This window comes from Nerophis lumbriciformis, linkage group LG04 (assembly GCF_033978685.3).
Source record: "Nerophis lumbriciformis linkage group LG04, RoL_Nlum_v2.1, whole genome shotgun sequence".
In the NCBI taxonomy this organism is placed as follows: Eukaryota; Metazoa; Chordata; class Actinopteri; order Syngnathiformes; family Syngnathidae; genus Nerophis; species Nerophis lumbriciformis.
The window spans coordinates 32,990,456-33,062,025 of NC_084551.2; the positions used below are offsets into that span (position 1 = coordinate 32,990,456).

At 39.4% G+C, this 71,570-nt stretch overlaps 4 protein-coding genes across 17 annotated transcripts in view; 2 read left to right on the forward strand and 2 right to left on the reverse strand.

Moving 5' to 3' along the window:
- The first annotated feature begins 7,703 nt into the window (after positions 1–7,703).
- LOC133600028 (uncharacterized) lies at positions 7,704–41,796 on the forward strand. Of its 11 annotated transcripts, none has more exons than XM_061952937.1 (33): positions 7,704–8,190; positions 16,018–17,465; positions 17,587–17,871; positions 17,941–18,045; positions 18,236–18,354; positions 18,509–18,727; positions 20,411–20,498; positions 20,807–20,959; positions 22,159–22,256; positions 22,581–22,753; positions 22,840–22,947; positions 23,530–23,709; positions 23,847–23,981; positions 24,104–24,934; positions 25,133–25,333; positions 25,416–25,634; positions 25,747–25,971; positions 26,057–26,272; positions 26,355–26,540; positions 26,620–26,850; positions 26,995–27,165; positions 27,268–27,468; positions 27,643–27,795; positions 28,271–28,464; positions 28,704–28,772; positions 28,858–28,896; positions 29,489–29,551; positions 30,752–30,925; positions 34,732–35,094; positions 35,515–35,637; positions 35,971–36,084; positions 36,170–36,250; positions 40,123–41,796. In XM_061952937.1, exons 2-33 carry the CDS (start codon positions 16,026–16,028, stop codon positions 40,150–40,152), a joined length of 6,987 nt encoding a protein of 2,328 aa, XP_061808921.1. In that variant the 5' UTR covers positions 7,704–8,190; positions 16,018–16,025; the 3' UTR covers positions 40,153–41,796. The 11 variants fall into 11 exon arrangements, with proteins under 11 accessions (XP_061808921.1, XP_061808914.1, XP_061808937.1 ...); XM_061952930.2 differs by lacking the exon at positions 7,704–8,190 and adding an exon at positions 10,148–10,340; XM_061952953.1 differs by lacking the exon at positions 7,704–8,190 and adding an exon at positions 10,148–10,340 and having other exon boundaries at positions 25,747–25,908.
- Positions 41,797–43,450: 1,654 nt separating this feature from the next.
- On the forward strand, positions 43,451–50,106 carry LOC140678747 (uncharacterized). Of its 3 annotated transcripts, none has more exons than XM_072913005.1 (4): positions 43,451–43,668; positions 45,339–45,573; positions 47,781–47,885; positions 49,524–50,102. In XM_072913005.1, exons 2-4 carry the CDS (start codon positions 45,380–45,382, stop codon positions 49,630–49,632), a joined length of 408 nt encoding a protein of 135 aa, XP_072769106.1. In that variant the 5' UTR covers positions 43,451–43,668; positions 45,339–45,379; the 3' UTR covers positions 49,633–50,102. The 3 variants fall into 3 exon arrangements, with proteins under 3 accessions (XP_072769106.1, XP_072769108.1, XP_072769107.1); XM_072913007.1 differs by lacking the exon at positions 43,451–43,668 and adding an exon at positions 43,819–43,957 and having other exon boundaries at positions 49,524–50,106; XM_072913006.1 differs by lacking the exon at positions 43,451–43,668 and adding an exon at positions 44,442–44,680 and having other exon boundaries at positions 49,524–50,104.
- A 2,621-nt stretch (positions 50,107–52,727) lies between these two features.
- Positions 52,728–54,122, reverse strand: LOC133600149 (allograft inflammatory factor 1-like). The gene is made up of 6 exons (XM_061953046.2): positions 53,715–54,122; positions 53,569–53,630; positions 53,417–53,483; positions 53,301–53,342; positions 53,072–53,237; positions 52,728–53,000 (listed from the first exon to the last, which is right to left on the reverse strand). The coding sequence occupies exons 1-6, from the start codon at positions 53,731–53,733 to the stop codon at positions 52,913–52,915; spliced, it is 444 nt and encodes a 147-aa protein (XP_061809030.1). The 5' UTR covers positions 53,734–54,122; the 3' UTR covers positions 52,728–52,912.
- Positions 54,123–57,352: 3,230 nt separating this feature from the next.
- Positions 57,353–71,570, reverse strand: part of cyp21a2 (cytochrome P450, family 21, subfamily A, polypeptide 2) — a 24,680-nt gene continuing 10,462 nt past the window's right edge. The window contains exons 8-12 of one of the 2 annotated variants that reach the window (XM_061953012.1): positions 71,292–71,393; positions 71,091–71,204; positions 70,848–71,014; positions 58,024–58,127; positions 57,353–57,948 (exon numbers count right to left, since the gene is read on the reverse strand). In XM_061953012.1, coding sequence (XP_061808996.1) covers positions 57,680–57,948; positions 58,024–58,127; positions 70,848–71,014; positions 71,091–71,204; positions 71,292–71,393 — 756 coding nt within the window. In that variant the 3' untranslated portion in view covers positions 57,353–57,679. The remainder of the gene's footprint in view (positions 57,949–58,023; positions 58,128–70,847; positions 71,015–71,090; positions 71,205–71,291; positions 71,394–71,570) is intronic. The other variant, XM_061953020.2, reaches the window with a different exon arrangement.

Below are 71,570 nucleotides of genomic sequence, written 5' to 3' on the forward strand. Positions count from 1 at the left end.
CATAAATAATCTTTGTCTCCATACAAAAAATACAAGGAAAGAAAGGGTTCAAGATGTCCGTCATAATTCTTGTTCTGTGTACTTTGTGAATTATGATGAACATCTTGACATTTGTGTGACTTTTCTGCTCTCATTCTCAACATTCAAGCAATTTTCAATAAAAGTACAGTAACCAACATTTTAGCAGTATAATAGCGTCCTTCATCCATCTCTTGTTAGGGCTTGAGCAGCAGAGCTATTTATTTGTTTCTGATTAAAAGACTTTTCCTTGGGGTGCCAGTTGTTGTGTTGTGGCTTCATAGTGTTGTGTTCTGCAAGTTGGTCCGTTGCCGTAACAAGATCCACTGTCACATCCCTTGTGTCGGTTGCGTCCTTTGTGGCTTAAAGTTGTGCTGCGGCTTTATACTATTGTATTGTGTTGTTTGTCTTTGTTGTGGCTTTACAATTGTGCTGTAGCTGAAAGTTTTTGTGTTGTCATTTGTGATATTGTCTTGTGGGGTTTGCATTTGTTGTGACATTATTCAACCACCTTAGATATCCGCCATTTTTGTTTTGATGGGCAGACATATTTGAATAACGATTAACATCCTTATCATTAAAAGTGCTAATTCCTTTTATTTATTCATTTATTTCAGGCAATGACATAAAAAAGTACATAATAATATACATTAATATAACGCAAAAGGTAATGTACAGTATGTAAGCATGGTGATCCTGCTTGCCTGAAAGGAAGTGGGACGAAGATAACTTATTTAATCCGACCCCAGTTCTTCATTCAGTGATTAATACATTGAGTTTCACTGTTACTCTGTTTAAGGATTATAATACGAATGCTGTATCATGGTGGCATTACCACAGGTAACACTTATTATTACACTGTAACAATAATTTGTATCAACAATGTAGGAAGAATGAACAATACCAACAATGGTAAGGGATAAAATATCAACAATGGTAATAGTCAACATAGCAATAATGGTAAAGAAACATTGAGCACATGTTCACACTTTGAGACAGAGTACAAGAGTGAGTCAAATTAAAGACTCATCTCTCTATTTGAACCAGACCTGATGTTTGTATACTAGTTTAAATCGATTAATAGTTTGGCATTGCTTGTGTTGTAAATCCAGTTTGTTCCATAGTTTTACTCCGCATACAGACACACAAAAACGTTTACGAGTGGTTTGAGCCCTCGGCAATGAGAAATATCCAAAACCTCTCAAGTTTTGAGCCTGCACTCGTGTTTTAAAAAAACGTTGTAGATTAGGCGGCAATAATTTGTTAAATGCTTTGTATAAGATTATATTTAACAAGATCATTAAATTTTAGCAACTTTGATTGCATAAACAGATTATGAGTATGTTCTAAAAAACCAACGTTGTGAATGATCCGCACTGCTCTTTTCTGTAACATGATCAGAGGATGAATTATGTTGTGGTAAGTATTCCCCCACATTTCAACACAATATGTAAGGAAGGGCAGTACCAAGGTGCAGTATAAAGTATGCAGTGCATTTTCATTAAGGTATAGTTTTGCTTTGTTTATAATTGAGAGACTGTTGGAGATTTTTGTTTTAATGTGTCTGACATGGGGTTTCCATGATAGTTTACTATCAATTATTACTCCGAAGATTACTATAAAATCTTCATATTTAGTCAGTCTGCTGTTCTTAAATCCAATGTTTCCTTTTTCTAGTATCGATGCCGGGCACAGATCGATGTAGTTGAATCTAAGGAAAATTAATTGATATATCTATTAATCTTTACACCCCTATATTTTAGTTATATACAGGTGAAACTCAAAACATTTTAATATCGTGCAAAGGTTGGTTTATTCCAGCTATTTAATTTATAAGGTGAAGCTAATAAGACATAGGCTCATGACATGCAACTGAAGATATTTCAAGTTTTCTTTTGACATAATTTTGGTTTACAGCTTACGAAAACCTCAACTTAAAAATCTCAGAAAATGTTGGGTTTTCAAAAACTGTAAACTCTGATCATCAAAATTCTAAGAAATAAAAGCCTGACATATCTCACTTTACATGTAATGAGTTTATATTTCATATCAGTTTCACATTTAAAGTTGAATTGCTGAAATTAATTGACGATGTTCCATTTTTTTTTTTTTACCTGGACACTGCTTATATTTTTGTCATTGCTTATGCTCTTACTAAGGCTTTTTGTAGAGGAAAAGTGGATATAATATGCATTTTCTATATCTCTTTGCAAAATTGACACTCTTTTTTTTCTCACCTTTTCATATGGACACTGTGGGATGTTTGGTGACCTGATGTGGTAAGTATCCATTATATATTTTTTTACCTTGAAAAAAAAGGTTTCAGACCAGGAGGGTCAAATTTTTTTCCACTGAGGGCCGCATCACAGTTATGGCTGCCGTCAGAGGGCCGCTTGTAACCGTAAATAATAAATAAATAAATACATGTTTAGGGATTCGCCTTATGATATTTTCATACAATTGCCTATACATTTGATTATTATATTTTTTACATACACTGTAAAAAAAAAAAAAAAAAAGCTTTTGCAGTCAAAATGCAGCTCAGTCGCCTAAGGCTGAAACGACGTGTCGACGTTGTCGACGTCATCGGTTACGTAAATACGTCGACGTCGTTTTTATGCGTCGACGCGTCGCATATTTACGTCACACTGCCGTCATGGTGGAGCGCAAAGCAGACGATGCGAGCGGTGCGAGCGAGGGGAAAAAAGCACGCCAAAAGTCGTCAAAAGTGTGGGAGTATTTCAATAAACGGCCTTATAATGTTGTAGCGGCGAACAGCTGTCTCGTCAGCTGACGCGCGAGCTCGCAACCGTGGCTGTTTAGCAACCAGCCAAACCCCACTTAATAAAATTATATTTTATCTTAGAGCACATCCGCATCCCTATTCACCTAGGCAACCCCAGGAAATGTATATAATTCGGCATTATTTCGGCCAATCGGCTTATATGATTAGAGCCGATCAGTTTACGTTCACGCGCAGGTATAACGCGGGGCGCTCCCGTCTCATCTGCTGGGGCACGAGCCCAGTAATTAGACCGCTGTGTCAAATCAAGGAGTACAAAAGACGCCAGCGCAGAGTGGAAAAAGGTTTAGTTCATTACAGATAACCAAGAGTTGTGCCAAAAGTATGTAAGATTTAATATTTCTCTTCGTGGGTGTGGCGCACTTGTTGCGCTGGTGAGATTGGGGGGGGGGGGGGTTGTGTGCATGTAGCGTGCTTAGTCTGGAGGCTAAATACACACAGTGTGTTGTGTAACTGTTGTTTAGTGTTGATATTCTTTGCTTAGTTTGATAAATGTTGTAGCAGTTTGCTTCATCAGGAGGATGAAGTCACTCAACTTCAAGTGTTGGATTTAACTGTGTTGGATCATTGGCTGCTGGTGAGGCAATAGAAAAAGGGGCATTTTTCTACCAGTAGACAGCGTTTAAGATTGAGTGTTTCACTGCTAAATTAATAATATATTTATATTGATTATGGATTTTAAATATGTATCTAAATAGGTGGTTAATTGGTTAGGTATTTATGTATTTGCATATTGGGTTTTCTGCTGCATTTATCTATTGTGTTTCTGGGTTTAAATGTATTTTATATGTATCTTGGTGCATTTATGTTGAGACAATTTATTTAAAATCTGTTTTAACTTAAAGGGAAAAGATGTGTCCATTTTCTTGGACTTGTTTAATGGTTAAGAGTTTGATAGCCTAATTAATAATTGTAAATTATGGTATTGATAATTGATTGATTTTTTACAGCATGTTTATCTTGTGGTGTTTTGTCCTTAAAGGTTTTTCACCTACTAAAGAAGCTAAAGGCTACTAAAGACAGCTAATGACAGCTAAAGAAACTAAAGTCTACTAACACTGCTAAAGACTGCTAAAAAGACTAAAGAAGAAAAAAGAAGCTGTTTCTTCGTTGGAAAAGCTGTTGCAAACTAAAGGAAAATAAAAGGAATAAGTAACTACGGTCTGGTCTTTTGAGTGAAATCCAGAAGCCACATTCAGCATTGGTACATCCCTTCAAGTGTGGGATAAGCACAGCGAAAAAAGCAAAACACTTGACAGTTGTTGTATGCACACTGTGTCGAGCGGAAATGGCCTATCATAGCAGCACAACGGCTATGAAGGAACATTTGAAAAGAAAACACCCGACAGCGTTCTTGCCATCACCATCAACTAGTCAATCGTCCGCGTGAGTATACGTTGTCATCATTACACAAAAACATGAATGTGTTATTTGTATCTGCGTTGTAAATTCATAAACTCAAACAGTGTTTCGCTCTGAGAGGCGCGTTTGGCGTGCCTGTTCAGTGTTTACAAAGACGCGCTCTTCTTTAACGCTAACGTTAACTAGTTGTGCAAATACCTTTTACAACATTAACAGTTACATATACTATGTACAAACCAACAATTAACTTTCACTTTAATCATACTATCATTGTTGCGTTATTAAGAAAAATTGTGTTGAAATGTTTACACTGTTACAGAATATTTCCTTTTGCACTTTTTTGTATTGGATGTTTATCTTTATTTTTGCACATTTTAAAGCAAAATAAGCAATACTTTTCCTTTTGAAATGCTTATACTATTGCAGAATATTAAGATTTGCACTGGATGTTTACTTTTATATTTGCACATTAAAAAGCAAATAAGCTACTTTTAATTTTGTTAAATGTTAAAAGTTTTAAATGTTTACAGTGTTACAGAATATTTTGTCATGTTGTTGTCAATGTTGACTGAGTGGCCATACTTTTTTTTTTGTAAATAAAAGTCATGCCTTTTGAAAAAAATGGCCAACATTTATTTTTTCATCTTCATTTTAAATTAAAAAAATAATCGGTAAAAGGAAAAATAATCTATAGATTAATCGAAAAAAATAATCTATAGATTAACCGATTAATCGAAAAAAATAATCTATAGATTAATCGATAGAAAAATAATCGTTAGCTGCAGCCTTACAGTCGCCACAATTTTACTGTACAATTTATGGTGTGTGTTTTTTTTTTTACAGCATATTACTGTAAATGGAAAAACGGTACTATATTTTTTTTTACAGTAAAACTATAGAAACTGAGCTCCCAGTGTTTTTTTTTTACCGTAAAATCTATTGTCATTTTTACACTAATTTGTAATTTGAGGGATAACTTACTTTGAAATTATAAGTCAAGCAAATATTAATTATTATTTTTATTTTAACTAAAACAAGTTTGAACTTTATGATGGTATAAAAAATGTTTCATTATTAGATAATATTAAAGTTTAAAATATATTCAATTGCATGCAATATATGTATTTTTTTGTCAAAATGGAAAGAACAAATACATTTAGTAAGAAAGGATAAAATACTTTTATAATATTTCAAGGCTTTCGCGGGCCTCATTAAATGACATGGTGGGCCAGATCTGGCCCCGGGCCTTGAGTTTGACACGCGTGTATTAGACCACTGGCACCATTATCCACCATCTCTATGCATATTTTGATGTAACTGCCTCTTGGGCAGCACGATGGATGGATGGTGTGAATGTGAGTGTGAACGGTTGTCTATCTGTGTTGTCCCTGTGATGAGGTGGCGACTTTTTCAGGGTGTACCCTGCCTTGCGCCCTTGTACAGCTGGGAGAGGCTCCAGCACCCGGCAACCCCAAAAAGGACAACTGGTAGACAATGGATGGATGGATGCCTCGAGCACTTTTTGTTTGATACACAAGTGTAGTGTCGTCATATTTAACAATATTTGACAGGGGAATTGGCCCTAGTGTGTGAATGTGAGTGTGAATGTTGTCTGTCTATCTGTGTTGGATCTGTGCTGAGGTGGCGACTTGTCCAGGGTGTACCCAGCCTTCCGCCCGAATGCAGCTGAGATAGGCTCCAGCACCCCCCGCCACTCCAAAAAGGGACAAGCGGTAGAAAATGTATGGATGGATGACAGAGGAATTGGGTAGCAAAGCACAGAGGGGTGGGGATATTAATATGAAATTGAAACATTTTGGGGACACTGCTGTTGGCTTTCCGGCACTCACATTATGCAGCTTTTTTTTTCAAGAGGGGTGGGGTCCAGAATTACCCTGAGGCATATGGACGCAAACACATCTTTATCTTCTGTGAACACATGTTACAAGCAATGTGTTAACGTAGCCAGGAAATGGCGGGGATTCCCTTTGCTCTAATATGCTATTTATATTTTGCCAGCTGCATTTTCTTCATTTTAATAAAAGACTAAAGTAGAACCATACAAACATAGTAACTAACATGTTTTTGTTGTTGTTGTTTTTTTACCCCAGTCAACAAATACATTTGTTTTATTATTGTGATGATAGTCATAGCATGAATACATAAGATGAAACAATACCAAAGTAAAATGGTCTTCAATTATAATTAGAGGTGAGGGATTTTTGGAAGCATCACAATTCGAACATGGGCTATATAAAAAGTAAACGTCAATAATACATTTTTTTTCATCGTAAATAAAGTAATGCCGATAGTTCTAAAATTTGACTGACCGCAGCGAGGCACCACATTGAAAGATCCGACCAGCTCCTTTATTTTAGGGCACTTATGTTTCAGTTTTGCACATATTTCCATTACTTCAACACATGGGAATTATTCAACTGTTTCTTATTTCAAATGCGCTGTTTTTAAAAGTTGCAAGTCATGAATGCTTATTTAGTGAACCGCAAAAATGTAAAACTGTATCAATATACATGAATTAAAGATGCATCAATAATCGTTTTTTAATTGAATCGTAGCTCCTGGATCTTAATCGTAATCCAATCATGAATTGCCCAAAGATTCCCATCTTTAATTTCTATGTACCGGTAAATATTTGAAAATGGAGTTGGAAAATGTGCTCATGTAGTGTTTGTCCACTAGGTGGTAGTACACACTAGTTTATCTTGATACATTGTGACGTACTCAGGTGACTAAAAGTGGCCATCCCTGTTTTTGTCAGTGCAATCTCATTGTTGCTTCTTTCAACAACAAACACATGTTATATAAAGAATTTGGATTTTTATTGATATTGCTCAGACATTTTTAATTGCTTTTATGAAATAATGTTTGCGTTAGTTCCCACAAAATAAAAGAGCAACTTAGTATTAATTTCTGACTTAATGTTATTTATATGATATTGTAATGCAAGTTGATGATGAAAAACCAGACAACAATGAGGGGAGACAACATGTCTGCTTGTAGATTGACGCAGTAACATACAACATTCTCGCTTTATGAATTCTTCATGCTATAACAGTGCCTTTATGAATATTGATGTACGGTTGCAATCCCATTAGGGGCTCTTGAAAACTCGGGGTGGGAGCACAAACAAAACCGCGGCAACCATGCCCTCCGAGCGTGCACTCACGATTCATATTTTGCAACATTTTCCTAGCGGCGTGTAGTTTTACATAAGACGTATGGGATGGGAAAGGCGCTTTATGATGTGAAATGTGCGCCCAGATGCAGCACTGAAAGTCAAAGGGAGATGAACTGGCTGGAAGTGGAATGAACTTTATTATGTAATCGTTGAGTGAGGGAGCCAGAGAGGGATAAAGATGTTCCAAACAAACATAGTCCCTTCCCCACCCCCATCCGCTGTGCACTCTGCTGGAAATGCACAATCATGCATGTACCCGTTTTTTGTGTGAGGGGGCAGGCATATGAAGACAAACCCAAGAGCGTGTGCCACTTTTTTTAAAGGGTGTGTCCGCCTTGTGAGTGTGAGCTGGTCTCTGAGAGTCTAGGGCTTCAATCTGGCGTTGTCTCAGGGGATTTTGGGTCTGTGGATGCCGCTCCTCCCCTCCTTGGTTCCGTCTCATCGTCGCTCTCCTGGGTCCTGCTCAACACCTGCTCTTTGCTGCACGGCCCCACCAGTCTCCTAAGCAACTGAGCCTCATATCACCTTTTGTTTATTCCACTATATAACCACCTCATACTGGGATGAAACGAACAAACTAAGTGATTGCTTTTCGTCTGCACCCAGGCGGGATTAGTCAGGTCTGTGCTGTTAATACATTAGTAAATGTTTAACCGCTCTTTGGACGCCCCGATTTGGCGTCACGCTGCTCTGTGACCAAAGTCTACAAGAAAAACACGACTGTTGCTGTGCTTCAGAGGTATTTTTGGATTTTTCCTCCGTGGACTTGATTTGCTTCGGACTCATTGACATAATCACCCATTTTCTGGTAAGCTCTTTGATTTAATGTTGCTTCAGAGATAGCTGGTGGTTGTGCTGTGCACTTATCTTTTGTGTGAGTTGACGGTGATGGTGTCTGAAAGGGAATAATGAACCCCTTCACTTCCCCTTCTCCACCCCCACACTGCCTATCAGCCGTATGTCCCTAATGGGGTCAGGCAGATGGGTGGAGACCATTTAGGGGTCCATTAAGATGCCCCTCGAACGTGTGCATTTTTGAATTTGGCGTTATTGGGTTGTAACACTTTTGGATGAAAGTGGTTGACAATGCAACTTTATTGTATGTGTGAGGGAACTGCACTTTTTAAAATTTTGACTATTGTTAAAAATATTTATGTAAGACAATAACACATGTTTTTCTTTTTTTAATGCATTGTTACTTGTAAATAAACGCTAGAAAAAGTCAGCTAACAATGGAGCTAATGGTATTTGCTCTATTCCGCCTATGAAGTGCTCTAAAAAACATCCACAAGTCTCCATCATCGTTTTATGTACACAGTGTAAATATCTATGTAATGTTGTAACAGGCACCTTCATAATAACATGTAATAATTACCTATTTTGCTCATTTTATGCGTACGGCGACATATTAATTTCACAGACGCATCCCAACGTTCTTTTTCCCTTCAACAACAACAACAACTACAAATCATGGCACTCCTCATGAGAAACAACAAAGACTACTATGGTACGAATGATGATCCAGAACCCGAGGGAGCCTGAATATACGGAGGATGAGCTACAAGTTTTAGAAGCTGTTTGCTAAGCAGATCCAGCTAGTGGCACTACTGCTAAGTGCTAAACAGGAAATACAAACTACCAACTTAATAAAACAATCACTTACTGTACACTGTCTACTCTTACTGAGATGCCGACGGGTGGGATGATCCTATCTTCCCGTTTTGATGACAAAATAATCATAATCTTCACGCAGGTAAAAAAAAAAAAAAGGTTTCCCAAAACTTCTCGGTTTATGGCCACAAGCTTATCCAGGTGAAAGGCATGATTTATAATTTAGAATGAACTGTTACCAACTCAGTATGTTAATACCTTAGCTACGTTAGCAGGGTAGTTAGCTATCTGTGATCACGACACCACTAAAATAGATTGTCTGTGTTAGGGCTTAAAAATATTGCTAACACTTGGTTAATATTCAGGTCACAAGATGTAAATGGAGTATCGTTAGCGTTTTTTGGATGTTTTTTAGAGGGTTTATGGGTGCAATAGTGACTCCCATTAGCTGCATTGTTAGCCACCTCGTACTTGCTATATTTTACGAATTAGAATGCAGATAGGGTGAGAAGCTCTGCCATCCGGGGGGAGCACAAAGTAAAGCCGCTGCTCCTCCACATCGAGAGGAGCCAGATGCGGTGGTCCGGGCATCTGGTCAGGATGCCACCCGAACGCCTCCCTAGGGAGGTGTTTAGGGCACGTCCGACCCATAGGAGGCCACGGGGAAGACCCAGGACACGTTGGGAAGACTATGTCGGCTGGCCAGGGAACGCCTCGGGATCCCCCGGGAAGAGCTGGACGAAGTGGCTGGGGAGAGGGAAGTCTGGGCTTCCCTGCTTAGGCTGCTGCCCCAGCGACCCGACCTCAGATAAGCGGAAGAAGATGGATGGATGGATGGAAGAATAGAAAAACATATGTGTGCTTGTCATATTGTGAATGATAGGCACAATTCCCCCAAAAGTGCAGCTTCCTTTTAAATTTGAATCGTTTTCTTGTTAGGAAATTCAATAAAATAACTTGTTTGAATATTGCAGATGACATGAAAACATAATGAGATAGGCGTTGAGTTATGTTTTGCAAGCCATCTAGATACGGGGATATAAGATCAACCCTGTTTATTGAATTTTTTGAAGGAGACATCCATGCATGAGTGCTAAGTAAGTTTTTAAGTTCGATTCGATCCTCGGTTATGTGTGCACCTTGCATGTGGTCCGGAGTGGGGTCCAAGCCCGAGGAGGTTTGGCTCCGCCTCCTTTACGAGCGTCGGACACCTCGAACACAACAAAGCATGTGTGTCTCCTCAACATTGTTCGTCTTGTGAACGTGACCAATACTGGATTTATTTTGCCGAGGGCTCCTAATTGTGTTCTCATTTGCTTTTCCTAGTTGATGCCAAACCCGCAGCAGGTGAGTCTGAATGTAAAGATGACGCTAGCGCTGACGGATGAGTTTGTTTATTTGGTTTCGTCGCACATTCGGCGCCATTTTCATACCGGGGATTGTTTTAAATGGTGCAACACAATCCGCTCACGTCTGCGCTGCATGTTGAGGGCAGAAGTTAAACATGAAACTCGATTTACGCTAAATCGTTCAATATAAATTGCACCTTATTGTTGTTTAAAAAAATATGAGGGGCACCTGAAAAGTAATCGCCATGTCTACATGTGAGGTGTTCTTGTAAACATGGGTAGAAGCGCACGGCTCCACTCGTCTGAAATCCCGCAAACATTTGCTCTCAATACAATCTCAATTTTCTAAATTAGAATCTGGTGATACAGTAAATTAGCATTTTAATAAATCACAATCCATTATGCGGTTTTACATTACAATTTACATGTCTCCATGATATATATATATATATATATATATATATATATATATATATATATATATATATATATATATATATATATATATATACACACATTCATTCTAAATGACGAATATGTTCTGCTATTTCTTCCATTTTACATAAGACATAGTTGAGTACAGTTGTGTGCTACAGGCTGACTCAAAGATGCCCCTGCTATTGAATTCAATTTTCTGCATGACATGACTTGCTTTCACCCCCTAGGAGGAGAGATGGGTTAAAAATACCCACACTCAGAGAGAGGGTGCAATATGAAAATGTATGCCTGCACTTTTTCACTCTCTCACGACACATTATAAAACTTGTGCAAAAGGCCTCCTCTCCGGTGAGGATGCCGCTGTATTATGAATATAGTCCGGTCATCTTTCATGAGGCAAACATGGCGTTTGGAGCATTGGGTGAAGGATGGCAGGGTTCATGGGGTTCAATGGTCAGCAAGAATAAGTGGCGGAGTTGAGAAACGACAGTGATGGTGCTTGGGCTCGCCTGTATATTGCTGAATCAGCAGCGTTGAGCGCATGGTGCTGAAGGCTGTTTGTGGCTCTGCTGTGTGAGAGTGAGGTCATTGAGGTCCCGTAGGAGCTTGCTGCTGTTAATCCTCTTTTGGGAGTTATGATGCGTTTGAGCAGTTAGACTACTACTGTGTTGTGCAAATAAACAGACTCCACATGCACCCACTCACTGTCTGCTGCTCCTTTCCTTGTGAATGGCGGAGGAACTCACTCAGAAACTCTGTAATCTAAATTTACACTATGTTGTGATAGTGTTCAGCACAGGTTGCATATAGGTATTCAAATGTAGCATTTTTTTGTTTTGCTGAATCAAGTTTTGCACAATGTACTGTATGTAAATCCCCAACATCTGGACACAAATGATTCTTTTATATTCAATGTTTGAAAGAGTACTGCAATGGTGTGCTATAATGCAGTGGTGCCCAACCACCGGTCTGGGGACTGACACCGGTCTGTGACACATGTGCTACCGGACCGCACAGAGACATTAAATAATTTATAACCGACTGCATTTTCTCCTACTTAACTTTCGCTAGTCCCACCAGACACACCAATACACTTGTTTGATAGGAAGTCGCCATTTGCTATATTTGTTACATCTTTGTTACATGGGACAATGCACATTGATAAAGATATCAAATGTAAAGGTGCCAAATCGTAGAAAAAAGCTAGGTTCCATCTGCAGTCCCCGGCAGGTTGATGACCTAAGATCGGGGCAGATCAGGAACAAAGTGACCATAGTAGTTAAAGTGCATAAGACAGATAGAGATGTGCTAAATTGTTGCATATAATAATTGTGCTGAAGGAAGAAAATACACATCTCCCTTGGCCGAGTAAGTTAAAGTGCTGGTATTATTGCACATAGTCCTATTACACAAGTAGTTAGCAAGAACAGATGTATTTACGCATGGACAATTGGACCAACAAAGCTAACATTAGTATATCTACGTATAAAATATTACACAAAATATGAATACATAACTTTTAGAACGTAAATAGAAATCCACAGAAATGTATTCATTTTTTGTAAGTACTTATTTGCTATATTTATCTGCCACACGTGGAAGGCCGGGCCGTAAAAATAATGCCTACATTAAACCGGTCCCTAGTGCAAAAAGGTTTGGGGACCCCTGCTCTAATGCACACTATTCTTTAACCCAGTTAGTGTTGGAAATGAATGGTTTTGGAATCACTTACAGGGCAACCATACCAAAATCAATCAGGCTGCTTCATTCATTTCCCATGGTGTTTCATGTTACTCTATTGACAGCACAAGCCGTCTGTGCATATTGATTACTTTAGAACTGGGTTTGGATAAGTTTACATGCAAGACCAGACTAAGATAAAGGAATACTTAACCTAACCTCACAGAAAGTATCAATGTCCTCTAATGTCCTTGTGCTTCTTTCGCAGACTCATCTTCCACCATAATCTATATAATGGTAGCCACTGTCAGTAAATGGGTGTTGTTGGACATGCATGTTTGCATTAACATACTCCACCATGTGGCCCGATGACAAACAGAATGGCCTTCAATTCTCCTGATTCTCTTGGTTTTTAATCAGGAGGGGGGAGCTCCACTTAAAACTGTGAATAAGCGCAGCTGATCGCCTCTGTGCGTTTGCCATCTCCCCTTTTTTGTACACCCACACAGACCAAGATTCGTTTGCCCATCCAGAAAGGCTGCTCGAGAGTCCTGAGTGCATTAAGACAGTGAGATAGCCCCTGGAGGCAGGCAGGTAGCGATAATCTCACTGGGTAACTTGGGCCTGATTAACTCTAAACTCCTTCTAATTCCTTAAGCCTACTCCCAAGTGGCCAGGAAACATGCTTTCTTTACATTGCAGCATTCTTATATGATCGTAGTATATGTAAGGAATGTGCATCACCATTGCCATTTATGTTGCATTTTAACAAAAGAGCAGTAACATCCTGATTAATTGGTAGTATTGTGTTCATGTTTGGCCAAGCATAGATGCACATGTGCATTTGCGTGCCATACGCTGTGCAATGCTATGGACATAAATAGATGTGAGCTCCTCTGTAAAGGCTAACTAATGAGTCACAGCATTTTGAGCGCTTGTAGCTATTTATATACCATATCTCTTCCTCCTGTAAAAGCTCTTCCTCAATTAGTCCTACTGTCTCACTTCAGCTTGCATTTGAACACACCAGGTCACAACAGCTGTCAAGCATCACAAACAAATTTATAAAACCTCTATAACAACTTGAATTCTGAAAAGTACTTGTTTAAGTTGTAATAGAGGTTTTCTCAGTGGCCTAGTGGTTAGAGTGTCCGCCCTGAGATCGGTAGGTCGTGAGTTCAAACCCCGGCCGAATCATACCAAAGACTATAAAAATGGGACCCATTACCTCCCTGCTTGGCACTCAGCACCAAAGGTTGGAATTGGGGGTTAAATCACCAAAAATTATTCCCGAGCGTGGCCACCACTGCTGCTCACTGCTCCCCTCACCTCCCAGGGGGTGATCAAGGGTGATGGGTCAAATGCAGAGAATAATTTCACCACACCTAGTTTGTGTGTGACAATCATTGGTACTTTAACTTCTTTTATACATTAGTTTGTGATGCTTGACAGCTGTTGTGATCTGGTGTGTTCAAATGCAAGCTGAAGTGAGTAATTTTGTAAAAACAAAACATTTGTAAGCGTACTAGTGGCGGTCTCATCAAATTTTAACTACAGTCTTCCAGTTGGGCAAATAGTTGAACTCATTGTTGCTCGAGGGTGACCTACTTCTACAATTTAGCTCATTAGAGAGACTGATTATGTACTAGTATTGAGGACAAATGTATTTCTTTACACCACAACAGTGTTTTGTATCATTGCTTCCATGGCGGCAAAATTATGTAAGAAGAGATTGATTGTGCACTGTGTTATCTCCATCAGTCAAGTGATTGCGTCTCCCCATGCTCAGCTTGCGGTTAACTGAGATGTTAGATAGGCAACACAAAATGGAGGCGGCAGCAGGCACAAGCTCAGCTGGTCCATTAGGAGCCTGTCTGCTTCCTGGCAATCAGAATTGAGATGACAGAGCATTAAAAGACCCAGTGGAGACTATGAGCACTGATGCATAGCTGTGTGAGTGTGTTGACCTGGGGAAAAGGCCTATGTGGGGTCTCTTGGGGGGAGGGTAGTAGTCAGGATTAGTTATAGAGTGCAGTGTAGTTATTGGTCACTGGACACAAACAATGGGAGGGCTAAAGAGGATTTTGTCTGTATGTACCCCCTCCTCCTCTCCTGCTGTCCTGCAGTTCCAATGGGATGTGCATGCATGCTACTCCAGGCCAAACATACACCCTTTTAGGCAGCTCTGTACATCTGGAAGATTGGCCTTACCCCTCTGTCTGTCTGTCTAGCAGCTCCCACCCTCTCCATGCATGGCATGGCAAGCCTTGAACTAAGCATGGGGCAAACAAAACAGAGCAACATTAGTAAGCAATTAGGCAAAAAGTTGACAAGATGCACAGCTACTGTAAGGGACACATCTTAGACAGCAGAGGTTGCGTGTTATAATGCATAATGCTGGCAAGCGTTTTTCAGCCAGTCCAAGGCTTTAGTCACATCTTTTTAAATATGCCAGATTTGCCTTCTTAAAAAGACAAAGTGGGAAAGACTTAGTAACTTTTTTTGCTGTATTTAAAAGGGGTATTAACCAAAACTTTGTCCATAATGGCACCAGACCGTGGAAAAAAGTAGTTATCAGTGCCCTATTTTGGTGCTAGATGCCAGCCACTCACACGCAGTACACAAACCTGAACTAACACAGCCAACTTCACCAGACGCTGCCTTTTAAAGACACACTAAAATGGTACAGATATTAAAGTACGTTGTGGAAACCTCCCAACCGCCCGGTGTTTTTGTGGTGGTCCAAATGCAGTTGTGGTGGTCCGCTACAGTAAAAATGTATGTATGGGACGCACAGAAGTTTGGCACGTTTGATACAAGTGATGCTCATGGGCACCTACAAATTAGAATGACTCCTTTGTGTCCATAAGATTTAATGAGTCTGTAACAGGGAGGATTGTGAATTTGGAACAACATATCAACACCAACACACTAGCCATCCAACAAAGACATCTATTGTGTGTTGTTTGTGCATGTGCGTGTATCGTGAGATGTCCGTGCAAATATGCGTGAGCACGTGAATTTTGTCCGTGGCTGACAATTGGCTCTCGGCCATTAAAACCGAACAGTTACATATTGTGGTCATGGTGTACCTCTTCTACTGCTGAACTGCTGCATACAGTTTGAACAAGATATGGCTAACCAAAGCATCTTTGCAGGGGCATGTGTATAATTGTATGCAGAAGCATACAGTTACTCTCCCAACACATTATGAGCACACCCAATAGGTTTTTCCACAAAAAAGGGCCATGCGGCGTCCAAACCTTTCATACAACTTTATGTAAAACTATAGTTTTTTTTATGTCTGTTTGAACATTATTCAGCAAAATGTTTATTACTCCAACAGGATTGCATCTACAAACTCAAGAGTATTGTTATTTATTGCATGTGTTTAGCAAATAGTGTTAGGCATGTTTACGAAGCACAGGATTAAAGTTGATTGATCCTAATCTTGTTTGTTGTCTTTCAAGTGCAGCAGCGTTGTGCTGTCACTTACTTTGTAAACAGCACTGTGTCCTTGTCTACATTTTTGACTCATTTCTTGTTCTCCAACCCAGTGGCTACCATGACAACAGAGGCAAGTGCCGTAAGCGAGGCGGACACTGAAGGCAAGCAAAAGGCCAGTAGTGCTGAACCCGAACCTGAGAATAAGCAGAGTCCAGAGGCAGCCACATCTGAGCCAGAGGGCGAGCAGTCGGCTAAACAAACCCAGGTACAGGCTACCGAGCCTGGGCCTGCCAATGTAACATCTTCACCTGAAGAGGACCAGCTGAAACCTCGCACCAGAACCTCTGCTGGCAAAGGCCTGTCTCGACTCTTTTCCTCTTTTCTCAAACGTCGCTCCCAGTGTTCCGAAGGAGAGGACTTTGAGGCAGAGAAAGCAAGAGAGGAAAAGGAGGACGGAGAGGAAAAATCTGACAACACAGAAGAGGATAAAGAGGAAAAAGTGAAAACTGAAAAGGAGGCTCCCATAGAGGAGGACAAATTGGACAGAAAAGAGGTCAAAAAGAGCGAAGAGAAACCACAAAAGGTGGAAAAAAAGACAGAGCCAGAAAAACTGGAGAAGAAGGGCAGTAAGAAGAAAAAGAAAGAAGCTAAGAAGAAAACAGAAGAAAGGGATGCAGAGAAGGTGAAAACCACAGAGGCTAAAACGGAAGAGGAGCAAGAGAAGAAAAAAGAAGACGAAGAAGCCAAAAAAACGCAGCAAAGGGAGGAAAAGGTAGAGAAGGCTCTAGAAAAAGAGGAACAATTGGAGACAGAAGAAGAAAATAAAGCTACTGAAGCAAAAGACACAATTGGTACAGAGACTGACAAGGTGGAGAGTAAAGAGAACAAAGTTGATAAAAAGGAAGCAAAGAAAAAAGAAAAAGAAGAAAGGGTGAAGAAAAAAGAAGAGGAAAAAGCTCAGAAAAAAGCAGAAGAAGAAGAAAGGGCAAAGAAGCGAGAGGAGGAGAATAAGAAGAAAAGGGAAGAAGAAAAGGCAAAAGAGGCAGAAAAAGCAAAGAAGAAAGAGGAGGAGAAGGCAAAAAAGAAAGAGGAGGAGGAGAAAGCAAAAGAGGAGAAATTGAAAAGGAAAGAGGAGGATAAATCCAAGGAAGCCAAGAAAAAAGAAGAGGAGAAATTGAAGGAAGCCAAAAAGAAAGAGGAAGACAAATTAAAGGAGGGCAAAAAGAAAGAGGATAAATTGAAGGACGCCAAAAAGAAAGAGGAGGAGAAACTAAACGAAACCAAAAGAAAGGAAGAGGATGACCTAAAGGAGGTTAAAAAGAAAGAGGAGGATACGGGGAAAGAGGACGACAATAAGAAGGCAGAAGATAAGCAAAAACGGGACGCAGACAAAGGAAAGAAAAAAGAGACAGGGAAAAAAGAAAAAAGGGAAGAGGTGAAAGTGTCAAGTGAAAAGAAAGTAAAAGCACCCATTGCTGCCCCAGAACCAGAACTTAAAACTGAGCCAGAAACCGAGCAAGCCCCTGATCAACATTCACTCAGCAGCGCAGAGATGCAGGTCAGCTTAATGTTGCATATTGTTATTTTTATTATACTGTATGTATTTACTCTGTAGTTGGTCTCATGTTTTCAAATACTCCAACCTCATGTATTACCTTCCCCTCTTCTGTCTTTTCCAGCCGGCTCCAGAGGAACATAAGGAGGAAGCTGAAATCAAAGAAGAGCCAGAAGACGTCAAAGAAGTGAAGGAAGAGGGTGCGGAAAAGAAAAAGGAAGAACCAGAAGAGCAAGTGAAAGAGGAAAAGGAAGAAGAGGAGCCTAAGGAGGAAACAAAAGAGCAGAAGCCTGCTACAGAAAAGAAGACTGAGAAGAAGGGTGATGACGCCAAAGGCTCCAAACGACAGAAAACCATTCGTTGCAAAGTCACCTTACTGGATGATACTTCGTTTGAGTGTGAGCTTGATGTAAGTGACTGCACAAGTTCCTGGATTTCGCCTTTCTGGGTTTTATTTTTAAATCCACTTTGTCTTTAGAAACACGCTAAAGGGCAGGAGCTCGTCACTAAAGTGTGCGACCACCTCAACCTGCTGGAGAAAGATTACTTTGGCCTTGCTCACTGGGAAACGCCAGGCAACAAGGTCAGCTTTTAACTAAAGTTTCAATCTCCATTTTTGAATTGTTTGTGGTGGCTAACTTATTTTATGACAATCTACACATTTAAAAATATATTTTAAGTTCAGCCAAGTTCGGATCTAAATGACGATGGATTGCATTGACCAGAAATATACACCGAGTTTTGGTAATATAAAGTGTGTTTTCCTACCTCAGACATGGCTGGAACACGCCAAGGAGATTCGCAAACAGGTGCCAGGTGCTATCTACGAATTTATGTTCAACATAAAGTTCTACCCTCCTGACCCAGCACAGCTCACCGAAGACCTCACCAGGTGAATGTTCCTTAAATGTTTGTTTGTTTGCGTGCCTTGTGGCTATAATGCATTACTGTATTTCAAATACAGATGTCACTCTTAATGACTCTCTCAATTGCTAATTGACTTCCTAATATGTTTCATGTGAATTTTTCCTCTTATGATTTTCCAGGTACTATCTATGTCTTCAGCTGAGGAAGGACATCATGAGTGGGGTTCTTCCCTGTTCCTTTGTCACCCTATCCTTACTGGGCTCTTACACAGCACAGTCAGAGCTTGGGGAATATGACCCTGAGGTCCACGGAGCTGACTATGTTAAAGATCTAAGCCTTGCTCCTGGACAGAGCAAAGAGTTGGAGGACAAAGTGATGGAGCTGCATCGCACTTACAGGTAAGCCTCCACAATATATTGTAACGTAAGGAATCTGATTTGACTAGGGTTGTCAAAACTATTGATACTAAGTTGATATCAACACGCAACAATTACATCCGTACCAGCTTTTTTTAGTATCGTTAGTACTAAATACTGTACAACACCCCCACCATTTTCTTCCCTGGAATGGAGAGGAAATGTTCCCTAACTGCGCAATAAGTCTGCTTTGGCACAGCGAGCGACATTAATGTACAGTACTCCCCGCAAATTGTCTTTTTTTTAATCCACAGGGATTTCCTCTTTTTTTCCACGCTGGTCTGTTGGCTTTTTGGGACTCATGTTGAGTTAGCAAACTAGACAAAACTTGTCAATCGGGGAAAACACACAAACGGCAGACATGCTGAGGCGCTAAGACATGACTAGAAAGACAGAACCTGAGTGGAAGGCTCTGCCTCTGCTACAACAAGCCCTGAGTTTTGTTTGGAAGGCATGTAAAATAAATGACTGAAGAGTGTACACAAAACCATGAGTTGCACACGGAGGCACGATTGGTTTGATCTATCCATCCATCCATTTTCTACCGCTTGTCCCCCTTTCAGGGACGCTGGGGTTGCTGGAGCCTAATTCAGCTACATTCGGGCAGTAGGCGGAGTACAAAGTTCTTAAATCGATTCGCCAAAGAAAGACGTAATAGAAGAAATCTGTGTTGCTACTTTATCGATGTACGCATTAAGAGTGAAACGAGAAAAGGAAGTGCGGAGTGCAATGTGTCGTACATCATTATTCGCTAATCAAATTTAGGCAGTCATGAAAAACGATGAATTCGCCGCCCAAGTGAGAACGGAGGTCCGCTATCGCAAGCCCAGGGAGTGTGTGCAAAGCGCGTTAAAAACCTCCACAAAGTTACTATCCAACCTTTATCACTTCTATAAGTGCTAAAAAGACACAGCTTAAAGACACTCTTCCGTCGTTTGGCAGCGCTTTGCCTTCTTGGTGAAATATGTAAACCATTGGTGTTCAGAATGTTGACTGGAGGCCATTTGCTGAATGCAGCGCTTTCTTTATGAACCTGTGTCACATTATAGAAATAAAATGAACAAAACACAAAAATATTGAGCAAAAAGGCCTAATGTGATTAAAAAATATAAAACAAAGATTTGTCTTTTAAGTATATTTTTTATACTTTTTATTTGCCTTATTTTCATTACAAATTACTTGATGCAGTCATGCCACCACTATATTGAAAGAATATCCAGAACAATATTGGTTGTTTTATGTACTGAAGTCTTCACGCCACTTCTGTACTTTTTCAAAACATAAAATAGCTGACTATTGTTATTTATGGCCACATTTATAAGCATAGTATTGTTTGGTTTGTACTGGGAGGTTATAGATCACTGCTGTTCTTTTTTGAATGTGTAGTTAAATCTAAACAGCTGGTAATGCAATCAAATATTTAGCTTAAAATATTTTTTAAGGCACAGTGATCTTAAATATTTGACAGTTTGAAGCAGTTTTTAATAAATACTTTTTTTATATTTCTGTCGTCGTATTGATGAAGAATTAAAAAAACGCGGAAATTCACAGGTATTCAAATACTACTGAAATTCTGGTATTGTGAAAAGCTGATGTTGATTTATTTTTATTTTTATTTTTATTTATTTTTTATAATGGCCTTTTATTCACCTCTTTGTATCAAAGGTCAATGAGTCCAGCCCAAGCTGACCTGTTGTTTTTGGAAAATGCCAAGAAGCTAGCTATGTATGGTGTGGACCTGCACCAAGCCAAGGTAAAATATGTTATGAATAATGACCTTGTCTATAAACCTTTGATGGTTAGATTAAGTTCATGGAGATTGTACACCGAAGTTAATGTTTGAATATAAACTTGCTTACATTAATTTTTTAAATGCATTCCATTATGTTGTGACATCATCTGTATCAATCATATTCATGTTTTAATTACAAAATCAATGTTGGATACCGCTCAGGAAGTGGGGAATAAGTACTTCATGACCTCATAGTGTGAGAAAGTCTGCCCCCCACTGGATTTGTGTTGTAAAGAACGGTTAAAACGCTCTACTGTTTGTGCTTCCAGGATCTTGATGGTGTGGACATTACGCTGGGGGTTTGCTCTAGTGGTCTGATGGTTTACAAGGACAAGCTTAGAATCAACCGTTTTCCTTGGCCAAAAGTTCTCAAAATCTCTTACAAACGTAGCAGCTTCTTTATCAAGATCAGGCCATCTGAGGTAAATCACAATATACCGTTTGTCCTTCTATGAATAAAACAATTAGAAATGATTAAACTGTGGTTACAAATTAATTTCTTACCAAAGTTTTAAAGTAATTATTCATTTTAACACACCCTAAAAGTCAGCTTAAATCATGACTGATGTGTGATGGATTGTAAAGGTGGGGAAATAATCGATTTTTAGATGCATCGCAATTTGGACATGATCGATTATAAAATCGATTAGTAAATGTAAATAATTGATCATTCATTTATTTATAGTAAATAATGTTAGGCAGACAGTTCTAAAATATGGCTGACTGCAGCGAGCCACCTCACTGAGAGATCCGACCAGCTCTTTTATTACAGGGCACTTATGTTCCTGTTTTGCACACATTTAATACAACATAGAAAATGTGATGGAAATTAATTTAACTGTTTTTTATTACAAATGCACAGTTTTTAAAAGTTGCAAGTGATAAACGCTAATTTAGCGAAGCAAAAAATTTAAAACTACTTCAATATACTTAAATTAAAGATGCATCAATAATCAATTTTTAATCGAATAGTAGCTCCTGAATCGTAATCTGAATCGAATTGTGAGGTGCCCAAAGATACCCACCTCTAATGGATAGTGTAGCATAGCATGAATAAATACCCATACATCCTCGGTAGTTTAATTTTAGGGCACAAGTGTTGACATTGTTGCATAGCAATAAGCACATAGCGATGAGAGAAAATAATTATTTTTTCCAAAATTACAATGTGCACCAAAATGTCATGGGTCTTTGATATGTGGAACATATCCACAACTGTTCTTAGAAGTGAGCAGTGCAGCTTTTCGGATTCTGCTGATTATACAAACCAATGCTATGGGGGAAAAGAATGCCACTTGCCTTAGCACCTTTGTGAAAGTCATTATTTAGTATTAGCTACTTTAAATTATTGTGTTAAATCAGAGCTAGTATATATTTTGAATTGTCTGACACACTGGCTGTTTCCTTTTCTTGCTTTTCACATGGCCTAGAAATATTAGTAATCCTATTCATTGTTTTTTAAGTAATTAAATTGTTTGACTGGACCGGATTTAGAATTTACTAATGCGACCTTGCTTCAGGGTAAATGTCATGCTTCAGGCTGTGTGGCCGACTAATGTAATCAACCCAATGTCACTATCTCTGACTCTTTCGTAACTTTTTTTTTCCTTTTGGCCCTCAGCAAGAGCAGTATGAAAGCACAATTGGCTTCAAACTGCCAAATTACAAAGCCTCAAAGAAGTTGTGGAAGGTCTGTGTTGAACATCACACCTTCTTTAGGTAAGAATAGATTGATCTTGCCCAATTTAAATGTAATTTCCCTCCTTGGTGACACGTCTGTTCTCTGTCCTCTGCATAATTGGCTAACTGCTGCTTAATCCGTGAAATTGGCTCCACGTCTATTTGACCAGCAACAGTGCACTCGACCTAACCAGAGAATGAACCCTCCAAGGGTCACAGTTGTTGCGTGCCAAGTTACACAACATAGCCAAATATGGAATATAAAATAATTTAGTGTACTTTAATTCAGCATGTTCTATGTGGCTTCTCATGTGAATTAAAGAGACTAGCCGATGAAACTCAAATAATTATTTTATTCCTTAGGGTTTCAACAATAGAGGCTCCCTCATCACGTCGCTTCCTTGTCCTGGGCTCCAAGTTCAGGTACAGCGGGCGCACTCAAGCCCAGACCCGGCAAGCCAGCTCTATGATTGACCGCCCTGCTCCTCGCTTCACACGTTCTGCAAGCAAACGCCTCTCCCGCAATCTCGATGGAGGTATGCACTATATGTCTATCGTTGCATTCCATAAACATCTTATAATAAAAAATACTCAGAGAGACACTCTTCTTTTGGTCCAACAGCTGGAGATCAAACTCTCCAGACCCTGATAGCATCAACCAGGTCTAAGGTTGATGACTGGTCGTTGATATTTAATTCTGACAATCCCCACCCTTTCCTAAAACTTCCAGGTACCTGGAACTGTGTGGAGCTTCGCTTGTGCTTTTTGCCCATTTGTTGATTCACTAATGGCTACATGGCTTCCACTCATGGCTCATTTGCCACATTTAACACTCTCACTAGAGAGACCCTTCACCTCTGGCATTAATGTTTAACTTGTCAGTTCAATGACCAACTCAGCTTTCCCTGGGGTGATCTCAGGGTGTCTTTGGTCACAACCCTGATTACCAATGCATATTCAACCTTGATGCTTCTGTTCCTTGTTTTGACTTGCTCAAATGCTGCAGCTTAATACTTGCTATATCATTTCTTCTGTTTTTGCTTGAGGCTCATCATCTTAACCTGGCTATCTCACTTTGTAACCATCTCTGCCTGATTGTCTGTTATTGAAACAACAGATTATGATGACAGCATTGGTTACCCATTTTGGATGTAGCACCTGCGCTACTTAGCCGTATCAGAAACCCATATCACTTAGCTAAGTAACTTCCCCTTACTGGACTCACAAAGCCTTTCATGTGCATTGTAGCACTAAGTGTTGTTCCCCCATGGTCATCATTACATTTTGCCATCACATCGTCATCTCTTAACAGCCACAGGTGAGCCTGAGCAAGCATATATTCAGTCCTGGAACACTCAGAAAGGTGGTCTGGCATGGTGGGAGCTTTCAACTGATGCACAACTGAAGACTAGAAAGAAAGATGAGTGGTCTGTCCTGCTGAAACGACATCCTCCTTTTCCGTTTTCCCCGTCTGTTGATTTTGTTAAACCAGGTATGGTCGCTTGTAATACATGTCAGCTTCATGATCAGCTTTTCTTACTAATTTTCTTCAGACATTTATTCCACATTTTGGGTTTTTATGTAATTCTGTTTATTTTGTCTACACTCTTTTTCTTCTCACCTGGTCAGTTAAGCCTAGCTTGGCAAATGCCAGCACTATTGACAGGTTATTGCAACCAACACGGAAAAAGCACCAAGATTGGTTCAGCTCTTTTGACCGAATCCCCAGCCTGTCATTTTATGAGCATGTTGAGAAACTTCATCGTGAGTCACTCTGTGTGCCATTACAATTTTTGAACAGACGATGCATGTGACATAACAAGCACTATTGTCACATACCAGCTTTTTTAATGATTCATAGTCCTTACCTGTTCCCTTCCCTGCAGCCCACATCCAGGTGAAGGATGAACAGACTGAGAGTTTTACAGAACAAGAACTGACAGATGAGGAGCTCAAAGAGAGGCTACAGTCGATGGTGATGATGGTAGACAAACTAGAAGAGATGGAAGATTTGGAAAGGAGGCTGAGGAAAGTGAGGGACTTGGAAGAGAGGCTCCAGGAAGTAGATGAAATGGCAGATAGGATCCAGGAAGTCATAGAAGAGGAATTAGGAGAAGATGAAGTTGCTAAGCTAAAAGAGGAAGAACTACAAAAAGAAAGTGAAACCATAACTCGGACTGTGTTAAAAAATTCTGTGATGATGGTAAGGAAAAGTAAAGAAGGAGAAGAGGTGGATGAATTAGAGGAGCAAATAAAAGAGGTGTTTTTAAAAGGACTGTCACCTGAGGTAGATGAGACAAGGATTGAGAGTAAAAACAAGGCAAAGGATGACAGTTTGTTTGATGAAAATTTGAGAGAAAGGCTACGTCTGATCGAACATGAATGGCAAAATGAGGTGGGGAAAAAGATTAGTTCGCCACAACTGATTTCCTCTTCTGAGGTAGCTTATCACATGGTGGAAAGGACTAAGAAGAGAGTTGCTTTTGTAGACCAGAGAATGCAGCAGCAGTCTGATGCTGTGAAAGCAGCACAGACAAAGCTAATAGCAGAACAAAAGTTAGATGAGATTAGATTGAAGACAATAATAAAGGAGGAGAAAGCTAAGATGGTTACAGAGAGGCCTGAGTTTAAAGATACATCTCAACTAGTAGAAGAACGGGATATCTGGGTCATGCTTTTTGACCGTCCACCATACACAGCTATTGTCAAACCACCAGGTACAGTATTTAAATTTGAACTAAGAAACTTAAATCTGTCTTCAGTGCTTATTTGTTTAAGTACAAGTTTTGACTGTGGAGCTATAATTGCTATCCAATTTTGTTCAAACTAAATTCTTGTTGGTTTAATTTGTTGAATATCTTCCTTTTGAGTCTTTGGGGCAACTTTTCTCTCCTATTTTTCTTTACTTTGATCAGTCGCATCAGTGGAACATGTTGATTTGGAGGATGGGGAGTTTTTCATTTCAAAAGCGAAGGTTACAACATATGAGGATGAGAGGGTCTTAACATTGGAAGAGCCATCCATAGCAGAAGAAAAGATCCCACAACCACAGACCAATACGGAAAGAGATGACTGGTTTGTGTTGCTAAATGTGGTTCCAAGATCTGTCCAACCAGGTAGTGCTGAATCCTTGTCCTGATTTCCAGAACACTCGCTTGTCTGTTGTTGTCATGCTCATCCATGTTCTACTTATGTCAGTTACCTTCACGAAACAAGTCCCAATGGAGGCAGAAAGTTTGGTCTCTGTGGTTGAAAAGTTCAAGGAGATTAGGGAAGTGATGCTTGAAGAAAGAGAGATAAGGGAAGAAGCACCAAGACATCTTCAAGAAATGCAACAGCAGCTGGTAAAAGAGCGAGACGATGACTGGTTTGTGTTGTTGGATGTTGTTCCCAAAGAAACAACTTATGTACAACCAGGTATTGCTTAAATGTCATCCCTTTTACTAAAGCAAGCAGTCACATTGAGCTTTGCTGGCATTCTTGGCCCCTTTGCAACCTGTGGTGCTTGAGGATTTGTATATTTTTGTAGTGGCTTTTGAGGTCCCTGCTAAAGACGACGTCTCTCTGGCTGAAGTAGAAGCAGTGGGAATGAGAGACAAACCTGCAGAAGTTGGAGTAGTGGAAGAAACGGAACTAAAAGATGATCTGAACCTAAGAGAAGTCACAATGCTGTCCCGGGGTGTAAGAGAAAGTGAGCATGACTGGTTTTTACTACTGGATGTTCCCACAAGAGAAACATTGTTTGTGTCACCAGGTATTGCTGACTTTGCCCACATGCTCATTTCTTATTCCATAAAACCTTTAGTGGTAAAATATTTTTACATGCTTATTTTTTCAAGTGACCATGGCTGTGCATGATGACCCCCAAAAAAGCATGTCTACTCTGATTGAAGAACAAGTAGATGTTGAAGTAGAAAAAATAATGCTGCAGCGAGTTGAGGCTCCTATGAAAATATATCCAGAGCAGAAAACAGTCCAACAAGTCATGACTAAAGTTGATGATTGGTTTCTACTTCTCGATATTGTTACCAGGGAAATATCCTTTGTCCCAACAGGTACCTACTTCGTTGCTTCCATCTTATGTGCTTTTTTCATACTTCAGCAAACCAAACAAACTATTTTTTCATTCTAAAACAGTAATGCCAATGCCAGCTAAGAGCTATCCAGTTGTTGGACCGGTGATTAAAATACAACACATTGAGGAGGAACTTCCACAGATTTACCAGACAAAACAGCAGTCATCCCAATCACAACCAGAGATAGATGATGACTGGTTTGTTGTGTTTGGTGCTATTCGGGAGGTGGCAGCCAGAATACCTCCAGGTATATAGTTAGTGGTTTGAGCTTACAATATTGTGGCAATATACGTTCATCTCACTTTGACTTTGTTTGCTTGTGCCAGTCACTCCTGTTGAAATCACTCTGGCACTGAGGAAGACATTTAAGACTGAGGTGTTAACCACTGAAAGTAGAACTTGGGAGAAGACGATAATTGGTGGTGAGAGCAGGCGTGATGAGACGTGTCTATCTGAAATGACACTGAGCGCAGTTGTTCCAGCATCAGGAATGGAAGGTGATGATTGGTTTCTTCTGTTTGATATCATCCCAGAAAAGACCACTGCTGTACCATCAGGTATCCTTCATGCACTTTGGAATTTAAATTCCAAACAAGTAATACATTCACAAATGTTAATGGTAATGACAGCATTATGTAGTAATCCAAGGTTAATTTATAATTAGCAACTGCAGAGGGAATACTAATTTATTTTTGTGTTAGTTTCTATGGTCGAGCGTATTGTGGATGTGGTGGAAGTCAAAGGACCAACGTCAAAATTCAACAAAGAAGATGTAAGGCGATCAGTAAAGTTTTTCGAGATTAAACCACCACAGTCAAGAGAGGTTGATGATGACTGGTTTCTACTCCTAAATACTGCAGTCAAATCACCTGGTATTCTGTTAATTTTGCATTACATTACATCAGTACAAAAATCACATTTTCAGGTTGCAGTGTGGTTACCAGAGCTCACATTTAATTTGTATTCTACTTTAGTTCCCGAACCTGTCCAAATGTTTCCTGACGTAACACCATCAAAAGGGTTTTCAGTTTTAGAGAAGAGGTCACTGCAGAGAATTACTTTTGTGGAGGAGATGTGGATGCAGGCGATACCGTCACAGCAGCAGCCATGTCTAACAGAGAGAAAGGTGGATGATGATTGGTTTAATCTGCTGGATGTGGCTCCGAAAAAATCAGGTATTTTTAAGTGGACAGTCTAACTATGTATGCAATGAGTTTATTGTATGACAAACTACCTCCAACCCTTTCTTGGAGGTTAGGGTTGCTCAATTATCTGTGTTTTAATGTATTTCATGATATTGCACAAAATCAAATTAGTTGCTGTCTCTGAACACATCCGATCTCCGGCAGAAATTCAAAGAACCACCGAGGTCAAAACAAGGATTTCTATTTTTGTGACAAGACCTCAGTTTGAGAAACAGATCCTGGAAGAAAGACCTCGCCTTAATTATACTCGTGATGATGATTGGTTTATTCTACTCGACGATGACCGCAGAAAGTCAGGTATTTTGCCTGATTGGATTGACTTTTTAAAAATACACTTCTTGCACAAGTTTTCACTTTCTTTGGCACTTATTAACATCGCTTCAAGATGGATGCCGGTCAACCATTATGCACATATGTCTGACTGCACTTTGTTTTGCAGATTGAAGAAATGTTGCTTCATAATCTCAATACTCACTGCTTCAGTCATGTTGAGCTTTGTAGCTCCTTGCTTCCTAACATCATTACCTGAAATTAACCGCATCTTGTCCTTCTTTCAACTTGCTGGTTATGTACTTTTGGTCTACTTCAAGATGTCAGATCCAAGGTGAACTATATTCTTGCAGTGTGTGGTCTCCTCTTGGAAGCTTGTGACTTTTAGTATGATTTCTGGCATGTTGTAATTTGTGTGTTGTACTTATTTGATGATGGCTCAATAATGCTCAATACTGTTTTTTTTATAACCGAGTCCCCTTCTAATTTGTCTATTGTTTAGTGGTGATCACACAGAGGAGCACCCGTCCTGTCAGCGCTCCAGTCTTCTCCCAAGCTGCTCTGGCAGAGGCCGGAATCCCCATGGCACCATTGGAACAGCCTCAGACCTCCACTCCCATCAGGACAGCCATCAAAGAGGAACGAACACTTGAGGTCACCTTAGAAGCCATTGAGCCATCAAAAAATGAGGACAAGGTATTTATTTTAGGTTTACGTTTTACTGTTTAATTGTACCAAGAAGTATCAATTTGACTGTGAGCCTATTTGAAAATCTGGGGCCTTGTTCCTAAGATGTCTTCTAAATAGGGATCGCTTTGGTATATTTTTATTTGGCGATAATCACAAGCAATAGATACATTGAAAGTATTTTCGTTAGTAAAGATGCAAAACAACCCAGCACATATTGTTCTGAGCTGTGTCTCTTGCTGCTGTAGTCAGCGGTGTGGAGGGACCAGAGATCTGTAGACTCCTCAATGACCCCCTCCATCAATGGGGACATTCAGGTTAGTGTCACCAGCCTCAGAGACACATATCCATAAAAGACAAGAAGCAGAGGATATGCTAACATGTCTTCCTCTCTCATCCTAGTCTGATGTGACGAGCACGGAACTGGTGCGATTGCGAAAGGTCAGATTCTTAGCCTTGTGTGTCCTTCGCAGTCATTTCTACATTTCTAATGTCAATGAGTTATGCCCAAGATTAATTCCATCCTTTCCTCATTTGCCTGCATAAACAATAGCTAGGCCATAAAGGGTTCAAGGAGTATACATCTTAAAAGACATACCAAATACCATTATTTGCTTGCCTTATGGACTAAGTATAACTGTAGTATTCTGTTACTTCAACAGTCATTAGCCGTTAATTAAACATGTATTTATTCATTGCATGCACTTATCACCCTGGAATGCACATTCATGATTATTTGTACTATTAACTTTACTGACGTAGATCATAATAACTAGTGTATTATCACCACTAGTGTCACTTCACAAGTCCTTGTTTCTTGATTTAACTTCAGACTAAAATACTGAAACTGGTTAGGCTTTAATTTTTAGTCCCACCTGTTTGCATGTACTGTAGATAGTTTTGCCGCTCATCTTTTCAATTCACACATGATTACATTTTAGAGTGTGCATGTCTGAGGTGCGGCAGGTAGCTGCCAACACGCACAGAAACTGACACCCTGATCCAACCCCTTTTTTCTGTTCGTTTTTCACAGAAAAGAGCTAAGAAAATTGAGGGAGATTCAATTTATATCAGACATAGCCTTTTAATGTTGGAGGTTTGTATCCCTGCTCGAGATGTCAGTCTCTTGCTGTGTTTTCTTGCTCTTTGATGCACTGGCTGCTGTTTCATATCACGCTTGCACAATGATTTAAAACTTGCATCAGGTTACCTAACAAATGTGTTTATGGCAACTCTAATCCACGTGTTTCAGGAGAGTGCTGTTGAAATGTAGACCAATACTAATTTGGCAATTGTTCTTGGTAGTTTCATTGATTGACTTTAGAAGTCATATACAATTAACTATCTGAGAAACAACTAACTAGCTGAATATCGATTCTATAATCTTTCTAGATCATCAGTATTCTCCTGCTTTACTTAACTGCTTCTCGCATCCTTTTACCATCTAATGTTCTTATTTGCAATAATTGCAATGCACTGAAAGCATTTTTAAAAATAAAACTAAGCAGCTGAAAGTCTAAACTGTTGAATATTTTTGTTGCAGTGTGTGTAAAAATTATGTATTTGGTGACACTTACCATTAAGTTGCTCCACAGTCAGTAGGAACACTAAATTACTAAAGCTTTGACTACATGCTGGAATGTATGGTAATGTGTAATTGCACACACAATCATTGAGATCAACTTGGTGCTAAATGTTTAGTTTTATTTGTGCTTTGTTAATTTATGTTCAATCCAAACAGGTTTGTTTTTGTCAAGGCTTCATCTTCATTTACTTCTATTATAACTTCAGTTTTTTTACCCACTTGCTTGCTGATTTGCCAGCCTCATGCTGTGCTCGAAATCTGTGATTTAATGCTTGTACCCTTCGTACCACAATCAAGTCTGTTTGACAAATCATGGCTGTTGAATATCATCAATCAAACAAGCCTGAGAACTTTGGTGTTTTTCAAATGTGTCTCTGATGATTTATCATTGTTACATGATCTACAACACTTAAAATGTGGCCCATCTCATGTGTGACCAAAAATCACTAACTCTGATGTTGCTTATTTAATCATTTTAAGGCACAAGTTTAGTCAAACAATAGCCATCAGTTTATTAATCTTTTTTTCCCCTTTCTCTCTCGTTTTCTTTCCTTACGCCCAACTTTGAAAATTCCAAATTCCTCCACTTTCACTTTTTCTCCCTTCCACACTTTGTCCGCACCTGCCTTTCTCTCCATTACCTTTTGATTATATTCACACCACCACCCTACTGCTCTTCCTCCCTCTCTCCGCTTCATGTTCCCATTGTAGGAGTTTGATAAGCCTCAGGAGGACCTGCTCAGGCATCACGCCAGTGTCAGCGAGCTGAAAAGGAACTTCATGGAAGCTTTGCCACAATCCAGGCCCAGTGAATGGGACAAGCGTCTGTCAACACACTCTCCATTACGCTCGCTGGGTGTGAATGGTCAGCCCAGTGCAGATGGGGTAAGTCTGTCACAGCAGACAGCAAACATATCTGTATGCATTAAAGATAGGGAAATTAAATATAGATTAGAAGAATCCCCTCAACTTCATGTGTATATGCATGTGTCATATCAGATTGTTCATAGTTTGTCAACTCTGAAGGTTATATGTGTTTGCAAAAAGCATCCATGGATTGTGTGCACTTTTATTCATGTGAAATTTTGAGGATTTTTAGTTTTTATTACATAAATTATTGCTCCACAAGATCCTTCCACTAAAATTGCATTTTGGCCAAGCACTGACCAGTTGCTTCTTTTATTGGTTGACTGTTTGATGGTATATGTGTGCGCATGTTCAGACCTATTCATGGCAATGGTATGTGATATGCAGCACAAGCATGTGTATGAAGAATGGAATGGGACTGGTTGACTTGGCCCTGCACTTCTGTATTTTCAATTTAGTCTGATGTGGACGAGGCATCTGTGAGACATGCTATCCACTCACATGCTTCATATCATGACATGCATCAGATGCTGACTTGTCCATTGCTTGACAACAGATGTGGTGCATGGCATCGGGAATGAACCCCTAACTGCAAAATTTGCACGTTCTGGCAAAGAGCAGACGTGACCTTTCCCTCTCTCCTCTATCCTTCCTTCATCAAACTTGTTTTTGCTTGAATGTGTTTTGCCTTGCACTCTTTCTTCCCACTTCCCACTGTGTTCTCAATTTATTGCTGCTTCCCCCAAACCTCAAATTGTTTGTGCCTGAAGAGACAAGGTCTGACTCACAGTTCTATTAGTTTTTATAACCTCTCTAGGCAGCAAAATAATCAATTCTTGTGAGCAATGTTTTTATCCTGCATTGCATCTTCAATTGGACATATTTTAATGGAGCTCCCTCTATGTTCTGTTTTTACAACCAAATCACATTTTCCCAACACATCTGTATTGCACTGAATGATCAAAGTCTGCAGAGAGGAGGAGAATTAGAACAAACACAGCCAGATTAAAATGCAATGGGTCATTATGTAACACTAGTTTAATACATTTAATGGAGCAAATGACTAATTCTGCAGAAAAGCTATAGATAATATGAAATAATTTTCCTGCATAAGATGCTGTTATAGTTAGCATGCCTTTTTCTCTTTTCCGGGTTTAGTCAGATGCTCAATTGAGTACATGGTAAAATGTAGTATATCTAGGCTTGAAATAACAGGACCTGCAATCTGAATCACTCAAACAATTTTGTCATTGATGATGCCGTCCAAATTTTAATTTACAAATACCTAATTACATTTTTCCAAGGTTAATTGCCATCAAAATTCCTCCCTCTCATCTCTCTCCCCTGCTCCCCAAACCCCGCCCCCTTCAGTTTGTCACCCGCCTCCCACGCGGCCCCCTGCTAGACTTCTACTCCAAACGCAGCTGAGGGGCCTTCTGGACCCTGTGAAAGTCCCACACAGGTGTGAGTGTGACCTGCGGAGACAGCACCCAATCACCTTGCCATCAGTCTCTCGCTTTCTCTCCTCCTCTCCGACATCACTGTAGCTTTCTTCATCTTTTTTCATCCTCCGCTCCACTTGAGAAGCCACCATTTTTTCCCCTTCCCTCTCTGGAACAGACTGTCCCCTTTTCCATTTCTTGACACCATACCATTTCCCAAACAGACTCATTCTCAAGACTAATTAGCACTGGAATTGAATCCAATCTTCTTCCTTCCACATTTTCTCTGATTTCTATTGGACTCATTATTTATATGTTACATAATGTCACATTTTAAAAGGTCTTCTATTCTCTGTCTACATCACGTTTACATACTTTTTTACTAAATTTGTATTGTCGAGTGTTTTTAAGATATTTGGATAAGCTGATCAGCAAGGGAACTAGCATATTTACCGTAAGTTTTGATCTTGATACAACATTCTACAAGGCTGTTAATTTTGGTGCCAAAATATTTGTCACAGTGCATAACCTCTGTGATTACAATTCTTGAGGCAGCTAAATTGTAATATTTGTCCTTTAGCAAGTACAGTACAAACAAAGCCTTATATAACTACTGCACGCATCCTGTCGCATGATCAAAGAATAAAGTATTCCATATACACTTCACTGGTTGTGTATTCATGCATTTTGTATTTTGTTATGCAGGTATGCAATTTATCATTTGTATTTTTTTTTTTTTTTTTATTATACTGATACAGTGGAACCTCCAAAGTTGAACACAATCCATGTTGTGGTGTTTTGACTTCCAAGTTACCCCAACTAACGTCTGAACTGTAACAGCTCAACATGCATGTTTTAAGTACAATTCAAACATGCTTACTCCAATTAGGGATATAACAATATGAGAATATAATATCACAGTTATCGCAGCCAAATTTTTCACGGTTATCGCGGTATTGTTATATGTGCTCAGAAAGAAAAAATACACAAACTGAAATCTTTTGACCAAGTTATTTATTTAATACCGGTAACTAAAATAAATAGTCACACTATTAGAAAAGCCACTATTTTTCATGTTTTGTGTTTCTAATATCTCACTGATAGTCTTTGTCTAGTATTTTATCTGTTTCAATGACTAAGCTTTTATTATTTTAAATATGGTTTTGTACTGTAACACTTTTAAGATTTACTTAAATAAAAAAGTGTGTAATAAATTAAATCTATTATTATTATTAATTATTTCTCGTAGGTGTTGTTGCGTTCTACTCTGTTTAGGGGTCCTTGAACGCACCGTGACAAACACCTTTGTCCCATATTCCCCTGAGTTTAGAATGATTACTCTGTTTTAAGAGAACACAGCTTGCAGATTCAATGTGCACAATTGAATATATTAGTTGCTCAGACAGTAATGTGTTCATATAAGTTGAGATTGGGGTATGTCGTTTCTTAATTGGGAAATACGTTAATGTCTCTTGTTTTCATGTTAGCATGTAAACAAACTAGCAAGCTGGGGGGGCCAGTCAGTTCATGAGTTTAACAATGTGCAGTTATCAATCACGTTTTTGTTGATAATTTTGATTTAAAACAGTAATACTAGCTGTCGGAAGTCTTACCATGGTTATAGTTATTATCGTTTATAGTCACGTTACCACTTGCAATGCAAGCGTAAAGGGAAGTGAACCACTGTAAAATAAACTACATATTACATTGACAGTCCCGTAATGGACAATAGTATTGTACTGGAAAGCACCCTGATGATTTTTATTCTCGTCATTGGCTATTACGCTTTCAGCTACAATATACAGTATGTACGTGTTAATATTAAATTGTTTATGCAGTTTTAGAAATTAACATAAGCTTGTATTGTATTGAACAGCCTATGATGGGTCTGGCTTAAAAACTCCAAAGTTTTATTTTTATATCTGAGACATATTGTCCGAGATGTTGGTTGATCTCCAAACGGTATGACTTCTGGAGGTTCCATAGTATATGTCTATCATGTTAGATAAAGAAAAAGTAGTCACATTTTTATTTTACATTTGTTTTGTCCATAACTAACACAGACACGCAATAGCTTTATCAAAGTACAAATTAAGCAATCTGACGATTTACCGTCTTGTGTAGTTAGTACAGAATGTCCGTGAGGAATATAACTAGAAAAGAGGATGCCATGTCAACCATAATATCTAGCTAAAGCTGTGTGTGTTGGTTTTGCATCTGCTTTGATTCTTTGGGGTTGAATGAACGTGATAACACAATGATAAACCTGATATACGTTCATGTTTTGTTTAGCCAAAGACCTTATAACAGGAGAATGTGCACACTGCGGTGGATTTTTCATGCTACCAACTTAAATGTTTTGGCCTTTTCTCTTTTTTTTAGAGTGTGAATATTAGTCCAATGTGCAGTGGTTCAGAAGCAAAGGCTGCACATGAGGAAACCTTCGTCACTTTGGGCTTTTCCAACAAGTCCAGTCCTACTGTGGGCCACTGTCGATGTGCTGACGCCCCAAGTGTTCCAGTAGAGAAGTCATGTGATCAGGAAGAGCTTTTAGTTTTGAGGCCCTCCTTTTCTCCCATAGTAATTGTGGCACAGCCGCCTCCCTCCCTCAACCTCTCAACTAAAGGTTTTAATGACAACCGGGTGAAAGTAGTTCCCGGACTTCCGGAGTGCTCTGGGAACAGAGTTGGAACTTCTGCTCCCTATTTCAGAAACGGTGCGCCACGGGCCGTACATAGCTTCCAGGTAGCCCTCCTCAAGTTGATTCTGTCTCTGCTTGAGCTTTGTTCTATTTCATTGTTTGCCACACTTGCTCACCGCTGCAGCACCAGTGCAAAATAAATGTGAATTGTGGCGTGTAAGTGCAGTTGTTGCAGAGGTGTCGCACAGTGGTGTGCCAAGATCCCAGATATGGGTGATCTCTCTAAATATATGACTTTCTTTTACCATCTTGGGTTTCCTCTCATCTTTTGGGATCCTGGCTTCATATTTGATTTGGTTTCCTTTTGTAATCACTGGTGATTTAAAGGGAATTTTTTGAAAGCAAAGAAAGGATTGTTTCATTGGAAATCAATTCCTTCCAGCATTCATGTTGTAAACAGTTTTCTGTGGGGTGCGATGTGTCTGGTTAAACAGCCACTCATGGGGCTATGCTCCCATCCACAGCCCCCTCTGGTGCAGACCCAGACAGTCACCATCACAGCTGCCTCCAACTCCTTACCCAGTGGCATCTCCACCACAGAGGTCCCTATCGTCCCAACCCAGACAGTCACCTATGAGTCTTCAAAGGTAGGGGCTTAGTATAAGTTATTGTCTGGCTCGTGTGCCTGAAGGAAGACTTAGCTGCAGCAAAATGTGAGCAGGCGTGATAGGAGTCAGGCCATTGTAAGAGCCCTGGTTCCGCCATGAAACGATACATGTAACGTGTCAGCATGAGGCAAAAGTGGTGTCACATAAATTTGTTAGGTGCCTCAACATATTGTCCAACTTCCCCACTCGGCAACACAACTCTCAATAGTTCTCTCATCAGCTTAGTTATCCAATTATCCAATTGCATGAGAATACAGCTGATACCCAGATTTTGTCTGCACACATTCATTGTCGAGTTGTTGTCTCTGCCAGGATGCAGTTGATGGTGCAGACGAGGACAAAGAAAGCACAACAATGTCCATCTCTCAGACCTCAGAAACTACCAGTGGCACCACCATCACCACAACTACTACGCATATCTCAAAGGTCAGAGCTGCCCATAGTTCAATGTACTCCTCTGAGCTCATCTTTTCAATTACTAAACAATTATGTACTTTAATTCCTGAAGCAGATAGTGAAAAGCGGCTCCTCAGAGACTCGGGTGGAGAAAAGGATTGTCATTAGTGCAGACAGCGATAATGACCAGGATAAGGTATACATCTTGCCATTATGACATCAGTACTAGCACAAGGCAACCATTTTATATCTTCTCAAGAGACAATTCTATAGAAATCAAACTTGCATATACTTTAGAGTAGTCTGTACAGCTTGTATATACAGGTAAAAGCCAGTAAATTAGAATATTTTGAAAAACTTGATTTATTTCAGTAATTGCATTCAAAAGGTGTAACTTGTACATTATATTTATTCATTGCACACAGACTGATGCATTCAAATGTTTATTTCATTTAATTTTGATGATTTGAAGTGGCAACAAATGAAAATCCAAAATTCCGTGTGTCACAAAATTAGAATATTACTTAAGGCTAATACAAAAAAGGGATTTTTAGAAATGTTGGCCAACTGAAAAGTATGAAAATGAAAAATATGAGCATGTACAATACTCAATACTTGGTTGGAGCTCCTTTTGCCTCAATTACTGCGTTAATGCGGCGTGGCATGGAGTCTATGAGTTTCTGGCACTGCTCAGGTGTTATGAGAGCCCAGGTTGCTCTGATAGTGGCCTTCAACTCTTCTGCGTTTTTGGGTCTGGCATTCTGCATCTTCCTTTTCACAATACCCCACAGATTTTCTATGGGGCTAAGGTCAGGGGAGTTGGCGGGCCAATTTAGAACAGAAATACCATGGTCCGTAAACCAGGCACGGGTAGATTTTGCGCTGTGTGCAGGCGCCAAGTCCTGTTGGAACTTGAAATCTCCATCTCCATAGAGCAGGTCAGCAGCAGGAAGCATGAAGTGCTCTAAAACTTGCTGGTAGACGGCTGCGTTGACCCTGGATCTCAGGAAACAGAGTGGACCGACACCAGCAGATGACATGGCACCCCAAACCATCACCCAACCATGCAAAGTTTGCATTTCCTTTGGTAATCGAGGTCCCAGAGTCTGGAGGAAGACAGGAGAGGCACAGGATCCACGTTGCCTGAAGTCTAGTGTAAAGTTTCCACCATCAGTGATGGTTTGGGGTGCCATGTCATCTGCTGGTGTCGGTCCACTCTGTTTCCTGAGATCCAGGGTCAACGCAGCCGTCTACCAGCAAGTTTTAGAGCACTTCATGCTTCCTGCTGCTGACCTGCTCTATGGAGATGGAGATTTCAAGTTCCAACAGGACTTGGCGCCTGCACACAGCGCATAATCTACCCGTGCCTGGTTTACGGACCATGGTATTTCTGTTCTAAATTGGCCCGCCAACTCCCCTGACCTTAGCCCCATAGAAAATCTGTGGGGTATTGTGAAAAGGAAGATGCAGAATGCCAGACCCAAAAACGCAGAAGAGTTGAAGGCCACTATCAGAGCAACCTGGGCTCTCATAACACCTGAGCAGTGCCAGAAACTCATCGACTCCATGCCACGCCGCATTAACGCAGTAATTGAGGCAAAAGGAGCTCCAACCAAGTATTGAGTATTGTACATGCTCATATTTTTCATTTTCATACTTTTCAGTTGGCCAACATTTCTAAAAATCCCTTTTTTGTATTAGCCTTAAGTAATATTCTAATTTTGTGACACACGGAATTTTGGATTTTCATTTGTTGCCACTTCAAATCATCAAAATTAAATGAAATAAACATTTGAATGCATCAGTCTGTGTGCAATGAATAAATATAATGTACAAGTTACACCTTTTGAATGCAATTACTGAAATAAATCAAGTTTTTCAAAATATTCTAATTTACTGGCTTTTACCTGTATACTAGGGGTGCACAAAAAATATGTTTTCACATCCCAATTGTAATTCTTATTCATCCCGATTCTAAATCGATTCATAATTACAATTTTTAAAAATATGTCTTAGGCCATCTCCATGCTACCAGAAATACCTAGTTTTCTAACCTGTTACCTGTTTTGAAAAAGTTTCATTATATTTATACCAAATAATACATTGCGAGAATCGGTTTGAATCGAGGATCGTGTTGAATCGAAAATCGATTCTGAATCAAATTGTCACCCCAGGAAGCGAATCGAATCTTTAGGTGCCCAAAGATTCACACTCCTAAGATTTACTGTCCACATAAAATGAGTCAACATACAGCCTTTATTGTCTAAATAGCTGGTAATACAAAATGTAACTGTCTACAGTCTTGTGATGTGGTCTGGGGCTGCATGAGTGAGGCCGACACCAGAGAGCTGTGGTTTATTTAGGTTAACATAAACTCCAAAATGTATTGTAAAAAACAGAATAATAGGAATCTGGGAGACATGGCAGTTTTTCTACATTAAAGAGAGCCCAAACATCCAAGGTGACGAATTGGCCAGGTACTGTATGTCTCCTCTAGGCTTGACCCAAATTGAGCGCTAAGCATCCTCAAGCAGAAGGTGGAGTAGTGCAAGGTGTCTAACATCCATCATGGAGTATTTGAATCAATGCAGTGCTAAATTACAATGGTGCCCACACTAAATATTCACACCAAGGACACAGTTTTGACACATTATTATTATTTAGACAATAATGGCTGTGTGTTGAGGTATTTTCAGAAGACCGTAAATCCATAGTGGTATAGCAGCTGGACACTGACTATTCTAAATTCCAAGTTCAATTTCTATTGATTGAGAAGATTAGTGAGGTGCGTCCTCAATTAATTGAGAAACGCTATAAAGTAAATAGGTGTATGATAAGGCAAATAAAGTTTTGAAGTGGAATTTTTTGTCTTTGAATTTAAAGGGGTTGTTTGCAACATTTATGCCTTTCCCGAGTGGGTGCTAACTTGCCAATGTGTTTTAAAGCATTATAACCCTCCTTCTTAGGGCTTACAGTAGGTAACGTGTCCACGCGCATTAACTTTGTGTGTTCAGGGCTGCAGCTATCAATATTTTTTTGTATTCGAGTAATCTACCGATTTTTTTGTCCAATAATCGAGTATTTGGATAAAACACACTTTATAGCCCCAATTCAAAGTAGTTCAAATAAATAAATAAAATTCTGCTTGCCATAACCTTCATTCTTTTTACCTTAATAAATGTACATAATCAACATTAAAATTGCACACTTATGTGTGCATTATTAATAAAAAATTACAACAACAAAAAACTCTGCAGTTCATCGCCACACACAGCATCCACACACCACAGCTCTCGTGCGCTTTATTGCAGCGGCTGTGCGGCAACTATCCACGTATTTAAAGTTCCGGGCAAGCCATGCGGTCAGGATTTTATCAATTTGTATTGGTTACATTCAAACGATTTATCGAGAATATTAATCAATGTTTTTTTCTAATCGAATGAATCAATTTAATCGTTGCAGCCCCAGTCTTTGGCTAATGATAGCGATCGGGATAGCTAACATTCGCAATTGCTGAATGTATATTCTATCATAACAACAAAATGACTGCAAATTGTTTATGTCTTATGAACTACTTTTGTGTTGGAGCTATGCTCTTTGCGTGTACGTGACATCAATGACTGACTCGCCTGAATGCCAAACAAATTCCTCGATCCAACCAGCAATTTTTATTAAATATAATTAGTAATTGTGAAAAATGTAGACATTTTAAAAAAAATATGTGTGTTCTGTTCAACCACTAATGGTAACATAAGCTAGTCGGTGATTTTCTTGTTATATTTTTGGGACTAGTTGCAAACATATAGGAAGGCTTTAGAGGAGCACATTTATATCACTTATACATAAGAAAACGCTAAATTAATGCTGAATTATTTAATTGTATTCGAACTGTTTTGTCTAGTAATGAAAAGAATCTGTGGTTAGCACTTTGAATTGTTTAATGTGCATCAAACCACATTGTTTAAAGCACATAATGTTGTAAGAGGAAAATCACCATCATATTGGTAAATGACAGATACATATCTTAATTTTAAATGTAATAACAAGCATATGTTGTATTTTTTGCAGGGCAAAGATGGCGGAGCATCAGCATTGTAACTGAATCACCACAAGCAGCTTCTCCTTTGACTCCACTCCCTCAATGCAGAACTCACCACACACACCAAATGACCCACTCCTTACTACACACAAACACACACGTAGACACACACACACCTTCCAAGTAGCAAAGTGTGACAAGATGGTGTTTTTCTTTCTGTTCACAGTAGGTAGAGGAGGACTGCACCATGCTCATCTAACTTCACCTTTTAGAATCCGCCTTGTTTCATTCAAAGCATCATTTCCCACTTCAGTCATAGCAGTTATGTTGGTTTTTAAATGTTTTTACGTCCTTAGCGGGTATTACTTTTTTAAATTTACAGATTCATTGTCTTGGTACTAGTTTTGATTGTTAGCATGTATCCTTTAATACTACTGGGGACAACTACATTCATGTTTTTGTTTATTCATGCATTTCATATAGGAGAGACATTTGTTCAGTTAAATTATATACCTCACATTGATACACAATCTGTGCTCTAATTTGGACAGTTGTTTGGGGTTTGCTCACTGCTCAGGTAAAATAACAGAAATTTCCCCTCTGTCACTTCTGGCCGACGACTTGTAGCCTACATTTTCATGTAAAGTTTGAATTAAAACTGAATCTATTTTGAAATATTCTCTATTTTATAGGTTTAATGCTTTTATAGTGTTTGTACAAAATGAAGTTTTTAAGTTATTCATATCCCTCAACTGATAAAAAATTGTGCACGCCAACTGATTTGACTGAATATGGGGTCTCAATTCAAGTCTTGGTTTCCCTCACAGAAATAATGAATTGGACATGATAGAGTGCTTCCCTCAGCCATGATGTTTACTCGGACGTCAGAACTGCTTTGGCTATTTTTGTTTGATAATGCTTTGGTCTGTTTATCTCAGGTTTTAATATACTTTGCAAGACCACAGACCTCAATGGGAATGTTCATATATTTATATCTGTCCCTGCTTCAATGTACAATCTTGTTCAGTGTGTGAAGTCAATAATTTGGAAGAGCTTGTTCTCTGGAGAATTTTGAAAGAATGAATACAAAACTAAATGTTTAATTAGGAGAAAGTCATTTCAGAAGCTTCATTTTTTAAATGAATGCTTTTTATGACTATTATATCCCTCAATTTTACCATTTTGCATTAATAGCATACTGATTGCCTTTTTGTACAATTTTTAACAAAATTCTTGTGGGAACATTTTTGCCCTTCTCACATTATGAAGGCAGTTGTCCCTTTTTCTGTCAGGAGCACACTTTTTTTTTTTTTACATGTTCTACTATACAGTAATTTATTTGTAAAGTAGCAACTGTCTCATGTGATTTGATGTACTGCAATGTCTCGACTGAAAAGCTGAATTTCAAGCTTCCATTTAGAGAGGTCACAATATTTATATGAACAAAAGTTTGTAAAGCCTTTGACCACATAGTCCAAGTATATTGCTCTCACTTGCTGTCTAATGTACTTTTTCTGTCCACGCACTAATCCCTTTTTTAGATGGCGTGTTTCTTAGCAAACGTCTTTAATGCAAAACAACAGCAACCTCTCTTGGGTGAGCTTTTAGAATTTCACTTGGGGAAAAACATGTTTTAGATGGTGAAAAATGTTGTCTCTTTGTGACTCATCTGTGTCTTTTATTAAAATATATATAAAAAATGCCTTATTCTGCATTGTGATTGACTGAACACTTAATTGTGCAGATTAATCTAATAATCCATACGTAGTAGATAGAGCAGTTACATAATACTATCCGATAGATAATTTATATGATAATATTTTGTTTTGTATTGTAGTTTTAGCCTGTTACATACAACGATGCAGTAACTCATGGCTGCAACCCTCTGTTAAACCTTAAATATTTATTTTTTTGTAGTCTAGTATTTGTGAGGGAGGATAATCTGGTGCACACTCTTAACACAGTAGGTGGCGGTATTTAATTTGTAACGTACCCCGAACGGGACAAGCAGTAGGAAATGGATGGATGGAGTGCCCCCGCCATGTTATGGCAGTCTTTTATTAAGACTTCAGCGCTAATACCAAATCGCCAACTGTTTAACGTATAATTTACATAAATGAATAGTTTTTCACATATATTTAAAAATATTTTTATCAATTATTTTAGAAAAATAACACCGGCCAAAATATATAACAAACAAAGGAAAAACAAGACAAAGCAAATAAAACCAAACAAACCAAAACTATCCCCACCCCACTCCCACACACATGTGTGAATACATATCCATTGAGTGAAGCTTACATGAAGTAGAGAAAATCCAAAATTAAAATAACAAAAAATAAATTAAATTAAATAGATAATAATACTAATAATAGTTGTTCATATTTTTGACATTAACATTGTCTAACTGCCCCAAAATGAGGCCATATTCCTTAAAGTTACCATTGAGTTTAATTTTTTTTTTTAATGTCCGCATCCTACAGACGCAACACCACTGCTGCTGGATGGTGCCTTTATGACATAAATTCGGTGTTACTGAGGAAAAGGTTGACACTATATGGGTAGTTTTGATTAAAACTTTTCCTGCTTTGTTTCTTATATGAACCTCTCCAAACCGGCATCTTCCCGAATCAAGTCTGCACATGCGTAGTAACATGTAATAAGTCAATGTCAAGTCATTAAATGGCCCTGATACGTCAAAAGGCATTAATAAATCATGTAATTTTCGAATAGCTTTATAAGTGATAACAGTAGTTCAGCCGGGATATGCTCATTTCAAAATTAGATTTACAGCCCCGAAATTGTATTGTTTTCATTTCAATGTCCCGCCCTCTACCGTTTACCAGTAACTAAGTGAGTGTGTTACATCCAGGTTGCCAGTTACGCCATCTTCGTCTAGCTACTGCAACTGGTAAAGTTACTAAACATGTCAGACCTTAGTAATTCTAAAAAGCCTCGTTACGATTCTCAACTTATTCACGACAAAGCCAGGAACAAAACGAGGATTTGTATCGGGGATGCCTTTGAAAGATGGAGACGATTGAAGGCGGAGAAGATTTTTTCATCTGACGCCAAACTTGCTCATTTCCTCCTTGATAGGTATGTTTTTACATTTACGTTTTCTTATTACTTGTAATAGATGAAAATTGACATTTCGTATGTAAACTATATTGCCCAATACAGTCTATGATCTTGTCTAACAAAGCTAGTATGTTCATGTGTAACCGGTGGTCTTTTCCTCTCTGCGTTGTGTGGCTTTTGTGAAAAACGACCGACACCATGGATTGCTCAGCTGCACTTTACTGATAAAACAGAACACAATTGTTGTCAATGAGTTTTTGACGTCGTCGAGTCCCTACACAAAATACAATACAGAACAAGAAAATGAACAGAAGTTCTTAACATGACATTATCTGTCGTCGCATGGACGCCTACCTCTCCCGTTATGGTGGACAAAAGGGAAGTTGGAAGGCGTGTCCAACGCATATATAAAGACAGGTGTCACCGTAATTATTGCAGTAGGAGGGACAACGAGACAATGGTTCCACATTGACAAAACATCAAACAATATTCAGGTATTTACATGTAACTTACACATTTTGTGTAATTATAACAATAATAAAGCATTATACAATACATTATTTACAAGACATAATGGACCCTGTTACACATGCAAATAATGCTTAGCATGCTAGCCCGGTCAATGCAAAGTGACCGGCGTAATAAAGAACGTATGGCCTAAACTTTCGTCTAAGGAAACCTATTTAAAAGTTGGACAAGCAGCACGGAAAATAAATCGGGGTTGAGGACGCAGTGGGAGTCTCGCACCGTACACCGGTCAAACTATGACCGCCACTTGAGTAGGTGTGTATTTAGAATGAATGAAATTACATTGTTTTCAATTCACATTCTACCGTTTGTGCAATGCAATTAGTCTGGGGTTTGGAAGCCGGATTCTTCTATATTCAGCCCCGTAGCCTAAAAAGCAATGTATATTTCCATGGTGGTCAAACTAGACATTTTAGCAGGGTGATGCCAACAATCTGTCCCGACTAAAATTTTGCTGCGTAACTTTACAATTACATTTGGCGATTTGACATTAGTAAAATGTGGCATAATTACTGAGTAAACCATCTTGCAAGAAGCATAAACAAAAAAAAAACCCACAGCGTAGGACTCATCGCTTGCCATTTGAAGTTCCTTAGAGTAGGAATCGGATTCGGTTGCGTATCTGGCAACCTCAGTCAGGGCGAGCGGGCGGGGACGACAGAATTTTGACTGTGATTGCAGTACCATTTCTGGCCACATTATTACGTGTGGCTACTTTAAAACAAAGAAGAAGAAAAAGAAACCCACGAAGAAGAAAACGTAAACAACAATGGCTGAAAGCTCGCGTCCTATTCTGCCTGTACACACTGGAAGGCAGAGAAAAACCATACAAGATAAAGCATCGCGCAAAAAGCAACTAGACTAAGAGAGAAGTAAAGCTAGAGTAAATATTGGAGTGGCTTTTGAGCGGTGGAGAGTTCTTCGAGAACGAAAGGATTTAAAAACAGATGCCAAGGTTGCAGTATTCCTGTTGAACCTGTGAGTACAATATTACGCTTTTACAAACGCGTATTATTACTTATCTATTTTTTGATTCCACAAAGTAGTCTTCATCGTTGATGTTACGATGACTAACACTATTTGCTAAGCTTTGCTAAATCGTTATCGTGAGCTGTTTAAAAATGGAATCTTCCCGTATTTCGAAGCATTGAGCTGTCTTAAGGGACGCACTTCGTCCCGTATTTTCATTAGCGTTAAACTCAAAGTAACCTTCATAAAATATTTTCATAACTTTTGGGATGATACATGGACTTACAGCTAGTTGAATGACACCTCGGCCATGGCTTGAGAGGGTCTGTATCACTTTCACTGGTACTTAGCAAGTTTGAAGAGGGTAGCAGGAACCCTGCCACACTGGAAAAACTACAAATGTGATGACGTGCTTTACGGCATACGTCGCTTCCCCCTTTTCCTATTCGTTACAAAGACGGAAAACGAGTTTCTCAATACCCGACCTGTTTTTTGTGCCTTTAAAAAAGAATTAGAACTCTATGTTAAAACACTCTCTACCTCTAACAACCTAAAAGCTGTGAAAACGATGATGCTGTGTTCCAAATTAAAATTATTTTAAAACTACAAATGTGCTGTTTTGCTTTACGGCATACGTCACTTCCCCCTTTTCCTATTTGTTACAAAGACGGAAGACGATGCGAACGCCTGTGTGTAATTACTGCTATCATGGCAGAAGCCGAAAAACAACAAAAAAAACGGAAATTTTTGTCTGAGGAGACAAAAAAAAGAAAAAGGGAGTCTACCCGGATAAAAGGACAGTCAAGGATCAACATTGGCCCGGCGTTCAATCGCTGGCGTGCGCTCAAAGACGAGGAGGGATTTTCGACCGATGCTGCCTTGGCTCTGTTCCTGCTGGACCAGTGAGTACATTTCGATGCTCAAATCGAAATTATAATGCTAAAGTTGCCTATTGGACATTTGCATGGTAGCAATAAATAGACACCAGCTTGATAGTTCGCCCCTCCACACTGACTGCACTATTTCTTATTCATTTATTTATCTATCATTCCACACAGCTAGCTTTCTAGAATGATCTACCAAGCTTCTGGCAATCAGACTCCAACTGTGACTTTTTCACCACTGTGACATGTTTGCTTTAAACAAATACAAAGGTAACACTTGGAGAAGCTACATGTGGCTATCACATCAATGATGTACATGCTAACTTAGTCCTAAGTGTCATTTAACAACTATTCGCTCATGTTGTTAGTAAAATAATGTTTTATTTTCAAAACACCAGTTGTGTATCTAAATTGTTAAGCACAATGTGTACAGCTTCATCTACATTGTATGATACTACAAGTAGCTGGTAATGCAGTAACTTATCAAGAGGTAAAATAATATTTATTGAACAATATATTGGCCCTAGTGTGTGATTGTAAGTATGAATGGTTGTCTGTCAATCTGCGTTGGCCCTTCAATCTGTGTTGGCCCTGCGATGAGGTGGTGACTTGTACAGGGTGTACCTTGCCTTTTGCCCGAGTGCAGCTGGGATAGGCTCCAGACCCCCCCCCCCCCCCCCCCCCCCACCCCCGCAGTGGCAAATGGATGGATGGATGGATGTTTCCCATGTATTCATAGTACTGTACTCCAAACCTGGATAGTATAACACTCCTTTCACACAAATACAGGCCAAAAGGAAATTTAGTTGACCAGTGTTTTTGAATGTTGGCATTGTGAGTAGAATGTTTTACCTTTTTTGTGTGTTTTGTTACTGCTATGTGTAATCACCATTTCTTATGTATGCCGATGTTTCTTATTTCTCCAACCACCTATTTGAGAAATATATCATTTGGGTTTGATATCAAACATTTTAAAGGGTATTTCAACACGTAAACAGTACAGTATGTACTTAATTGTTATATATGTAATTTCTACTAATGGCAATTTAGTCATTTATGCACAGATAAGATGTGCCTGTATCCAAATATTTATTTGAATCACTTTTTGGTAACCACTAAGTTGTCGTTTGGGGTTGGTTTCAGCTTTTCAAAGGGTATTTCATCACATAAACAATACGGTATGTACTTTATTATCATATATGTAACTCTCCTAAAGGTAATCTAGTCATTTATCCAAAGATAAGATGCGCCAAGATCACAATATTACATTTAATCACTATTTGGCAGGCAATAATATATTATTACATTTTAATGAATACAACCAAACACTTTATAAATGTAGTATGTGCATGAACAAAGAACAGTTAATATTGTATGTAGCTTCTGAACAAGAAATAAGCTTTAACAGATCAATATTAGATCAATAACATGACTTTACAATCTCATTAATGCCATGGAAATGGCTAACTGTCATTTATTGGACTCGATAACGGCTTAATTATTTTCAAACACATCGTTACAATAACCACCAAAATGTGTCTTACATGTAATAATGAGTTGTGGACAGACGAAGCCCAAGCAGTGCAGCTTTAACAAGTGGTGCGCACTCCCGCGACTAGGATACATTTTTGGCAGGGAATCCGTTTTTGGCACAGCACTGGTGGTGACATGCTCAGTAAACAAACTAATCAACATGGAATACCTTAAACAGCACGTTGGCCTTCTCAATAGGGAATTTGAGTGTAAAAGTAGAATGCACTTCAGTGAGGAATTTTCTTTTTACCGAAGCACTTACATCTTAAAACGTTACATTAAAAAGGGTAAAAGGAGAAGCAAGTGAATAAATATTTGTTTACAAATAAAAACAGACAGATTAAACTTAGTACAGTAAACATGAAGTTAAAGTTAAAGTACCAATGATTGTCACACACACACTAGGTGTGGCGAAATTATTAAATTAAATTATTAAAGGTGCATTTATATATCCTTCTTCCTTGAGTCTCTTTTATTGCTAAATGAAACAAGATTATTATAATAAAAAAGGGATGATATTTAATCATGATTAATCCGAATCAATCCACATTAACCCTGTGATTAATCTGATTAAACATAGTTTAACATCACTAGCTTTTAAATCTGACTACTGTATGTAACTTCACATATTAACTGAAATGTATTTATATTGACCAATGTTTTATGGATGTTGTACTTGTCCTTTGCCTTAGATATGAAAAATACGAGAAGGATCTTCTGACATCACAACGCCAGTCTATAGCAAAAGCTCCTCACCAACCTATTTCTCCTGTTGTCTCTGACACGCAGTCGGAAAGGTAAAAAAGGTCTAAAAGCCATTTTGTTTGTATTGTTTGAGATGACTTTTCCATTGTTGGAGTGGAGCCTTGACAAAGGATCATTGATCTTGATGCTAGCAATGTGTGTATCGATTCTGTGATAGCAATGGATCAACAAATCCCCTGAAGAATAGGCAGTGTGCATAAGACTACCGGTACATTAAAATGCAGTTAAGCCATTGTAAATAAAGATAGAGTAGTGCAAATATAGTGTACAACGATTAAAGCATTAAAGGTTTGCATAGTGTAGTCATTTGGTTATAAAGTAGTAGTACAGTAGTTTTATGATATAATGTACAGCATTCACCTTGGACAGTAGACTTTTATGGTATCTGCTTTAAACACACCATCAGCAGCTTCTCCATATTTTCATGGATACATGTCAAGCCGTGTAAATATTATTTTAACAGTCTTGTCTGGCATTGGTCTCATTCAGTATGATGCAGACTAGCAATGATACGCTGGAATTGCGTCGGCAACACTCTCGGTTCAGGTTTTTGATGATTTCTTTATTTGATTTAATGAATATCTTCCACTTGTTCTTCTCAGCCCTGTCCTTCACACTCATTTACTTCCTTCTCGTGCTTGGAAAAACAAAGCTATGTCAATCTCTAGTTAAAAGCTAATGTGAAGTGAAGTGAAGTGAATTATATTTATATAGCGCTTTTTCTTTAGTGACTCAAAGCGCTTTACATAGTGAAACCCAATATCTAAGTTACATTTAAATCAGTGTGGGTGGCACTGGGAGCAGGTGGGTAAAGTGTCTTGCCCAAGGACACAACGGCAGTGACTAGGATGGCGGAAGCGGGGATCGAACCTGGAACCCTCAAGTTGCTGGCACGGCCACTCTACCAACCGAGCTATACCGCCCCTAATGCTATCAAGTAAGGCCAGATGTTTCGGTCGGATCTTCGAGGCTTCACTCTGACATTTGTTTTTCCAACGAATGGCTGAGATGCTTGTAACAAAAATTTTGCTTGCAATTTTAAATATAAAAATTAGTCGAGAGACAGTTTTTTTCTTCAAAACACTCTTCAGTTGAGGTACTGTCATTTGTTTGTAGCACACCCCCAGTCTTGTGGGGCTGAGGCTGTGCGATATGTCTGAAAACATTTTTTTATATATCAGGTCGATATAGATTATTATTGATATTTTTATGACCTATCAAAAATAAGGACCAGGGGAAAAAAATAGTTATAAACATTTTTATTGAAAATGTGATCCTTTCATTATAATTCCCTTAGCTATTAAGGCAGAAAAGAAAGGAAATGTCAACACAACCATGGAAAACACTCAATCATCCATCCATCTCTCCATCCATTTATTTTCTACCGCTTGTCTCTATCCCAGCTGCACTTGGGCGGAAGGCAGAGTTAAATGTAAACACAATGTTAAAATCACATTGTATAGTTAAGAATAACTTCTTAAAATGATGTTGCAAAAATAAGGAATACACAAGAAATGCTTAATTAAGTGTAACAAAATAGTGCAAAATGTAGACATAGAAGATATATGTAGTTGTTCAAAGATGTGCATAATTAATCTGGCTCTACATGATGTGCACCACACCACATACACTGTGCAAATGAATAATTGTATGCTTGTTTTTTTTTCAAGGAGACATCTGAATCCTATTACAGTCCAAAACAAGATCCACACCCCCATCTTCATGGTAAAGGAAGAGACCGAGGACGAGGCTCGGGCAGAGATAGAGGTAGAGGTATAACACGGGGTCATTTCTGTCGCCATTACGAAAAAACTTTATGTAGAATTTAAAGCAAGCAGCCGTGTGACTGAATTCTTGCTGATTGTTTTATTTTATTTTTTATATGGTCATGGGTGTTATTGTTTGTTTACACTGACAAAACCCCAACATACTTTACATCATCTAATTGTCTTCATTGATATTTCAATATTGATTGTTTTATTGTATATCCTTTTGTAAGTAATTAAATATATATATTTGGAAATGTTTAGTTGTGGCTTCTTGATATTCTCTTTTTAAATAGTTTGACCTGTAAAAGTGGACAAACAAAGCACTAAAAACTCACCAAAATGGCTCTTAGTCTGCAGAAACATAGCAGCAATACCAAAAATGATTGCAAATATCTTTGCTCCATATGGATCTCTGTATGTGTTAGCCTTTGCCTTGTCATATAATCATGGGGGATTGAAAAAAACGATTGGTTTATTTGAATTTTATTTTGAAATACAAAACATAACATTATTATTGTGTTGAAATGCAATAATTGTATCTAAAACACACACACGGGAAAACGCACATACATATATATGCACACATATATCTCGGTTCAGGTTTTTGAACATATTTGTATAAGCATATCTGCACATATATACATTGTGTGTGTGTGTGTGTGTGTGTGTGTGTGTGTGTGTGTGTGTGTGTGTGTGTGTGTGTGTGTGTGTGTGTGTGTGTGTGTGTGTGTGTGTGTGTGTGTGTGTGTGTGTGTGTGTGAGAGGTAATGGCTCAACAATCTCTTTTATTTCCAAACATTACCGCAAGCTTAAAGGTCAACACAAACGCACACAAGTCTCGTTGGTGCGCTCCAAAATGTCAACCACTATGCTACAATAAAAAACAAAAAATAAAAAAGGTTTTACATTGGGTCTGCAAACATTTTTGGCATTGTTGATCAATATGGGAGTTTCGGAGTGTTAAACAAGCAGTGACTTCACATAGTCACGGCAGCGTTAGCACAAACCAGCAGGTTGAGGCGGTCCTTAATCTGCTTGTGTCCCGGTAGTACCTTCTCTTTTGCTGTAATAGAAATCCGCTATTGCATCTTTTTCGGTCTCATCTAAGCCCTAAGGTCAGCTGACCAAATGCTGTTGGCGGTCCCCAGATCCAGGCTAAAGACCAGAGGGGCCTTTTCCGTTGCCGCCCCTAAGCTCTGGAACAGCCTTCCCCTCCACATTAGGTCAGCCCAGAGCCTGGGGGTCTTCAAAACCCTTCTTAAGACCTATCTCTTCTCGCTGGCCTTTGACCTGAGCTGAGTCCGCCCACTTGGCCACCATTTCTAGTCCCCCCCCCAACCCCCTTCGCTTTAGTTTTTTTGTTTTAATTTGTCGCACTTTTATTATTATTATTTTTACTTTTTATTCGACCCCTTTTAACGTATTGTTTTTGCACTATCTTGTTCAGCTCATTCATTGTTTACGTTCTTTGTTTTTTTTTGTTTTTTTGTTTGTTTTGTTTTTGTTTTTTGCTCTATGCTTTTTTAACCTGTAAAGCACTTTGGTTCAATTTAAAAGTTGTCGTAAACGTGCTGTATAAATAAAGTTGACTTGACATCTCAATTAAAGACTTGCTGCGGTACAAAGCTCCCTTCGCTGATAAAATCCTCGAAATGAAGGTGCTTCAAGCAGAAGGCTAGCTAAAACACTCGCAACTCGAAGCCATACTGTGAGAGTTTGGACACATTTGAAGTGTTTTTGATCACAAAAAATGATCTCTAAGACAGGCTCAGACAAGGTACAACAATTGTGGAAATAAACAAGTTGGTCAAAGCTCTTCGAAATGGCTGCACTTGTGTGTACAAAATGTGAGGTAGGGGGCCCCGCCTCTTCAAAATGTCCGTGCCCTCGTCTACAGAAAGTGATGCCATCGAAGTGGCAGCCCCTGATGGTTTCAAGCGGCAAGCAAAATGAAAGAATGAAAGAAGCGTTTGTTCGCTAAGACATGGTTCACACGCAGTCACATTTGGCGCGTTGTAAAGGTTTGTAAACCGAAAAGGTCGCAGATAGAGGTATTTACAAATCGAGATTCTGCTTTACTTTCTAATATATATTGACAAATGTTGTGATTTAGACTACAGTATTGATCGATTAAGGACACTTATTACGCATTTCTAGCTTTTGTGCTATTGTGTGCCTCACCACTGTATAGCTCCTAGACCCCAGTAGCCTATAACCTAGCATGTTTACATTTTTGTAAATGACTTCATTAAAATACAAGAAAATACCAAACTTGTAGACTCATTGGAGGACATTGTCCAGCTTTGCCCAACTAAATGAATTATATCATCCGATATCAATATCAGCTTGGGTCACCCTTAATCATAACTCCCTAACCTTTCAGATACTTTTTATTAGGGATGTCCGATAATGGCTTTTTGCCGATATCCGGTATTCCGATATTGTCCAACTCTTTAATTACCGATACCGATATCAACCGATATATACAGTCGTGGAATTAACACATTATTATGCCTAATTTAGACAACCAGGTATGGTGAAGATAAGGTACTTTAAAAAAATAATAATAAAATAAAATAAGATAAATTAAAAAAAAATTCTTGAATAAAAAAGAAAGTAAAACAATATAAAAGCAGTTACATTGAAACTAGTAGTTAATGAACATTAGTAAGATTAACTGTTAAAGGTTAGTATTTATTTATTTATTTACTATTAGTGGACCAGCAGCACACACAATCATGTGTGCTTACGGACTATATCCCTTGCAGACTGTATTGATATATATTGATATATAATGTAGGAACCAGAATATTAATAACAGAAAGAACAACCCTTTTGTGTGAATGAGTGTAAATGGGGGAGGAAGGTTTTTTGGGTTGGTGCACTAATTGTAAGTGTATCTTGTGTTTTTTATGTTGATTTAATAAAAAAAAAAAAAGAAACCGATAATAAAAAAACAATACCGATAATTTCCGATATTACATTTTAACGCATTTATCGGCCGATAATATCTCTACTTTTTATTATTGAAAACCTCTTGAGTCAGTATGAATACGAAGAGACTACGATAATAATTACAGTTTTGGATTTAGGTCAATACTGAGCTTGTCGTCTCATTGCTGTTTATTTGTGATTGGACAACACAGGAAAGGACAAAGAAAAAGTATTTGGACTGTTAAGCCTCCACTGCATTGTACATTGGACTTCAAAACATTTACAGAAGTTCCGTAGAAAAGTGACAATTCTGTGATATATTAGCAAGGGTGTTTTCATGTGGACATTAAATATCTTCAGGGTAGTTCTGAGAAGGTTTTAGCAGCAGGTGGTCCAACATGTCTTCTCTCCTCTTGCTTGCTCATGCCTTCAAACATGAGGATCCTACAAAGGAGGACATTTGACATTCAGTAAATCTTTTTTTCCCCAAGTCCAGACAAAGATGTCCCACTCACAGTTTTAGAATGGCATTTCTTTCCCCCAGCATCATCGTAAGGAAATCCACATAGCTGAAGGTTTCCTTGGAAGCTCCTCCACACACTTCTGACATCATCTTCTTCAGCTCCATGTGAGTCTTAGCCACTCCCAGTTTCTCCAGCATCCGTTTTAACCCCATCATGTCTAAGAAACAAATAACGCGGTGATATAGAATAATTACAAAAAAAATAATCTAAAGTTGCTTACCGATGTCGCCTTTGTCATTCAGATCAAACTCCATGTATTTTTCTGCAGCAAGAAAACAGTTGAGTCAGAATACGAGTACATTTTACTGAAATATTTGCACTGTGGAGACGTGTTACTTTTAAACATGTCCAGTTTTTCAGGCAGGTCTTCCACTTCTGCATACTGCTCATCGGACAGAAAAGCCTTCAGGTAAAACAACATGTATCAGTTTCTCAACATTGTGTTGTATTGACTGCAACAGTCACACGATCTGAGTGTAACAAGTCACCTCATTGATGGACTTCAGTTTGTCTTCTTGGTGAGACTTAAGGATGCCGAACGCTTTCCCGCCTGCCACCCAAACAAACAAGGCACATTTGACACATTTTCAATGATTAGCTGCTGTTTGAAAAAAGTTCAGCAAAAAGCACCAACCTTGAGTACTGCTGTCCATTTGTGCTCTGCGGAACAGAAAGCTGCACGATCCGCTGTTGCTTCTTCAAAGTGAGCTGGAAGAGGAAGTCAAGTGACACTTTGCCTGGTTTCATACGTGACTATTTAAAGCCACAACCAGGCATTCACACTTTTTCACAAGACCTGTGTTGTACAACATGTGCACACCTTGTAGTTCACATTCATTCACATTTGACTGCCACGCATGTGAAAGTCGGATGTTGCTCAAAGCAACTTTGTGCGTTGTAATGAAGAAATGTACATTTCCTAGAGATATTGTAGTAATATACATACTGTAGTAATATATGTACTTATCCAGCAGGGGACAAATAGAAAACAAGACAATCCCCAGCATTTTTGAGCCTCTTCTCATGTGGACACACCCATCCAAGCAGTTCAGGTACCACAACCACCTCAGCATGTAAAATTTACAGTATTATTATATTACTGCTTTTGTTTTCTCTCTAGAAATGTAAATGTTTTTCTTTTAATATTACTTATATTATTTTGTAAAAATGAAAACAACCTCATATTCTCTAAATAGTGCATCTTTTTCTAGTAGTATTTTTTGTAAAATTGTACTTTATTAACAGTTTTTATCAAAAAATAAGAACTCTAACATTGCAACCTTTTTCTTGTAAAAATGCCACTTTCTCTTTTTTAATTGCTCTTTATATCTAAAACTATATCTGTAACTCTTTTTTCCTCTTATCGTTGCCACTTATTTAGGTATTATTACAGATTTTCTTTATTCAAAATAGTATTTTTCTACTAATTTTGCAACTTCTGTTGATTCCAATCCATCATCCATCCATTTTCTACCGCTTATTCCCTTCGGGGTCGCGTGGGGCGCTGGAGCCTATCAATCACAACTTTAAAAAAACGACTCCAAATATAGAATTTTTTTCTTATTATATTACAACATAAGTTTTTTAAATTGCTTATTTTGTCCAAATACAGTATAGCAACTTTATTTTTGTAATATTGCATTTCCTTTTCCCAAATAATTACATTATTAAAACTTGTATTTCTAAAAAAAAAATATATATGACTTTCTATTGTAATATTTCAAAATTCGGCTAAAATTTCTTTTTGTATCATGTTTTTTTTTTGGTAATATTACAGCTTTTTTCTCTTACAAAATAATAACTTAAAAAAAAAATCAGCAAAAACTGACTACTACTGTATTATCCAAATAACGTATTTTTTTTTAAAGCTTGTAATATTACAACTTTATATTGATTTTTTTCCAAATGGAGTATTACAACTTTTTTTTGTAATATTATGTTTCCTTTTTAAACAATGACACTTTTTTTCCTCTCTTGTAACATTACAACTTACAACTTCTCAATATATTGACTCGAATTCTCCAAATATTGCAACTTTTTTTAAATGTAATATAAAACCTCCTTAAATTTGACATTTGTCTTCACATTGCAACTTTTTCTTAGTAGTTTTATCAATTAAAAAAATTGATTTGTTCTACATTTTGCCACTTTTTTCTCTAAATATTGTGATTCTCCTCTCTCCCCCATATTACAAGCTTTTTTCACCAGAATTTTACATTTTTACATGTTCCTCTTTCTAATTATGACCTAATTCATATGAGCGACTAGAACTGTAGACAGAAATGTTTCCAATCATTATGTAATGTTGTCCTCTCTCCACGCAGTGTCACTGTTTCTCATGATAACGAGATCAGAAAAAAACATTCTCAGGATGAAAATCCCATTTAATTAGAAAAATGTGTGCATTAAAGTTGTAGATCTTGTTTGTAAAAGCGAGTATGAAATATTCCACATTTAGGACAAAGAAGTGCGGAATATGTAATTGCATGTTTTTAAACATTATTATTGTCGTGGCCAGAGCCGGCCCAAGGCATAAGCGTACTAAGCGCTTGCTTAGGGCCCCGCGGCCACCAGGGGGCCCCCAAAAGCAATTAACAAAAAATTCTTATTTTTTATTTTTTGCATGTACGAGTCTGACTGATGATTTCTAAATGATCAAAGATATATTATTGTACAAAAACACAATTTTAGGTCAACAGAGTGCTGCTGCTGATCTAGGCTTAGTGATTCTTCCTGCCTCTCTTTAAATGTAAAGCTGCCTCTGCTGCACCTGTGACGTTTGCCGCCTGCTATGGCGTCACATTAGTGCCAAAAATCAGAGCGCATAAAAACTGTTATCGCGCGCTGATTCTCCACTTCGTGCGCGCGCAACACCCTTTTGTGCGCGCGTGGTGCCTTTTTGCGCGCGTGCCGTCTCGGTCTGTGCGCTGGCATGTTTCGTTTTGGCACTTTGGGGGTGGGTATGCTTAGCCGGCCCCTTCTTTCTGATTGGCCGGACGAAAAATGCTCAGAGATAATCAGAAGTATAGCAGGGCGGGTCATCGTCAATATGTATCAAGATTGTTATAGGCGCAAAGTTTTCACTTCTTGAACATTTGTTTTCTAATTTATGGAATTTCTTTTGATTCAGCCATAAAATTAATGAATAATCTTTGAATTTTGTTTTTAAAATGTTAAAAATAGCCTTTTAATAATGTATTCTGAAACAGTTTAAAATAATCAGAGAACTGACTAACACTGACCCTACACAACTATGTTGCACAATTAAGTCATTTTTTTTTATAGCGAAAGAGGTGATTTCAACAGGTGCAGCATCCTATGTCATATCTACATGTAATAAGATTTGTAACAAGGCAAACCGTTTGTAAATTGGTCGAAAATCGAGCAAGTTATGGTAATTTAATTGGTACATGTACTAATTAAATTACCATAACTTGCTTTGACATCAATGTAATGATTGAGGCTAGCTGTCCGAGGTAAGATGGCTACAACGTTGCTACGCTGGAGAATGATTGGTCTTATGAAAAATGCTCAGAGCCAATCAGAAAGGAGGGGCCGTCTAAGCATACCTGCCCCCAAAGTGCCAAAAAGAAACATGACAGCGTGAGGAGAGATGCCAGGAGTACACAGAGAGCGCACAGACCGAGACGGCGCGCGCGCAGAAAGGCACCGCGCGCGCGCAAAAAGATACCACGCGCGCGTAAAAGGGTGTCGCGCGCGCACGAAGTGGAGAATCAGCGCGCGATAACAGTTTTTATGCGCTCGGATTTTTGGCACTAATGTGACGCCATATCTTTCCTCTCAGATTCAGACAGGTGATCAGAGGACCACTGTCTATTAAGGAGAACTTTTCATTCCCCAAACGGCATGATGGCCGAAGTTTTCATTATCATTATACCTACAGACAGCTAGTCAATGGGGAAAAAGTCAAGCGTAGCTGGCTGACTTATTCAAGAAGTAAAGATGCAGTCTATTGCTTTTGCTGCAAATTTTTCCAAAAAGTCCTTAAAACTGGCAGCCGAGGGACAGCGGGATTGGGTCAACATATAGGTGCACTGCTGAAACAGCATGAAAACAGTGAAGATCATTGTAGCAACATGGTGAAATGGAAGGAATTTGCCTTGCGTCTTTCAAAGGGGAAAACTATTGATGAATTTAACTTCAGTAGACTGCGCTCTCTTTGTACAAAGTAAACATTAAATATGAACAATTAACTAAAAATGTAAACTAGTAATTAAAGACTAATAAGTACAAGACTGATGAGACAAGATGACACTTTTACTGTAAATACAAAGCTTTATCACTTGGACTGTTCAACCCCAGGCCACTCTTGCAGCTGAATGTTTTCTACATTTTAAGATTAGGAACCATATGTGGCACTCTGGACATCATTCGTTCATTCATTGGTATTATTTATGTTCTTAACTGGGCCACCCCCATATCTTTATAAATGACATGTCATTTGTAAAGACATGCCAGGCTGACAATAGGATAATGTAAACAACACTGCCAGAGCCGCAATGAGTTTATAGTAGGTGTGTGAATGATCAACAATCAATATTATTGGCAGAAATAGAGGGCCCCAAAATCAAATTTTGCTTAGGGCCCCATGGAGGCTTGGGCCGGCACTGGTCGTGGCTGTGCAATAACATTGTAAGGCTTGATCTTGAGCACCACACTAGCCACGCCCCTCACGTCTGGTAGACATGTTTCTCCGTCAGGAAGGACAAAGTAGAAGTCTCGGAGCAAATAAGCCGTGAGGAGAAACAACTCCGTTTTGGCAACTGCCTCGCCCAAGCACAGACGAGCGCCAGTCCCGAAGGGGATCAGGTTTTTGGGTGAAGATCCTCCTCCCTCCAGAAAGCGCTCTGACAGACAGAAAGATGTGATAATGCAACATGGGACACTACAAACAAATATAATGTTTGCTATCAAGCACTAACCTGGTTTGAAGCTGTGCGGCTCGCTCCAAACTGCAGGATCGTGGTGAGCTCCGAAAAGATTAGGAATAATCATCGTGTTCTTGGGAATAAAGTAACCTGCAATGCTGCCGTTTGCAAGTGCAAGAAAAAAAACCCCACTTAGATCATACTATCAAGAATATTAATTGTAACACGTTTTAAAGGCCTACTGAAATGCGATTTTCTTATTTAAACGGGGATAGCAGGTCCATTCTATGTGTCATACTTGATCATTTCGCGATATTGCCATATTTTTGCTGAAAGGATTTAGTAGAGAACATTGACGATAAAGTTCGCAACTTTTGGTCGCTGATAAAAAAGCCTTGCCTGTACCGGAAGTAGCAGACGAGTAGCGTGACGTCACAGGTTGTGGAGCTCCTCACATCTGCACATTGTTTACAATCATGGCCACCAGCAGCGAGAGCGATTCGGACCGAGAAAGCGACGATTTCCCCATTAATTTGAGCGAGGATGAAAGATTCGTGGATGAGGAAAGAGAGAGTGAAGGACTAGAGGGCAGTGGGAGCGATTCAGACAGGGAAGATGCTGTGAGAGGCGGGTGGGACCTGATATTCAGCTGGGATTGACTAAAACAGTAAATAAACACAAGACATACAGGTAAAAGCCAGTAAATTAGAATATTTTGAAAAACTTGATTTATTTCAGTAATTGCATTCAAAAGGTGTAACTTGTACATTATATTTATTCATTGCACACAGACTGATGCATTCAAATGTTTATTTCATTTAATTTTGATGATTTGAAGTGGCAACAAATGAAAATCCAAAATTCCGTGTGTCACAAAATTAGAATATTACTTAAGGCTAATACAAAAAAGGGATTTTTAGAAATGTTGGCCAACTGAAAAGTATGAAAATGAAAAATATGAGCATGTACAATACTCAATACTTGGTTGGAGCTCCTTTTGCCTCAATTACTGCGTTAATGCGGCGTGGCATGGAGTCTATGAGTTTCTGGCACTGCTCAGGTGTTATGAGAGCCCAGGTTGCTCTGATAGTGGCCTTCAACTCTTCTGCGTTTTTGGGTCTGGCATTCTGCATCTTCCTTTTCACAATACCCCACAGATTTTCTATGGGGCTAAGGTCAGGGGAGTTGGCGGGCCAATTTAGAACAGAAATACCATGGTCCGTAAACCAGGCACGGGTAGATTTTGCGCTGTGTGCAGGCGCCAAGTCCTGTTGGAACTTGAAATCTCCATCTCCATAGAGCAGGTCAGCAGCAGGAAGCATGAAGTGCTCTAAAACTTGCTGGTAGACGGCTGCGTTGACCCTGGATCTCAGGAAACAGAGTGGACCGACACCAGCAGATGACATGGCACCCCAAACCATCACCCAACCATGCAAATTTTGCATTTCCTTTGGTAATCGAGGTCCCAGAGTCTGGAGGAAGACAGGAGAGGCACAGGATCCACGTTGCCTGAAGTCTAGTGTAAAGTTTCCACCATCAGTGATGGTTTGGGGTGCCATGTCATCTGCTGGTGTCGGTCCACTCTGTTTCCTGAGATCCAGGGTCAACGCAGCCGTCTACCAGCAAGTTTTAGAGCACTTCATGCTTCCTGCTGCTGACCTGCTCTATGGAGATGGAGATTTCAAGTTCCAACAGGACTTGGCGCCTGCACACAGCGCAAAATCTACCCGTGCCTGGTTTACGGACCATGGTATTTCTGTTCTAAATTGGCCCGCCAACTCCCCTGACCTTAGCCCCATAGAAAATCTGTGGGGTATTGTGAAAAGGAAGATGCAGAATGCCAGACCCAAAAACGCAGAAGAGTTGAAGGCCACTATCAGAGCAACCTGGGCTCTCATAACACCTGAGCAGTGCCAGAAACTCATCGACTCCATGCCACGCCGCATTAACGCAGTAATTGAGGCAAAAGGAGCTCCAACCAAGTATTGAGTATTGTACATGCTCATATTTTTCATTTTCATACTTTTCAGTTGGCCAACATTTCTAAAAATCCCTTTTTTGTATTAGCCTTAAGTAATATTCTAATTTTGTGACACACGGAATTTTGGATTTTCATTTGTTGCCACTTCAAATCATCAAAATTAAATGAAATAAACATTTGAATGCATCAGTCTGTGTGCAATGAATAAATATAATGTACAAGTTACACCTTTTGAATGCAATTACTGAAATAAATCAAGTTTTTCAAAATATTCTAATTTACTGGCTTTTACCTGTATATATACTCTATTAGCCACAACACAACCAGGCTTATATTTAATATGCCACAAATTAATCCCGCATAACAAACACCTCCCCCCTCCCGTCCATATAACCCGCCAATACAACTCAAACACCTGCACAACACACTCAATCCCACAGCCCAAAGTACCGTTCACCTCCCCAAAGTTCATACAGCACATATATTTCCCCAAAGTCCCCAAAGTTACGTACGTGACATGCACATAGCGACACGCACGTACGGGCAAGCGATCAAATGTTTGGACGCCGCAGCTGCATGCGTACTCACGGTACCGTGTCTGCGTATCCAACTCAAAGTCCTCCTGGTAAGAGTCTCTGTTGTCCCAGTTCTCCACAGGCCAATGGTAAAGCTTGACTGTCATCTTCCGGGAATGTAAACAATGAAACACCGGCTGTGTTTGTGTTGCTGCAGTCGGCCGCAATACACCACTTCCCACCTACAGCTTTCTTCTTTGCTGTCTCCATTGTTCATTGAACAAATTGCAAAAGATTCACCAACACAGATGTCCAGAATACTGTGGAATTTTGCGATGAAAACAGACGACTTAATAGCTGGCCACTATGCTGTCCCAAAATGTCCTCTACAATCCGTGACGTCACGCGCTGACGTCATCATACCGAGACATTTTCAGCAGGATATTTCGGCACAAAATTTAAAATTGCACTTTAGTAAGCTAAACCGGCCGTATTGGTATGTGTTGCAATGTTAAGATTTCATCATTGATATATACGGTAAACTATCAGACTGCGTGGTCGGTAGTAGTGGGTTTCAGTAGGCCTTTAATCACACATCGAAACACATTTAGTTGGATATCAGTCAGCGTGTGTAAGAATGAAGTATTAAAGTGCACTAATTATTATTATTATGGAGTATATTGTGAATAAATTGAGAACAGGAAGTGAGCAAAAGTTTTAGCAACTGCTAAGTAAAAGAAAAGGGGTAGGATTAAATAGGCTCTGCTTCTTCCTACTCCTTTTCGAACTTGTTGAGTAGAGAAACTGGAAATTGTGATGTATCATGTTGTATGCATGCATGTTCCAAATAAACTTAAACTCAACTGTAGCAGAATAAATTGCAGTCAAAGGATTATTTTATCAGACTAATGTCAGAGGCAGATATTTACATATATCCGAATTTAAGTGTTACTTCTTTTCATTTCATAATCATATTACAAAACAGCTAGTGTTTTTCTTCCAAATGTGGTCTTTTGGTTGTCTGCAAAACTGTGTGCTTAACCTTGAAGTGAGGAATGTTAGAGAGAGAGCTAATAAGCATGTGTTTTGGCTAGAAAGACATGACTGCCAGGGGGGGAGGAAGAGAGACTTAAGAGGAGAGGGGGTTTGGTCAAGGGGGGCAGACCATCTTAGCGGGGCGATTGAATGTTCTATGCTGGACTGGTCTCAATGTATATATGCAAAGCTTTGCAAATATATTACAAAATACCTATTCTGTCTCTGGTGGTTTTTCTACTCAGCTTTAAGTGTCGTAAAGAGCTTGGGAGCGACTTGTGACTTGAATTCCCTGGGAGGAACAACTGGTCCAAAACGCAACACTAATCACACTTTTGAATTTGGATTAATTATGATTAATCACGGTTGCAAAAAAAAACGTTGCTTAACTTATTTATGCATCTTTTTTTGACTATATTCCACCAGTGTTGTCTTTCGTTGTGCTCGTAGTGTTTTTGCTTGCGGCTGCCTCAAAATCCTGTTTTTCTTTTCTATTTCAAATGTGTTGTGCTTTTAGATGCTACTATAAACACCATCAGATTGTTACAATATATGCAAATTATCTTGGTTTTATCAATTTTAAATTTTCAGGTAACGATTCACAACTAAGATAAAGGAACGTGCGTGATTAATCTGCATTTATACATGATTAATCACATGAGTTAACTGCTTACATTTGGCAGCCTTAGTTTCAACACATTATATGTTTAATAATTGTCCATCTGGAGGGTTTTTTTGCACACAAAACACAAATAAGAGTATTATTTGTGTTTTGTTTTCATTTTGTGTGTTTGTGATGACACTTGAAATCTCCACATGGACCAGATAATATTTCATTACTAACAATAATAATGCTGTTTTGCTAGATTTAATTGATTGACTGGTTAGTGATTTGTTTTGAAAGGGGAACTGCCCTTTTTTGGGGATGTGCCAATCATTCACAATCCTTATGTTAAACAAGAACACGTTTTTCTTTTTTTTATGCATTATAAATCGTTAAATACGGCAATGACAAGGTGGCTAACAATGCAGCTAATGGGAGTACACTATTGTGGCCAAAAAGCCCTTTAAAGAAACATCCAAAAAACGCCAAACAATACTCCATGTATTACAAGCGCTAACGCAGACACACTATTTTTTTTAGCTGCACCGTAATCACAGAGAAGTAATTAGCTTATGCAGGTATTGACATGCTGAGCTGCTGCATCGCCTCTGAGTTAGTAAAAGTTAATTATAGATTATAAATCATGGATAGTAGAAAGTTGTTGCCATAAATCGAGAAGATGGTCAACATCAGTGACGTGCGGTCACTGGAGGCAGGTGAGGCCCCGCCTCACCTGCCATCATGGAAAGAAAAAAAATGTAAAAAGAAAAAAAAAAAATTAAATTGTTATATGTATCCAGTGATTATACTATAAAGTTATTTTCCATTTAACTTCACCAGTTTTAGATTATTTTTATTCAAAATCGCTGAATTTTCACATTTGCCGTTCAAATACTGAGAAGAGACGGTGCTGTGATCAGCAGCCAGTTGAGGCACGTCACTCAGTTGTGCCTCAACATGGATTGCGGACTCGGCTAACTGCTGTCCTGGCCTGCTGTGCAGTGAGACCGTATTGCTATATGAATTATATTATACATTTCCATAGTTCAGTTAGCTGAGGTATATAATGTACAGTGTATTTTGTCAACAACTGAATGTGTGTAAAGTATTTATTGTGCTGAGCAATCATAAAACTGCTGCGAAGACGGACTGGCTAAGGCTCGCAGTAATCCCGCCTCCTGGTGCCGGTTAATGCACCCCCGCCGCAGAATGCACCCCCCGACGGGAGCGCCACACCAACCAAAGCCCACACCCAAACCCTTCACGTGCAAGACCGAATCCACCCAAAAAAAATCACTTAACAAGAAGCCAAAAAGTGCAAAAACAACAATGCTCGCGCCGGAGGAGCCGTGAATGACTGCAGGGACACAACATTAGGTACATCTGCAGACTGCAGCACGGATTTCATATTTCATTCATTCACAACTCCTCCAACACGAACACCACTGTTCCCGCACTTATAAGTAAAGGTAAGACCATAATAACGTTTTTTTTATTAAATGTGCTTTTTTGTGTGCTACAGTTTGTATGTGTAAAGTTAAAGTACCAATGATTGTCACACACACTAGGTGTGGTGAAATTTGTCCTCTGCATTTGACCCATCCCCTTGTTCACCCCCTGGGATGTGAGGGGAACAGTGGACAGCAGCGGCGCCGCGCCCGGGAATAATTTTTGGTGATTAACCCCCAATTCCAACCCTTGATGCTGAGTGCCAAGCAGGGAAGAATGCTGGTATGAGCTTTTAAACATAACCCGTTAACTGCTGCCAATCAAATGGTGAATAAGATACTCTTTAGGGTTCATATGTTTGTAAATCTGACTGTGATGAAGTCAGTGCCTCACCAGTCATGAACCTCACCGCACGTCACTGGTCAACATTGACATTCAACTTACACCGGGAGATGGCGAGAAAAACATGGAAAAATGCTTGTTTTGAGTCACCTATTTTGAACATGTGATGTTCTTGTCGTACATAAGGATTGTGAATGATTGGCATGGCAAAGTTAAAACACAGTAACGTTCCCCTTTAAAGAGGACCTTTTTCAATGTATTTAGCCAGATTCCATGGTGGCTGAGAAATGTCATAACAATTGGAAAGGCTGCAGCAAAACAACTTTCACACACAACACAACAACATTAAGCGACGTGACGGACATGTCAAAAGTGACAGCGGACAAGAAAGTGCCATCGATCACAACATCTTTCTTTCACATACTTTTGCAAGTTTGTTCATTAAATCGTTATTGTGGCTGAAAGTTGTTGTGTTGTGGCATTTGCCATCGTAATAGCTTTTGCAATCGTGTTGTGGCACCAAGTGGTTGTGTTGAGGAGTTTGCATTTGGTGTGGCTTTTGCAATCATGATTTCGTGTCGTGGCTATTGCGTTTGTAGTATATTTTGCATTCGTGTTATGGCTGAAAGTTGTGTTGCGGCTTTAAGTTGTGTTTGCATTTATTGTTAATTTTGCAATTGTGAGACTACTCAAAGTTTTGTTGTTTTTCTTGTTGCATGGGTTTTCTGGTGTTTGTGTTTGTGGTTTTGCATCATGTTTGTTTGGACGTTGCTGCACATTGCTCCTGTCGGCCACCTGATGCAAATAAACAATGTATGATGGGAAAACCTTTTAAAAAATAAAATAAAATAAAATAAAATAAAATCTTAGTAGGCATTTAAATGCTTACTGTAAAAAGGTAGATGTTAAATTATGATTGCTAACATCAAAACAATAAAAAAATTAAATAATGCATTTTTCGTTCCAGTTCGGTTTTTGTCTACTGGGTGGTGCTACTGGACTGACCAGCACAGAAGTTCAACCAAAACCAGGTTCATTTCCTTCAGCTATTTTGCATTCAAATGTCAAGTGTGGATGAAGGTTCTCATTCATCCAGGTCATTGTCATCTCGATCGCAACTGGACTGCTTGGTTTGTCTAGCACTAGAACTCCCAGGATTTTTTGCTCTACCTATAAAACCCAGGAGGCATCCAAACGGTTGGAAGGTCCCCTGTGAACCTTCCTTTTGTTATCTAAACAGGGCAATCACACAGGAGGAGGGGGCATGCTAACTTATATGAGGCTTCCATGAGATATTTTCATCTATCACCACTCCTAAGAAATAATTTTGTTGAACATATTCTATTGGTGTATCATCAATAACAATCCTGATCGGTATATTACTTTTGCAATTGCTAAAGAGCATTATTTTGGTCTTCTTTAACGGTGCATAAGTCTCACTCACTTCCACTCTCTAACACTGTAGCCTGATAATACATTTGCCTAAGTGATTGCCTCGTTCACATAACAAAAGGAGGGCCTTGCAGCCGATCGGCTGACCTGTGGGTTTTATAGGTAGAAAAGCCAAATGGATGCTCTCTGGGAGTTCTAGTGCTAGGAAGACGTTTCGCCGCCCAGCCAAGTAAGTTTCGTCAGTTTGTGCTCATGGACTTGGATTGGTCAGTTCTAGTCCAAGTGATGCAAGAATTCCAAAGCAACTTCCAAACTGCCTTCAACAAGTTACATTAAATTTGATATTTAATGCCTCAATATAGATTGTGTTTGACATTGTGTAAGTCAGGGGTCCCCAAACTTTTTTCCACCAGGGACCGGTTTAATGTATGCATTATTTTCACGGACCGGCTTTCCACGTGTGGCAGATAAAAACAGCAAAAAAGAAGAGAACTCACTACAATGCTGAAGTAGTGTTTCTTTGCAAAGAAATGGTCCTTGGCACGTTGATGGCATGTACTATGCACCAGTGTTTCTTAACCATAGGGCCAACCATTTTAGGGGCAAGCGAGCGCCCCCTAGAATTTAATACGGTACATCTGTTTTTTCACATGTGGTACGCATAGGCCACGTTGGTACTGAGTTGCAATACACTTTTCCACTACTTGTGGCAGTGATGACAAAATAAAACAAACAGAAGAAGTCTGGCATAGTCTGTCATAGAGGCATTTCTTAAGCGCAAAAAATATGACTAAAGTGGTGAAGCTATATTTTCATTTGCACTTTAATTTTATTGACAGTTTAGTTAAGAAACATCCATCCATCCATCCATCCATTTTTCTACCGCATGTCCCTTTCGGGATCGCGGGGGGTGCTGGAGCCTATCTCAGCTGCATATTTATTATTAATTTATTTTATTTATTTTAGCACAACATATTATATATTTTTTGTAAATGTATTTTGTCTAATCAGCCCAACCTAAGCCTAAGGTTTATTTGTTAAATTAATTATATGATCTTTGTGATTAATACGGTACATGCTTTTATATAATTGTATAAGGTAGTAAACTGTAAGTAGGTTAGATATTTTGTTTTTATTGAATATGATTAAAATCAACAGTAAGCTTACTAATTTAGTGTTAATATTGGAGTGGCTCCTGGGTCCCTATGTTGTGGAAAAGTTGGGTCCTTAGGTCAAACAGGTTAAGAACCCCTGCTATATACAACGACCCTGCAGATGGCATTTAGCTTTTGGCTACAATCTGGCACATTAAAATGCTATATGTTCATTAATGTGCATTAATGTACTATAACCAGTGACGTGCAGTCAGGGGAGGCAGGTGAGGCGGGGCCTCACGTGCCATCATGGAAAGAAAAAAAATTTAAAAAGAAAAAAAAAAAATTAAATTGTTGTATGTATCCAGTGATTATATATATATATATATTTTTTTTTATGTCCTGTCCAGCTTCTCAGGCAAATCATATAGTTGATGTAGATGCCCATGTCGGCTGTTCAGATTTACTTTACAAAAGAGAAGTGTAGGATACTTCTCTTGTTGCCTTATTTGTATTTGACTTTATTAAATGTATTTATATTATCATTTAGTGCAGCCGGGCCGGAGCAGGAGGGGATAGAAAGAGAAAAAAAAAAAGAAGACAGAGGGGGAAATTGTGGGGACAAGAGGGGGATTAGACAGAGAGACAAAAACAACAACAGCAAACAACAACAACAACAACAACAATAGAGCAACATCAGCAAATATGACATGTACAAATATGATGGTAAAAGTAATAGCAAATAAGCAATTAGCGAAAAATAAAAAATAATACAGAAATGACAATGAGCATTATTACACTACAAATGGATCAATACAAATACCAATAGAAATAGCGCTATTGATAATGAACAATACCAATAATTTACCTTTATTATCAACAATACAGTTGTTTAAATGCAACAATACATATACGTAATGATAACTTGAGATACGAAAGAATGCAGAAAAATGGAGGGGGAGAAAGAGAAGCAACCTACATTAACCTTGTAGATTGTTATAGTCAAAATAGGTTAAGCTTTGTCAGTGTGCCATGTGTTACACCCAGTTTACCCTAGGGCAACAACGTTAATATATGTTTGATGAAACGTGATTATGTGCATGAGTGTAAGTATGCATATGTACTTGTATATGTACAGAATGTGTATATGTGTTTGTACAATGAATGTATATGTACAGAATGTGTATATGTGTTTGTACAGTGAATGTATATGTACAGTATGTGTATGTGTATGTCTGTATATTGAATGTGCGTGTGGATGTACGAACATTAGGTAGGTAAATATGTACTGTATTTGTGTATGTATGTGGGAGCGTAGGTACCTATGTACGTATGTGAGCATATGTGAATTTGCATGTACAATACATTCGACTCCCAGAGTGCGTGGGAGCCAGAGCACGGCCCCATCACCCCCGAGAGCCCAACCCACAAACAGGAGGCGTGGTGCCCAGGGAACCAGGGACCACCGCCCCCACGCAGCCAAGCCGGCCAGCGACAGGAACCCCAGAGCCCGACCCACCGTACCGCCCACAAGGGCCAGCAGCAGGCCGCAGACAGACGCACCCGGCAGAGGACAGGGCACGAGAAAAGCAGGGGACAGCCAGACCCCAAGCCAGCGAGAGACCACACCCCACACGGGCAGAAAGGCGAGACGCCCCGCCCGAGGGACCCAGAGACTCCCCGCAACCGGACGGGAAGACCGCCCCCGCCCCACCGGCAACCGGGCCCCCACGAGCCCACCCCCCACCCCCGGAGAGCGCGGCGAGGCCAGCCCCCGGCCACCCCACCCAAACCGGCCGCCGCAGGACCACCCAGGCACAGGGCCACGGGAACCACCCACCCCACCCGCAGGGACCCCAACGATGGAGATGGAACAACCAGCAACTGCCCCGCCGAGCCCCCCCCCTGAGGGAGGGGTAAAATTAAAAAAATAATATTAATAAAATATATTAAAAAATAAATAAATAAATAAATAAATTAATTAATTAATTTAAAAAAAAAAGAATTAAAAGAAGATCACAGACATGCTGACAAACAAGGTCACTACCCCAGCAACTGGCCGACTCGCAGCACCTCGGAATACCTTGCAGCACCAAGCTACCACAATAGACGCAGGGACTAGGCCCAACAGGCCCCAACCAAGACGGGCACCCGGAAGGGATGGACAGCGGGACCCAGGAGCTCCAGACACGCAGTTCGGATGCAGTAGCCTGAGGCGTCGACCCCCGTCTGACAGGCAGGCCCAGAGCGTACCCCCAGAAATATACATACATACATACATATATACATACACATACACACATACACGTATACATACCCACACATACACATATATACATATACATACACATATGTACACATACACATATATAAACATACATACATACACACACATATACATACATATACACAGTTCGTCAGCCCCGACAGCCATCACGCGCGCGCGCTGCCACGAGTCACAACATCAGCCACACCCCTGCACCAGACCCAGCAGCAAAAAAAAATAATAATAATAAAAAATAAAAAATAAAGTTATTTTCCATTTAACTTCACCAGTTTTAGATTATTTGTATTCAAAATCGCTGAATTTTCACATTTGCCGTTCAAATACTGAGAAGAGACTTGCGGTGAGTCACCAGCCAGTTGAGGCATGTCACTCAGTTGAGCCTCACCATGGATTGCGCAATGACTCGGCTAACTGCTGGCCTGCTGTGCAGTGAGACCGTATTGCTATATGAATTATATTATACATTTCCATAGTTTAGTTAGCTGAGGTATATAATGTACAGTGTATTTTGTCAACAACTGTATGTGTGTAACGTATTTTTTGTGCTGAGCAATCATAAAACGGCTGCAAAAGACGCACTGTGTGAGGCTCGCAGTAATCCCGCCTCCTGGTGGTAGAGGGCGGTAGTGATCCCAGAGATCATTCATGCGACTATTCGGCTGCAGAATAAGTGACAACAAGCAGCAACAGTTAGCAGCGATCGTTTATTTTTTCCTCTTGCCTGAACTTTTAACATGGAGGATTACATATCTAAAATAAAAAAGTTTTCTAAACTGGACTTTCAATCGAAGCAGGAGATAATACTTAAAGGAAGATCTCCATCGAGACAGAGAGACTTTTAAAACTGAAGAAAGATAAGGAAGACTTCTATAAACAATTTATCGATGCTTTTGTTCAAAAGGAGCTGCGCATGGACTTCATTTATAAGTAAAGGTAAGACCATAATAACGTTTTTTTTATTAAATGTGCTTTTTTGTGTGCTACAGTTTGTATGTGTAAAGTTAAAGTTAAGTTAAAGTACCAATGATTGTCACACACACTAGGTGTGGTGGGCAGCGCGGTGGAAGAGGGGTTAGTGCATCTGCCTCACAATACGAAGGTCCTGAGTAGTCGTGAGTTCAATCCCGGCCTCGGGATCTTTCTGTGTGGAGTTTGCATGTTCTCCCCATGACTGCGTGGGTTCCCTCCGGGTACTCCGGCTTCCTCCCACCTCCAAAGACATGCACCTGGAGATAGGTTGATTGGCAACACTAAATTGGCCCTAGTGTGTGAATGTGTGTGTGAATGTTGTCTGTCTATCTGTGTTGGCCCTGCGATGAGGTGGCGACTTGTCCAGGGTGTACCCCGCCTTCCGCCCGATTGTAGCTGAGATAGGCTCCAGCGCCCCCCGCGACCCCGAAGGGAATAAGCGGTAGAAAATGGATGGATGGATGGACTAGGTGTGGTGAAATTTGTCCTCTGCATTTGACCCATCCCCTTGATCACCCCCTGGGAGGTGAGGGGAGCAGTGGGCAGCAGCGGCGCCGCGCCCAGGAATCATTTTTGGTGATTTAACCCCCAATTCCAACCCTTGATGCTGAGTGCCAAGCAGGGAAGAATGCTGGTATGAGCTTTTAAACATAACCCGTTAACTGCTGCCAATCAAATGGTGAATAAGATACTCTTTAGGGTTCATATGTTTGTAAATCTGACTGTGATGAAGTCAGTGCCTCACCAGTCATGAACCTCACCGCACGTCACTGACTATAAAAAATGGTGACTTCCTATCAGGAGTTGTAATATACATCTATAAACAAGCTAATTGGTGTGTTTAGTGGGACAGGCGGAAGTTAAATTGGAGAAAATACGTTAGTTTATAAATTAATTGCGGTCCACGGACCGGTGGTCGGGGACCACTGGTGTAAGTCATACACCGACTGACCACTTTGATGTGTACACAACCCAATGAGATCAAAAAGATCAATTTTGATTGACCCTGTCAAAAATATATTTGTTGTTGTTGAGTACTGACAGCTGTTTTCAATCGTATCCGGAGTCATGTACATAAATGAGCTGACAAATATTAGAATACACCCTCAACAACAATATTGTGTTGGATCTAATGAGGTCATGCTAGTGTACATGATAAAGTAGTGGTAAAATAATACAATATACAGTAAATAATTTTAATGTCACTAACCTGCTATCTCGGATTGTTCTGTGAGGTACCGCCAGAGGAGCAACAGGCCTGAGTCGGAGCACCTCGTTGATGAGGGCACACAGGACGGGAAGATTGTGCCTCTCGCTGTATTTTGGGTAGTGACCCTCTGGTGCGCTGCACAGCTCCTCATAGACCTGAGTCTGGACCTGAAGGAGCAAGTAGGAGAAGGTACAGTACCTGTATAGTACTTGTACAGTAAGTGAAGATTTGTATTCCACTTGCCTCCGGGCGGTGCAAGAGGAAAGCGATAATCCAGTTGAGCCAGGCGGCCGTGGTCTCTGTCCCTCCAATGAGAAGGTCCACGGTGGCCATGTGGACATGAGTGTCTGTCAGGAGCTGAGGGTCAACAACCACAACATCCTTTGTGCTTTATACAACGACATAAATGTCTTATTCAAAAGAATGAGGTGATGGATGGATGACCTCGCCATGTTCGCTATCGAGGCCCTGCAGGAAGTAGCCTGTGATGGTGTCTTCTGGTTTCTGGTCTTGGGCCTGCACATTCAGAAAGGGAGGGGGGTGCACCTTGAAACCAACCCAAAAGCCAACGTCAATATATGCATAGCTAGCTGAACAAAACATCCATGTTGGTTTTGTTTTATAGGTGTCAAAAGAAATGAGTGTAATATGTAACTAGAGTTGTCAAAAATAACAAGTTTGCTTGTCAGGAACTCGCATGGTGGTAGTTGGTGCGACCCCAGG

What these genes read in the sequence shown, in the direction of transcription:
- LOC133600028 (XM_061952937.1), top strand. Translation starts at nt 16,026, where the DNA reads ATGACAACAGAGGCAAGTGCCGTAAGCGAGGCGGACACTGAAGGCAAG. An exon ending in TGTGGCTCCGAAAAAATCAG is followed by an intron (nt 27,469 to 27,642) that starts GTATTTTTAAGT and finishes GATCTCCGGCAG; the next exon opens with AAATTCAAAGAACCACCGAG. An exon ending in CGATGACCGCAGAAAGTCAG is followed by an intron (nt 27,796 to 28,270) that starts GTATTTTGCCTG and finishes TCTATTGTTTAG; the next exon opens with TGGTGATCACACAGAGGAGC.
- LOC140678747 (XM_072913005.1), top strand. Translation starts at nt 45,380, where the DNA reads ATGGCAGAAGCCGAAAAACAACAAAAAAAACGGAAATTTTTGTCTGAG. An exon ending in GCTCTGTTCCTGCTGGACCA is followed by an intron (nt 45,574 to 47,780) that starts GTGAGTACATTT and finishes CCTTTGCCTTAG; the next exon opens with ATATGAAAAATACGAGAAGG. An exon ending in TCTGACACGCAGTCGGAAAG is followed by an intron (nt 47,886 to 49,523) that starts GTAAAAAAGGTC and finishes TTTTTTTTCAAG; the next exon opens with GAGACATCTGAATCCTATTA.
- LOC133600149 (XM_061953046.2), bottom strand. An exon ending in AACTGAAGTCCATCAATGAG is followed by an intron (nt 53,484 to 53,568) that starts GTGACTTGTTAC and finishes TTTTACCTGAAG; the next exon opens with GCTTTTCTGTCCGATGAGCA. An exon ending in GAATGACAAAGGCGACATCG is followed by an intron (nt 53,238 to 53,300) that starts GTAAGCAACTTT and finishes TTTGTTTCTTAG; the next exon opens with ACATGATGGGGTTAAAACGG.